Raw genomic sequence first — 72,089 nt, 5'->3', positions numbered from 1 at the left:
AGGATAGAAGAAAGATAGGGATGAGGTGAGAGAAAGAGAAAGGATGAGTGAGAGGGAAAGAGTGGGAGAGAAATGTAGAGAGTGATGGAGAGTGATGGAGATGGATAGATAGGGAGAGTATGAGGAATATATAGGAAGAGTGAGTGAGTGAGAGAGAGAGTAATGGGGGGGGGGGGGGGGGGGTAAGAGAAAGAGAGAGAGGGGTAAAAATTAATAAGGGGATGGAGAAGAAACAGGGAGATAACTATAGCTAGATAACGATAGATAGATATAGAAATGGAGGAAGGGATATGAATAAAAATAGAGATGAATATTAAAATACAAAGTGACATGAGTAGATAAATATACATAAAGAGAGAGATAGAAAGATAGGGATAGAGGGTGGGAGTGAGGTAGAGAGAAGGAGAGGGAGGGAGGGAGAGATAGAGCTTGAGGGGGAAGAGAGAGGGAGAGAGAGAAGGAAGAAGTGATATATAAAGGAAGTGGTAGATAAAGAGGAGGGGGGGGGAGAGAGAGTGAGTGGGAGAGAGAGATAGAGAGTAAAAAGTAGAGAGTGAGAAGGAGAGAGATGTATAAATAAATGGAGAGGGATGGAAAGAGTGGAGGGAGAATTATGTAGGTAGGTTGAGATAGAGAGAGGGGAGAGATATGAGGGGAGACAATGGGGGTGTATGAGTGAGAGAGAGGGAGGGAGAGAAGGAAGGAGAGGAGGGAAGACAATGCAGGAAAACAAGTGAGAGATAGGGATTGAGGGAGGGAGAGTGAGAAGGAGAGGGAGAGAAATATATACATAGATCTATAGGGAGAGAGAGGGATAGAGAGAGAGTGACGAGGGAGAGATATAAGGTGAGTGTGATGAGAGTTAGATAGAGAGAGTGATGGGGGAGATATAGAGAATAGATAAAGAGAAGTGGGAGAGAGAAGAATGTAGGTCTCGAGGAGATAGAGAATGAAAGAAGGAGAAGAAAACACACACACACACACACAGGGATTGTTATGAAGGAGGGATTAAGTGAGGGATACATAAAGATATGGAGGTTGTTAGGGAGATAGAAGAGGGTTTTTTGATATGTAAACTTAACTTCAGGAAAGAGTTGAAGTTGACCAGGTCAAAAGGTAATGGTTTTGGAAACATTTTTTAACATACCCTTGGTTTTGTTCCCATGGATTTCATGTAACGGAACCTTTAAAAGGATAGGAGGAACTTTATTTTAAAAGGTCAGCGAGGTGAGTAGTGAAGGCTCACTTGGCTAGGTTGTTCATGTTTTGGACAAGGGACTAATGGAATAATATTACCTAGTTTTTTCCCAGAGTTGGGGTTTTCCCATAGTTAACATTGTGTGTATTGAATTTATGTTTTATGGTTGTTGTTGGTGTAATTTTTCTCCTGGTAAATATTTTATGTCACTTTAGTAAATATTTTAACATTTAGTATTAGAGCTAAAGGTGGATGCCTTAAAGTAGTTTTGCTTTAAGGGGGTTGCTTTGTTTCCAAGGGTTTATTTGTTCTAGTGGAAGGAGAGATCGAAAAATATTCTATTAACATATCTAGCTATGCGTAGCATGTTGTGAGTGGTGATAGATGAGATGAGGCATACTAACCATTAATCCAAGAGGCATCATTGACATATTTATCGCACATGAATATGGTGATGAAATGAGCAAGAGAAGTGGACTTTGGACATGACACTTTTATGTACATATGTGTGAACATGAACAAGCAAATATGAAGGTGTGTGGGAGATGGAGGATACGTTGCATAGGTCCACAGGGAGAGTATCCTTGTGTTTTGGTTATAACAATTGTAAGGTGACAAAATTCTTGGAAAAAATTCTATTGACCTCGTTCCTACTGGATTTGCTACATAGTAGAAAATTTCCAAAAATTTTATCTTTGAGCCACAGGGAAGTAGTTATCCAAAAATTAACCCAGACATAATACCTAAACATAACAAGTTTAAAACACAACAAATATACATTAAGATGGAGAACCATGACGGTAGGGTGGTTTAAAAATAACTATCAAGAGAGAGAGAGAGAGAGAGAGAGAGAGAGAGAGAGAATGGAGTTGAAAGTTTATTGAATGTAAATGGTCATAGTGCTATACGACTTGGTAAGGTATTCATACTCGTGGGAAATTGCTCATAAATTATGGTGTTATACCTAGGTGATAGGGGGCATGCTAGGCTAAAATATACCATGGGTATAAATTTTGAGAGGGGTAAGGGCTATTGTGAGCAATATTTACTCACTTAGCTAGTCTCGATGGATTTGGTCATGTAAACCCCGAGTCAACGTTTAAAGGGGGGATTGTTAGGTAAGCTCGACTCAACGAAAGAGTCAAAGTTGAGTAGGACAAATAGCATTGGTTTCAGGTTATGTGGCTTAACATACCCATAGCTTTTTTTCATGGACTCCATGTAATGGAGCCTTTAAAAGGCTAATAGGACCTCTATTATAAGGGGCTAGGGAGGTGAGAAATGAAGGCTCACTTGGAAAGCATGGACATGTTTTTGAAGGGGACTAACTGAATTTTGTTACCTAGGGTTTTTTCAAAGTTGGGGTTTTCAAAGTTGATTAGGTCAAATAGTAGTCATTTCAGGTAATGTGGTTTAGCCTACCCATGGTTTGTTTGCCATGTATTCCATGTAGTGGAGCCTTTAAAAGGCTAGGATAAACTCTATTATAATGGGATGGGGAGGTGAGCAATGAAGGATCAATTGGAAAGCATGGAAAAGTTCTGGCAAAGGGACTAATGGAATTTTGTTACCTAGGTTTTTTTTCACTGTTGTGGTTTTCCCAGGGTAAACGTTTTATGCATTTTTTTATGTTGTATGGTTGTTTCTAGTGTAATGTTTCTCTTGGAAAATATTTTATATCTGACCAGTTAATATTTTAACAGTTTGGAGAGAGAGGAAGAAGATAAATGTAGGTCGATAGAGATAAAGAGTTCGCGGGAGAGAGGATGGGACATAGAGAGGAAGAGAGAGTTATGGGGAAGAGATAGACAATGAACAAGGGTTAGAGGAAGAGTGTGAAGGAGTAAGAATGGTGAGTAGTTAGAAGGAGCTAGAGAGGTATAGTTTCATAGGGAGAGAGAGAGATAGAGAGGGACAAATAAAGAGGAGAAAGAAAGAGAAAGCAAGAAGAAGTGAAGAAGGGAGAGAAGGAGAGAAGGAGGGATAGAGAGAAACAAAGCTAAATGGGATAGAGATGGAGAGAGAGAATGAGAATAGGTATAGAAGAAGAGAAAGACATAAAGGAGAGTGTGTGTGAGAGAGAGATAGAGATAGAGATAGAGAGAATGACAATGGGAGATGATGTTATAAATATTTAGGGTGGAACTTAAAGATTATAATGTTATGAAGATTTATAGTGGGAGTAAAATATGATGCCACTTATAGGTTTCTATCTAGGTAGGGAGGAATGAAAAAATAGTAGAGGGGGAGAGAGAGAAATAGGACGGTGAGAGGAGATGGCGGGGGGGGGAGAAAGAGAGAGAGAGAGACAGAGAGGATAAGTGACAAAATCATGCATGCACTCTTAGGAATACATGTGTGCTCCTATCAAGGATGAAGATGATGAGAAGGCTGAGGATGAAAGGCAAGGAATTAATCATGGTGAACATCAATGACAATAACTTGTGCACATTGTGAAAAATGTGTACACATTCATTGCAAGAATGCATGCACGTATTACTGGAAGTAATTTTCCCACAAATTATTTCCACTCACTTATACTCCAAACATAAATTTAGCAAAGCAAAATGTAGCAATAATGATAGCAAGAACTTGGTGTTCATTTTAGTGCAAATGGACAGAGGATTTTTTTTTTCTTATGTTATTGAGAAGTGTGTTTTTGTCTTGTTTTCTAACTAGAAAACAATTATTTTATAATTGGGAGGCAAGTTATGTAATTTAAAGAAAATTATTGTCTTCTTGAGTAATTGGAAGACAATATTTATATTCTTTTGTAAATGGAAGGCAATTTTTGTTTTATTGTAAAATGGGAAGACAATGTTTATCATTTTTTTTTAATATTGAGATGAAATATTTGTCCTTTTATGTAATTGGCAGACAATTATTAAATTCTTTCATAACTGGAAGATAATTGTTATCTTGTAATTTCAATCAATTTAAACATGGGAAGCCTTTATAATAAAAAGGAAAATGGACAACGAAAAAAAATATATATGGAAAATATCATTGAAGCAAGATAAAAGGCCAAGGTAAGTATTGAAAAACACGAGATTTTAGAAAATGAGAATCCAAATAGTAGTGAAACATATGAACCTCCAACGAATATTCATTAGAAAAATTTTTGTTATATGACTAGATGATGATGGATTTGATTATACTATGAAAGGATTTAGAGAGGAAAATTATTCATAACCTCTTCAAGAAGAAGTTCAAGTGGTGTAGAATGATATTCAATAATGCAACATTTTATAAAATACCCCTAAGTATGTCCAATCGTCTTCTAAATTTGCAGCCCCATGATAGAGAGGTCAAGAATGCTAGAATATGGTTCCATCACCCCTATGTAGATTGGAAATTATTTAACAAATATGTTCCAAATTCCTTCAATTGGATAAAATTGTTTTTTCATCACTTGAAAGTAAGATATCTGACCAAACTATGCATGGTCAATACTATAATATTATTAAATAATACCATAAACTAATGTCTGATGCAACTAAATGCCAATTATTTTTATCTTTGTTAAGATCTAGGAGTTTGACTATTGTTAGAATAATTGTAGGTATTAAAAAGGTTAAAAATTTAGAAGCACGTAATCATATCATGAGAAACCTTGTGGATGTTTTCAAAAAAAATGGTAAGAAAAATAGATCTCAATACCATAATATCCCGCATCATGTCTTGTCACAAACAATTTTTAGGAAGATAAAAAATAAACATAATTTGCTAAAACGGACATCTCATCTCATTCAATGCAATGTCAAAAACATTTGAAAGTATTCTATTAGACAATATACCCTAGACATAGGCATCCAAATAGGTATGTTGGTCTTTGTTGTTATGCTACCTCATTGAGATATGAGTTTAACCGAAGTAGTTAAGAGACTAGCATAATTTTTTGGCATGAGAACCAAAAAACATTATAGGAATTTTTAGGTCAAAAATGGGTCTCAAAATGAAAAATGTACTAACAAAATCAAATTTAAAAGAACCAAAAGGTTTCAAAATGATGATGTCATCCTTAGTGGTAAGTAATTTTGGATGAAAAAAGAAAACTACATTTTTTAATTGTATTTGTGAGTTATATTCTTATAGGCTACTAAAATTCAAATGTGGGCACTAATTGGATGTGGAATTAGATTCTACATCCAATGAGTATCCACTATGCATACTTTTTAGTAGATGCACTCTAATAAAAATTGAAAATAAGTGAAACAATGCATTTCTTGAAAATGATGAGAGTGGGTACCCTTAATATGGAATCTAATTCCACTTCCAATGAGTTCCCACACTTTAAATTTGAATAAACCTATAAGGAATTAAGTCCAAAATATGATTAAAAATAGTTTTAATTATTTTCCTTTTAAAATACATAACTCTTATTTTATTATTTTTACTATTATTTTATTGGTTTCTTTAGGAGGCTCATTTTAAACCTAAAAATTCCCCTAATTCTTTCTTCCAACAAAAAATATGTAATATAAATGAGTAGGGGTTCTAGCGATTGAACACTAGATTCAACATTTTCTTGACATGATGTAGATATAATTATAGAAGATATTTAGGAATGTGCATGGTGCACTTGTATTAAAAAAATACCATTCAATAAATGAAAGTCTTGGCATGTTATAATAAAAGAAATTTGTAACATATATTATTGTCAATGCAAAAATGAATATCCTTATTATTATATCACAAAAATATTTTCTATGTTGAAGAAAAATGTTGTGCAAGAACGCTCAACACACACACACGCACACACACAAATATTTTATATATTGAATAACACACTTGTGTAATAATTCTTAGCTATAATGTAATCAACAACATCTACATAAATTACTCATATCATCATGTGTACAAATCTAGATGGTTGTACATTTTATCAAAAATATTTCTTATATTAGGGATACCCCAGGTGCAGTGGAATGGAATTGTTGAGCAGATGCATCAATGTGACCGAGGAGGTCGAAATGGAAAGCTACAAATATTTCATGTAAAATGTTTAAGCAGGGAATGAATGAAAAAATATTAGATGATTACTCCCCAACTTAGCAATGATTATTTAAATAAAAACGTTTATTTCATAGTTCACTTTGAAATATGATAGTGCGACACATTGTAATAATGTATATATATATATATATATATATATATATTATTGTTTTTATACCACATATGAATATGTCACTTCGTCAAGGAACTAATTGAAAATACCCAACAATAGTTCAGCATGTCCATATGGCTCTATGGCAAGATTAACATTTTAGATAATGCATAGATATGTTTCCCATTGGTAGTATATTTTTACTCGTTGATTATACTCGTAAATATACCATTGAACCACAAAATGAAACTCAAGTATAATATTATCACTCAAGTTATATCGTCATAATGGTTCGTAGCACATATACGTATGGGCCAAATAGTCGAAGAGATAATAGATTTACATTGAAGGAGTATTGCTTATACATAAATGGAAATAGGTGTCATGACTTAGCTAATGTAAAACACTTCTTTTAGTTGTTTTAAATCACTTGAAGAAGAATAATATACAAATAAATCAAATTTGGATTTGATATGATCGTTACATGAGCTAGTTCAAAAACATGTTTATTTCGATGGTTGTGTGTCTTGCATAAAAAAGCTCAAGGTACCATATATTTGGAACTGTTTTAATACTAGGCATGGAAAAAGAAGCATCATATAATGGTTGCATGCATCAATATGATTTTACATTGTCAAGAAATGAAGTTCACTACTATTTCTCTCGTTCGATATGCAAAATTCGTTGATGAATGGTGATTTTTAGTTATAAGTAAGGGACCAAGAATACGAGAAGACCAATCAAATTAGAAATAACATGTGCATTGATTGTTTTAGGAGCTATTCAATGTAGAGCAATCATATTTATATGAATGCAAAAAAATATAGGGAACCCATGGATATGAACCCATTGATATTATTCACTTCAAGCATCAAATAATGCTATAGTTGAAATTTGCATGAGAAAAATCTTTCTTTTGTCCTCCATGTAGTAGTATTGAGTGGGAAAAATGTGAATCCATGGACCAGGTTGATAGTTAGGGTCATGTATCACTGCCCATTGTTCAACATAAAAGTATGGAATTATCCTAGTTGGAGGACCACTCAAATGTTTCCTAGATTAATATCACATATCACATTTGATACAACCAATTTCGATGGATATTTTGTTAAGTTTTAAGGTAACTACCTTGAATGTAGTATGATTTCTTTATTTAGTGGACCCACATGTTGGCACTTCACTTTTTGTATGGGACATATATGTATTGGTTTCCCAAAAAGGTAATTAATGGAAAATGACTATTGGTTGGCACATTTCCTAGAGGGAGAGTAGACCCGAAAAGTCTCATTAATAGAAGATAAAGAAATCTTTTTTCTAATTGAGTCAAGGGTTAATAAAGGAGAATATATAACACATAGTGAAATAACATGGAATAAAAAAGGGTATGTATTTGAAGATTATAGAAAAAATATGTATTTTAATATTATAAAATAGGTCATTTTGTATACCACTATACAAACTTAATTGTTGGTAGAAACTTCCATCCATAAGAAATGATAAAGAAAAAATTGTGAAAGTCATGATACTTCATTCCTAACTATGATCATGAGGAAAAAATAAAATAAAATTATAATTAACATTAATATTAATATTATTAGTAGTATTTTATTGTAAACAACATTATTAATGTTAATTAAATTAATAACATGGTTAGACATGGTCAAGAAATGTTAAGAGGTGAACCATGGAAAATGCATTGATAATGTTTTCCCATGGTTTTCCATACATCATGATGTTTGACCCTATTCAATATGGTATACCATGGTTGGTTAATGTGATTGACCATGTCTAAGCAACTTGTTTATGGACAGTCATGTTTGACCATGGTTGGCCATGCTTGCCCATAGTTGGAAATTTTGTTCCATTGTTGACCATGGTTATTCATGATGACTATGGTGGACCATAGTTGGCCATGTTTGAGGATGTTGTATGTGGTTGACCATACTTGAACAAGTAAGTTATGCATCTCCACTTTTGATCGTGTTTGATCATGGTTGTTTATGGATGTCCACAAAAACTGTAGTTAAACATGGCTAATTGTAGAAGAAAATGTTTCCCATGCTAGTCATGGTTAACTATGGTAGAGCAAGGTTGACTATAGTTTCCCATGGTTATCCATTCTTGTGTATAGTTGACCAAGCGAGACCATGGTTGACTATGGTTGACTATGGATTTCCATATTTGTATCATAAACCATGGAAGACCATGATTGGTTGACTATGTTTGAACATGGTTGACTATAGTTTACTATAGTTGGATTACATCACAATGTGATGTTTGTGAAGGGTTTTGTTTGATTATGATGTTAAGATATATTCATCACATTATGGCATTGGGTTATGTTGAGCATATTATAACATTTGGTTTTTTTTTTAGCATTGAAACACTATGTTATATTCATCACATTGTAATGTGAGGTTATGATTAACATGTCCCAACATTAAATTTTATTTATCACATTTAAACATTGATTTATGGTTAAAATTTTGTCACATTAGGTTATTTTTAGCATATCATGATGTTATATTATGTTAGTCACATTGCCACATTGTGATATCTTTTCCATATTTTCATATGGGATTGATCAAATTGGAACACTTTATTATGGTCATCACATTGTGATGTTGTGGTTTTGTATGTAACATTGCAGCAATAGATTTTGTATCCCACACTATGACATTAGGTTGTCTTTATCACCTTGTAATTTTGAGAGATGTTCTTCACAATGAGATGTTGGGGTATCTTGGATTTCACGACAAAGTGATATTGGTGAATGGTTATGTTCAAATTAAATCTAAGGATATGTTTATCATAATGTAATGTAAGGAAATATTATGACGAGGGGTTTCTTGATCATATTGAGATATAAAGTTATTACATTATTACATTATTATTGTTATTATCCTTAGTTTAATGTTAATATTATTACTTAATATTATTAACATTAATAATATTAATAATGTATTTATGTTATAATTGATGTAACATTGTTAATGTTATTAATGATATTACTAGTAATCACTATGGGAAAATTGTTTGGAGCTTTCTTTGAAACTACATTTGGATCAAAATTTGCCTCCTTAGTGTTCATTTTTTATGCTCGGCTCTCTCCTTCTCATTCTCCTAAAATCCAGTGCTAAAGCATTCCTTGATTGTGTTTCCTTAGCATCATGATGACTAAGGAGGAGGGCCCTTGGCCCCTCCAACCTTTTAAATAAATCTACCCCATCTACCAACTCTAACCCCATCCAATCACCAAATTTTCACTCTTCAGGAAACCTTAACCCTAATACCACCAAGAACAAATTGCATGCCCTGCACAAAGGAACACTAGTGCATACATAGCGAAGTCAACAAAGATTGCATGGGTGCATGTTCCCCCAACAAGACACAATGTAAATATCTAATTTATGCATGATCATTGCCTAAAATGACAGTTCATTAGGATTTAACAAACTGAAAAATACCTTCTTCACTAGATTGTGTAGCACCACTGGAAACCAAAATCTCACTACAAGGTCAAACTTGGTTCCAAGGGTTTCTTCATTGTGATCTTCTCTTGTCAAGAAGATAATAAAGTTGGTATGGATGGAGGTCCATATTTTTGCAACTCAACAGGTTTATACATGCACCACTAGATGGCACCATTCAATATAGACAAGGAACAATTTTTAAGGGTTCTTGTCTAGATACACATGTATTCCCTTCCATATGAATATTGGGGTTCAGAAACTTTGCAAGAAATAAACAACAATTCAGGAAAAATTGTTTCTTATCATATAAAATAAAGCCTGGCTCCCACACATCTTATGCTCATGTCGACATCTATATAAACATCTCAAGCTCCCTTCCTAAAAAATATCTCTTAAATCCAAGGATAGGGACTCGTTCCAAACACTTGACTATGAGGATGTTCCTTTTTGTTGTAGGAAATTTGACGAGAATGAGCACCTCTACTGGAATTGTCCCATAAATGAGGGTAAACATGTGAAGTTGGGTTACACGTTTGTGAGAAACACCCCCAACAAATCCATAATCCAAATTTTTTGACCAAACTAATTTTTTTTCGACCGAATTGTTTACATTTATTCAGCCAAAATTTTATACAAAGTTCACTCGAAGAATTGACCATTTATATTAACACTGACCATTTAACGAATTTTTTGCGAGAGGTGACAAAATCGAGAATGATTTTTTTTTGCTGAAAAAATAATTCGGCCGAACTATTTATTCAATTGAACTATTTATTCAGTCGAATATATAATTCATCTGGAGTAGCTTTTTATCCAAAAAACGTCTATATATATGATGGCCCTAAGGTCGTTGCAGAATTTTTCACATTGTTATTTAGCTGATTTGCAACTATGAGTTCAAGTGGCCCGGGTGTGTTGGAGGCTGGTTTGCAACTATGAGTTTAGGTGGCCCAGCTGCGGAGGAGGAATTTTATACACTTTTCCGACTAACTGTCCCTGCCTAAGTCCCTATCTTAGTTGTTGAAATTTTCTATGGATTTATTTTTTGGTTTTTTTTAAGCATATTCTAATTGTTTGTTGGTTTTTTTGCAAGATTGGTTGGTGCGAGAGAAGTTCTTGCAATATTTTATCACGATTCGTTGTGCGCCTCCTTGCCTAGAACACAAAATAATTATAAACCAGATATGTTCAGCTTCATAATTGTTTGCGATGTGTGAGGTTTCCTATTGTGCTGACTCTCAATAATCACATTTCTATACAAATAGTGATTTTATTGTGTTGCATTAAAATTACGCATATATAGTGTTTTATATGTGGTTAAAATCATATTTACCAAGTTTGAATTTGAATTCGATACGATATGTTAAAAATTTGAATAAAAAATTTTAATTTGAAAAAAAATTGACAGTATACATCCTAACGATTTTCAAAACTTATATGCCTTTCAAAACTTAAATATAAAATACTTTCCTAATTTAAACACTTATTTATCTAAAATATTCATAATAATAAATACAAGAACATTTAGAAAATATATAACATCCTAAAAAATCATTCAATCCTTCCAAAGTTACCTCACAAATTCTTCACTAATAGATTCTTCCTTTTCCTCCTTTTCTTGTTTCCTCGGCTCTTTATGTGGCTGAAAGAAAAATGAACGTGATAATTGGTAAACTTTCCCATTTAACTATGATTTTTTATGTTCTTTCCTTATGTGTGGATGCCATACTAGTGTTGTCATTCACATCCTCTCTCATTGAATGAATAATCTGTTTGTATGGGTAAAATATGTAAGCTTTATCAATTAAACCTTAAAATCGAATCAAATTTGGATGAATCAAATCAAATCCATGAATTTTCATATTTCTTTTCCCGATTTGGGCAAATTTGGTAACTATATATATATATATATACATATAACCATATGGCCACCTCTCCCATAGGCATATTGCAAAGTCGATGTTACAGGTAATGTTTATAGAATTAGTAACCCCATGCTAAATGTGTCGCAAAGGGTAGAAGTTGAAAGAAGTTCTCTTGGATTTTCTTTCCAGAATGCTCTTGTAGCGAATGTATGTAGGTGCAAGAATTTGAGGTTCACACATCTATTATTTGATATAAAGTCTGAAAGAAATTACATAACTGAACTAACATTTGGATGTGCTTAGGATAATCAATGCTATGTAGATGGGAGTGGTTCCAATATTCACGCCCGACATGATTTTTTCCCACGAGTATGGATTCAATCCAACCGATAATTACAATTATTGCCATAGATGGTTAGGACACATGGATAGTAATACATGAAAATATTTCACTGTTTATATATCGTTTATTCAATTAGGCACACAATGTGGAAAATTAATTACATGGAGAAATATGTAACAAATGATTTAGCAACTAAGCTCCTAAAGAAAAGAAAAAAACTTTATTCGTTAGAGGCTTTAATTGTTTCACTTTCATTATCTTTTTCTACATGAAAATTTATGTCTTTTTCAATAGGGAGGTGAATAAAGAAAATGTTTGATAGAAAATTTACAAAACAAAAGGAAGCACTATTTACTGTAACCTCAACAAATTGCTTAGCATTTAAGTTTCCAAAGAAAAAAAAACTTTAATTGTTACATGCTTTAACTATTTCCCCTTTCATTATTTTTTTTCTACATGACAACTTATGTCTTGTTGCAATAGGGAGGCAAATAAAGGGGCTTGTTGGTCACTGTAACAAACCAAAAGGTCACTGTAACAAACCAGTATCACAATATTCTTTAATTTTTAAAACAGTTATGATATTGAGTGCACAAATAGTGTAAACAAAAAAAGTTGATTTCACCAGCAATCAGTTTACACAGCTTTTGAAAAATGCAGTAAAAGATGTGACACCTTTAGTTTGGAGGGTTAATTGGTGAAGGGTTAATTTATTATCAAAACCTCTCTCTTGAAGGGAAATTTTTTTAACATAATATATATATATATATATATATATATATATATATAGATATCTATATATACATACATACATATATATGTATGTATGTATATATAGATATCTATAGATATGTATATGTATATGTATATGTATATGTATATGTATATGTATATGTATATATATATATATATATATATATATATTGTATATATATATATACATACATATACATATATATATATATACAGTATATATATATATATATATATATATATATATATATATATATATATATATATACATACATACATACATACATATATATATATATATCTATATATATATATATATCTATATATACATACATACATATATATAGATATATATATATATATATATATATATATATATATATATATATATATATATATATATATATATATATATATATATATTGTCATCTCACCTGAAATAATTGGTAGGTTGGTTGCCACTTCATTAGTTGAATTCCTCTGGTGTTGTTAGGGGAATGGGACCTCTCATTTGGAAGGGAAATATACAAACATATTTTTCTTAAGAAAATGTCTTTTATTAATATGAGCCCAAATCTATTTTTGAAACTGCTTGTGAAAAATGAGTGCTCCTTTAAAAATTGTTATTATTACAACTGGAGATCTTCATAAACCTTCTTTGAAGAATTATACAGTCCTGCATATTCTTATTATGATTGTCGTGTATGGTTGCCAATGTAGTTCATCTTTAGATATGCAAAAATAAAAAGAGACAACTCTATCTCTCATTTACAAGGGAAATCTACAAATATCTCTTTCTTAAGCAACCCGAAATATAGAAGTATAAGACTAGGAAGTATCGGAATCATCCTTTATAATAAGAATATAATCTTCTAAAATAACATAATTATTGTAAGGGCTTATACTACCAACATATTCCAAGGGATGTTTCAACATTGGTTTGTTAAATAACATATATTTATTATAAATCTATGGTCCTAGCATAAAGCCAAGGGTTAAACCCCTATCCATTTTATATGTTGTACTAAGTATTATATTTAAATCTGTCACCCATACAGTATTCTAAAATAACATAATTATTATAAGGAATTATACTACCAACATATTCCAAGGGGTGTTTCAACATTGGTTTGTTAAATAACATATATGTATTATAAAATATATGGTCATAACATGAAGCTAAGGGTTAAACCCCTATCCCTTTTATATGTTGTAATAAGTATCATATCTAAACCCATATCCCTTTTATGCATTGTACTAAGTATTAAATTTAAATTTGTCACCCATATTTCTCTTAAACTTCAACCTTCTTTTCATAATTGACTTATGAATTCACTTGATTTATATGTTTGCAAATAGTTAATTGAAGCGAGAATGCTTGATGAAAATAACTATGCTTTACCATGGTAAATAACTTATTCACTTACCCCACATATAACTTTTGGCTGACTGCATTTTAAAATATTAAGTTAATATTTGTAATGTCATATGTACATAACATATCTTATGCAGTTAGGATGGCAATGTATGACACTAATGGTGTGGTCCTCTTGGTATTCATGGCCTGACTTCATTTTTAAAGAGACATAAACATAATTTTATTCATCATTGCAAGTGTTGCCCATCAACTTATGTAGAGTAACTAAAGGGAGCAATGCTAATGATAACAAGTCTGCATGCACCTTCGGTGTAAATAATTTGTCACATATGCATTTAAAGAATCATTTTATACAGACCTAGTTCCTAAAATCAATAAATTCCTAACATCATAATTTATAATTTCTTTGTCAAACTATCAATCACATGTATAAATTTCGAAGTAGAACATAGAACATGATCCTGCAACTAGGCTAAATCCTTGTAGTATTCTATTATCCAATCACAATAGGTATTTATTTATTATCATTCTCCCATAAACTAAGGCATTTGCAATAAATAAATATAGTATTCATTTTATTGAATTTCTTTTTTATAGGGATCAGAAAACTCATTAAACATGGTTGAAAAATGGACATTATGTATAGAAGTTTCTTGTTATCCCAATCCAGGGCAAGCAATGATTACTTATGTGCTATGAAATAATGTGACAAACAAAGTCCTCTAAAGGAAAATGAATGTGCATGGGAGAACAACAAACAAAGAAGAATATTATATTACATTGATAGAAGGCTTAAGAACAACTAGGGAGCGTGGATCAAATAGAATTTTAGTCTTCACCAATTCCAAACATGTGTGCAACCAAATGAAAGGATTTTAGCAAGTTAAAAAGCAGGGTTAAAACAACTGCATGGAGAAGAAAAAATATTGTTACTCAATTTCAATCATTTAGCATAAGACATTGACGAAATATTAATAGGATGTCTAGTGATATATTGTATGGGGAAATTCCAATTCAATATTTTTTTGTGAAAGATGAATAGGTGTTAAGAAGCTCTCCATCAAAATTTATTGATGGACATTGTAGGATATCCTTAATATGTTTTTTTTTTTAGTTATAAATGTGTTCTTTTTAATGACCATGTGTTTTTTCCAATTATACTAAGTGTGCCCCCACTATGTAAGGACAACTTGGTGAACTTGGCATGTTTTAGAAAATGTTTTATTTAATTTTCAAAATTTTCACGTTAATATTTGTGTTTTTATTCTTCAGTATATTTTAAATGAAGAATTTACACCAAATAATTTTCAAGAAGCCCTCTGATAGTCACATCAATTTTCTGAATGCTTGATCTTTTTAAATAACAGTTTTAACAATTTTAAATGAATGATGTAACTTTAAGGGTTACATTAATTAAATGCATGAGGTAACTTTATATATATATATAGATATATAGATCCATTTCATGGATGAGCATTTGCCACTTTATTCTTTGATGTGGGCATCAATTGAGTCTCATGCATCTACTAGAGGGGGAGGTCATGGATCAAGGAAATTATAAAATGAATTGGGGGAGTTCTATCATTTGTTACATCATGATCGTGGTATATATATGTTTATGTGCATTTCCTTAAATGATAAATAGGTAGAATCACATGTACATACATATATATTGAATTGATTTTGTAAAAAAAAATTGGAAACTTCTCTTCATTATGTCAGTGTGCAAGGGTGGTCAACGTTCTCCCGATGGTCAAAAAGCTCAATAAACTCATGTACTTAGGTGTGATGGTGCTCAACCATCTCAAGGTGGTCATCAATATCAATCAGATCATCATGATCCTCATCTTTTTGGTAAATTATCTATATAAAAATATATGTTAAAACATATTTGTACATGTAAATGAATTGTATGTACATATAATTTTAAATGTCCATCTTTCATGTGTATGAACACCCTTGTTCCAATGTTTTTTATATTTATGTAACTATATTGATGCAGGGGTGAAAATGTTACCCAAGGTATGAGTAAGCAAAGTAGAGAAATTCAAGAAGAATACCATACATGAACTACCACTTATCCATCTGATATTCCTAATGATCTTCCTTGGGAAACAAACCTCCAACAATGTACGTTACAGAGGTGCATAGGTCATTATTAAAAATTGAGGAAATACCTTTGGAGTTCGGAGCTCCCTGCAGAGAGTTGACAAAGCTTAGAAATGGTTGTGCACTCTCTAAGCACATTTATTGATATTTGCAAGAATCTTGGGCCAAACACCATGGAATGATGAGGTTCCAATTTATTTTGCAAAATTATTTTATCCAAAATTATTTTGGGTATGAGACCCGATTATAATGACCTTCCATCTAAATGTTATGGTATTGGCAAAGGTCAGCTATATGAACGGAAGGGTGCATTATGAGATACTAAATTGCCTCACACTTTACCACCTTTGATATGTCAACCTCCTCGTCTAGTAACTTTGCGGTTGAAGATGGATGCCACTTCTCAAATTGGTTGAGAAGGAAGGGATGTCATTGTAGACAACATCCAAACTGCATTCACTGGAAATAATGTCGGTTTAATTCGACAAAGAACACGAGCTAATGCATGTGGTAATTTTGCATATGAAAAAAGATGAGGAGATAGAGAATATGAACATCGAGGAGCTTAAAGCATATGCAAAGGGTTGTCATAATGTTTGTAAATACCTAATTTTTCATGAGGAAGAGGGCATGGGATTAGTACATGTTAATGGTTAGGATAGATAATTTAATGGTATGTAATGTATGTGTTAATTTTGATTCACATACATCTTGCTAATCTTTTTCATATATAATCTAACATAAATGTATCTTATGTTCGCCATTTGCAGTTAACTTGTTTGTTGAATGAAAATTTTGATAATATCATAGTCCCAGGTTCAGGTTCCAATCAACATATGTTGAGAGATGTTAGTTTTTTTGAAGAGTTCATGTTGATACTATTATTATACTCTTATTATATCGGTATCATGATGACATAATTTTAAAAGAAATAATTACATATATAATTAAATGTTAACACATTCCTATTCCGTCCGATTTTTTGACATTGCACCTATTAGTAGATGTGTCAAATATTCGCTTGTCACCAGTATTGAATATTTCACTTTTATTTTGTTATAAATTGAAGCAAGTTTCATTAAAAAATGATATCTCTATCTTCAGTTTTAACATTTTCGAATTTTAGGTTTGTGGAGATGGTTTCTGTTCTCCATGGACTTTAGCGATGGACTCAACAATGGAGATAAGGTCATCTAAACAATTTGAAAAAAAAAAGTAACAATTTTTTTAATATTGTGAGTTTATGCATTTTCATTTGAAATTTTAAAATTTAATATATTCATGTACATGTATTGTACACGGAATCCATGAGGGATAAATTGAAGGGGAACACCACAAGGTATTACATGGAATTTGAAACTTCATTCTATCACAGGGATTGAATTGTCTAGACAATTTGAAGAAGTTGATACTTGATTTTTTTAATATTGCGAGTTTATACATTTTCATGTCCAATTTTAAAATTTTAATATATATACATGTACATGTGTTGTATAGGTTATCAATGTGGGTGCAATGCATGCAAATACAACAAGGGTACAATGGAGGGGAACACCATGAGGTATTGCATGGAATTGAAAACTTTTTATAATTTTATTTTGATGATCTCACATTCTCATTTTATTTTAAAACATTAAAATTTCTTTTTAAAGTGCAAAATCTTATGTGTATATGCAATTACACATGTAGTGCAGGGAACCAATGTTTTTTATGAGAGCACGAGGATGTTGATAGATCATATATTTCAACGAGATTATCTTTGATACAACTTTTTATTTGACAATGTTGTATATTATATTTATTTTTATCATGATATAAATTTTGGACATATTTAAAGTAAAACTCTTTATTTTGAATTGATCTCTTTGATGCATATTTTTGTTTGACAACTTTTAATTATATATATTTAATTTTATAATGATATAAACTTTGGAAATATTTTAAATAGAAATATTTAGTATGATTTGATACATGCTAATTTTGGATTTTATGTACATTTTTTACGATGATTGTTATAATTATGCATTATAAAACACGGTACGTTTTGCATTTGAATGAATCTTATAATTTGGCGCAAATGTCTAAAACAATCATAACTTAAAATTTCATTACAAAATATGGTATACATTTTCAATTCATGTATAGAATGAAGACTATAGATGTCGGTTGATAGTTAACTTTTAATATATAGTTGTTCTTGAAAACATTTTATAAAACTACATTATCAAACATGGTACAATTTGCATGAGGCATAGTTTGATGCTTAAAGGCTTTACATATTTAAGTTCATGAATATGTAACAATGAAATTAAATTTGCATTTAGTTGGTACAATTTGCATGATCATTCTTATAATGTTAGTAGATGATTCTTAGATTTTGTTTAAAGTTGTTTTGTCAAGTTATTTAAAATGAATCTAGTAAAATTGCAAATACAAAACATGGTACTTAAATTGTATTTGAATGAATATTATAATTTGGTGTAGATGTCTAAAACAGTCATAACTTAAAATTGCATTATAAAATATGGTATAATTTTTTCATTCATGTATACAATGGCTATTGTGGATGTTGGTTGATAGTTAACTTTTAATATAAAATTGTGCATTCAAACATACTATAAAATTGCATTATAAAACATGGTACAATTTCCATGGTGCATGGTTTGATGCTTAAAGGTTTCAAATTCACATATTTAATTTCATGAATTTGTAGCAATGAAATTAAATTTTCATTTAGTTGGTACATTTTGCATGATCATTCTTAGCTGACGCCTGCCCAGTGCCGGAAGGTTAAGGAAGTTGGTGACCTGATGACGGGGGCATATGTCATTACGCTTTAGCAGAAAATGCTGCTATGGGCATATGTCATTATGCATTCATTCATTATAATTTCGCTATCAGGGAGAGAATATGACCAATGAATGGAACGAATTGGAAGAATAATTACACCCTCAATTTACAAGTCTCACCGACCGCAACATACTAATGTCAATAGATGATTCCACTACTACACCAAGGGTACTTTTAAGACATTTTTTAAGACAAAAGAAATATTTTGTCTTAAAAAGTCACTTTTTATTTTAGTTATTTTACATTAAAATTTAATATCAATTGAATTGTCTTAAATATAAAATTTAAGACAAAAACAGTTTGAGACAAAAATATTTTAAGACAAAACTTTATATTTAAGACAAAAACATTTTAAGAAAAAACTTTAAATTTAAGACAAAAACAGTTTAAGACAAAAATATTTTAAGACAAAACTTTATATTTAAGACAAAAAAAATTTGAGACAAAAATATTTTAAGACAAAACTTTATATTTAAGACAAAAATTTATATTTAAGATAATGACCACTTAAGATGAAATGCATTTAAGACAATTAACAATTAATACAAAAACATATAAATTTAAGACAATATTCTCTAACAACTACAAAATTGACTCTGACAGTGCACCCTAATTCTGTCATCTTGTGGGCTACTACTGCCTTTCACCTATACCAAGGTTATTTTTTCACTTACCATTCATGTTATCTTATATAAAGACAACGATTTGTTGGGCTCTTCGTTTTGTGGTGGTAACCGACTCTGAAGAACGTGACAAATTTTCCTTACAAGATTTCCTGGACATAAATTCCACTTTTGTCCCTTTGATCTTTGTTGATACGATTAGAGACAATTTTTTTGTTGTTGCATTCATTTCGTGAGTCACTTTGGTGCTTACTATTGCAAAGTAGTTGATAAACTAACTAAATTGTCGAATCCTTCTCCTGGTTATGTGATTAAATCTCCAGTTTAAATTTCCCTTAATATGCATCCCCTGAGACTTTGGATCTATCTCAAGGTAATTAGTTGTAAGAAAGATTGCAATGTGGCTGGCTTACAATTGGGTGGATATTTGAAGTCCTTCCTTCATTTTTCATCCATCATTAAACACACAGATCGATAAGTGTACATTGCTTATGTGTATTGCCTTATGGAGTGTGATGAATCTTGTTACATTGTGAATGGTGCAATATATTGCGTGTTTGTAAATGTAAATTAATGTTTGAGTTTTGATGCTCACTATGTCTTTGTGATTATAATGGTGTCATGTATGCACACGAATTTTAAAGTGTGCCTAGAATATGTTATTCATTATTATGTGCATGGTGAATGTTATGTGTTCATATTCAATCAGTTGATTTCCAAATTTATGGGTATACTTAGTTTAACCAATCCCTACGCTAGTTATTCTGTCAAAACTAAGAATTTAGGTATCAAGAATTGGGCCATGAGTCTCCTTAAAACTACAGGAGGGTGGGCACACAACAGTTGTAGTTCTGCTTTATGAACCTAGCCTAGGTTTCTTTTTAGTCCATATACACTATGTTTTCAAGGTCGAGAGGAAGTGGGAGAACATGACTTTGTTGACATGTTAGTAGGTCCAACACCTAGTGGGCACTGGTGAAACCACACCCTAGTGGAACCATGTTGTGTGTATAGACACCAACCATAATCCATTGACCCCAATGATCAAATCTAAGGTAAGGGTAGGGTTTATACACTTGGCCAAATTGTTATTTTATTTTGGGTGAGAATCCTAAAGGTCAAGAGTGTGGTCCAGGCAGAATTGAGAGTGTTGGGAACATTTTTAGCTTCCCATCGCTGAGATATTTGTACCCTACAACACCTTAAGAGTGTAAAAATTAATATAAACTTGCTACTACTAATGTATTTGAACTGAAAACAAGACATTACAAATTTCCTCTACTATCACATGCAATGACATGCAACCATAAATAAAATGCAAGAACACGATTATTTATAGGGAAACCCAATAGGGAAAAACTTTTTCACTACTTTTCATTAATAATATGAGAATGAGAAACTATTACAATGTCTTGCTTCAATCCTGAAGCACACCCTTCAATGTAAACCTATTCTCCTATTGATTGTCCTGCTATGGCCAACACTTAGTCAATTCAAGGCCCCATCTTTCTCCTATTTCCTTGCATGATTCCCGAGGAAATTAACTCCTAAATAATAGGGGAATTCACTATTCCCTTGTGCAAATCCCAAGTAATTGATCATTTGCCTCAATGCCTAGCATGTACACTCAACTAGTATACAATTAATAATTACAATGTTCCTTTTCCTCCACTTTAGTTTGGAAATTCAAATTCCATGCATGTCTGGGTTATTTTTAGTTGATTGACTAGTTTAACCGAGAGATCATTGAGTTAACAATAATTCTACTACTCAACTGACTCAACTAGTTGCTTGAGCTTAGTTAACTGAGTCAAACTGAAAATAACTGAATTAGATTGCTAAATTTTAGCAACACTACATGCACAACTCTACTTCTAGCATATAACTAGTATTTACTAAGTAAACAAGTAGAGAAGGCCATGTCACACAAGTTAACTTCCATCCAAGTCATCTTGTTGATTTGGAAAATAGAATTACTAAATTTTACTAAGGAACAAGTCAAATTTAGCCTTTCTTGCTACATTTTCTAATACTCCCTCTTAGAAAGAAAGGGATTTTGAACCACCCATATCCTGCACCTATGGAATTTGAATTTGTCTCTTGACAATGCGTTTTTCAATATATATGCATCCTGCTTCTCAATTAGAATGTACTGTAACATCATAATTCTCCTCTACACACAATTATGCAAGTGATGGTACTTGATATCAATGTGCTTGGACCTGTTATGAAATACTGGATTCGTAAAGAGTTTGATACAACTCTGATTATCACAATAAATCATTGTCAAATCCATATGTTGATTTAAAAGACCCACAAGTATTTTCCTCATCCATATGGCCTCACATGCTTCTTGACTTGTAGCCATGTATTCAACCTCTGTTGAGTTGAGTGCCACATACCTTTATTTCCTACTATACCAGGAAATAGTTGCAGACCCAACACTAAAGATAACACCCAAAGTACTTTTCTTGTCTGATGGACTCCCTACCCAATCTGCATCAGTTAAGCCTTGGAGCTTCACTCCCTTTGTCCTCCTCTACCATAACCATTCTTAGTTGTGCCTCTGAGGTACCTCAACACATGATTTTTTGCCTTCCAATAAAGCTTGGTGGGCTTAACCATGGCTTGAATCAACTAATTAGTTGCATAATGTATGTCAGGCCTTGTGTTCACTAGATACATCAAGGATCCCACAAGATATTTTTAGATGGTAGCATCTATGCCTCTCCTAAAGAAGCACTCTCCTTCCTCCAATTTGTAGCTAGAGGTGTGTCCATAGGCTTTTATTTCTCCATGTAAAATATTTAAAGTATTTGGAGGTGTACTTTCCCTGACTCACAAACATCTCACCATCCATCTGCCATACTTCCATCCCAAGGAAATAATGTATCAATCCCATTTCCTTCATTTATGAATCACTACTCATCTCATCTAAGTATTAAGTCATCAACATACACTACCAAGATACACAACTTGACATATATCACAATGTGATAGAGGTTGGCATCTAGTTCACTTTTCGTGAATCCCAATCAACTGATATATGTATAAATTTGAGTGTACCATGCTCAAGGTGCTTGTTTGAAACCATATGGGGCTCTTTTGAGTCTACACATGTCGCCCAGACATATGTCTCAAATCCCTTTAGCTACTCTATGCAAATTGTTGGGTTGTGTTATCTTTTTTCCATGACTAGCCCACATAGTTAACCGGGGGGTTAGAAGGGGGGCAGAGCCCCCCCTTCATTGTGCCGATTGCGTAGCAAGGGGAGTCACAGGGGGTTTGAGGGGTGTAGGTAACCCCACTCTATGGGGTTGGGGCATTGCCTCGGAAAATTTTGGTTTTGGACCCTATATTAGGTTGGGCAGACCTACCTATGGTTTTGTGCATGTTTTTCGCACATGGTTTTGGACGCGATGGTTTTTTGTCCATGGTTTTGGACGTGATGGTTTTCGGTCCATGGTATTGGATGCTTCGGCATGTATAAATATTGATTGTAACATTGAAAGGAACATAATGAAAAATCAAGTTGTTAGTCCTTGTTTTGGGATCCAGGGGAAAATCCATGTGTATATGTGTTTTATGTGTTATGCTCTCTCATTGTTTATTTTATGTGTTTTAGAATTCGTATGCAGGTAACTTTTGTACGAGGTTAAAACCTACATTTGGTATCGGAGTTGTTTTGGCTTCAAGGGGACACCTTTGTTGCTCAAGGGTTTCGCTCGGGCCTGTGGTAGACCCCGTTCAGTGGGAGATCTTCGAGATAGATTCTAGTGGTGAAAGAAGATGGTGATCAGTGGAAAGATAGAGATCGAGAAATTTAATGGTCAGAGTTTTGAGTTGTGGAAACTCAAGATCAATTATCTGTTGGTGGATAAAGATCAGTGGATTGCGGTAGATCCGGGTACTAAACCAATGGGAGTTTCCAATGAAGAATGGAAGAAGTTGGATCGGAAGGCAAAAAGCACAACATGATTGTGTTTCTCAAATTCAGTATTGCTGAATGTATCAGGGGAAGCAATGTTGAAGACTTTATGGGACAAGTTAGGGAGTTTGTATCAATCTAAGTCTCTAGTGAATAAATTTTTCCTATGGAAAAAGTTGCATAACCTGAGGATGAAAGATGGAGACTTGGTGACAAAGCGTTTGAATGCGTTTAATACTGTGGTAAGTCAGTTATCATCTATTAATATCAAAATTCCAGATGAAGATAAGTGCATTAGTTTGTTGTGTTCTCTACCAGATTTGTGGGATACTCTGGTTATTACAATAGGTAGCAATGCAACTGCCTTGCAGCTTGATGAAATAGTCTCATCCTTGGTGATGGAGGAAATGAGACGGAAAAATATGAAGAGACATAATGGTGATGCCTTGTCTGTGCGAGGACGGTCCCAAAACAGAAACAAAAATAATTCATCGAGCGGGAGATCTAAATCTAGAGGGAGATCTAAATCTCCAGTAAAACCTGTAATGGTGGTGTGCTGCAGAAAGGAAAGGCATTGCAAAAGGGACTGTAAATCTAAAGCTCTTGAAAAAGGAAAGGGATCTGATGATGCTCCTTCTACAGAGGTGAAAACCACCTCAGATGAAGGTGGGGATGTGTTCTTGGCTTCTTCAAGTACACATGTAGATCATGAGGCATGGTTGATTGACTCAAGTGCATCCTTTCACTTCCCTCCTCATAGAGAGTGGTTCTACGAGTATGAGAAATACGATGGTGGTGATGTCTTCTTAGGGAATGATAGGAAGGCTACAATCATTGGTCGTGAAAAAGTAAAGTTGAAGTTTCAAGGTGGAAGGGTTAGAACACTTCCGGGTGTTCTACATATTCTTGCATTGGCCAAAGCTCTGATTTCTGTAAGCAAGTTGGATGATGCAGGTGTAAAAAATGTTCGAGAAGGATACCTACTAGATGGTTCGGGGAGCATTGGTATTGACGTGGGAGTTTGGATTGGAAATCTGTACAAGCTGCAAGGTAGCACTTTTGTTGATGGGTGAAATAGTTCTATGGTTCCAGAGAGAGGAGAAAAAAATCTACTGGTATCTAGAGAGAAGACCATGTTGTGGCATCAAAGGCTTGGACATATTGGAGAGAAGGGCCTTCGAATACTTCATGGTAAAGGTATGATAGAAGGTATTAGTAATAGCTCTCTGGATTTTGATTTCTGTGAAAATTGTGTATATGGGAAGCAAAATCAGGTGAGTTTCCCCTTTGGTGGTGAGAGGGCGAAACAGATATTAGAGCTTGTGCACAGTGATGTGTTTGAACCTGTGAAGGTTCCATCACTGGGTAATTCTATGTACTATGTATCATTTATAGATGACTTCTCAAGGAATACATGGATATATTTACTTAAGAAGAAATCTGAAGTCTTTGACAGGTATAAGGAATTTAAGGCTCTACTGGAAAACCATACAAAGAAGAAGATAAAGGTGCTGAGGACAGATAACAGTAGAGAGTTTTGCAGTAATGAAATTGAAGAATTCTGTAAGAAGTGTGGTATAGCACGGCATAAGACTACTCCATATGCACCTCAGAAAAATGGAGTTGCAGAAAGAATGAAGAAGATATTGATGGAAAGGGCAAGAAGCATGCTCAATGGTGTCAGGTTAGGACAGGAATTCTGGGTAGAGGCGGTGGAGACAGCATGTTACCTGGTCAACAAATCACCTTCATCAGCATTGGAGGATAATACTCCACAAGAGGTATGGACTGGTAAGAAACCCTCTCTTTCACATCTGAAGGTATTTAGATGTGATGCATATGTACAGGTTCCAAAGGAGAAAATAACCAAGTTGGATAGTAAATATGAAAATTGCATCTTTATTAGGTAAATGGATGGTTTAAAGGGTTATAAGCTTTGGAACCCAGTAACAAGGAAGGTTGTGTACAACTGAGATGTGGTGTTCAGAGAGGTGAAATATGTTATTAAAAATGAAGTCCAGCCAAAGGAACTTGAGAAGATGGAGTTTGAGCTTAAGGAGGAAGAATCAGACTCTACAGCAGAGGAGGAATCAGAAGATGAAGAGCCACAAACTCCGAGTGTGAGAAGATCAGTTCAAGAAAGAAGGTAGCCAAAAAGGTATAGTCCATCTACTTTCTATTCAAATTTTTCTTTATTTATTACTGATGATGATCCCAGAACTGTGAAGGAAGCAGTAGATTCAGAGGATGGAAAACTTTGGAAAGAGGCCATGGTTGATGAAATGGAATCTTTGCACAAAAATGAGGCTTGGGAACTGGTGGAGTTGCCGGCTGGAAGGAAACCCATAGGCAGAAAAAGGGTGTTCAAGAAGAAGAAAAATGTAGAAGGAAAGGTGGAGAAATACAAAGCTCGATTGGTAGCGAAAGGTTATTCCCAAGTGTCGGGAATTGATTTTGGTGATATTTTTTCTCCTGTTGCCAAGGTAGCTTCTATTAGATTACTTTTATCTGTTGTTATTGCTTTTGATTTTGAGGTAGAACAAATGGATGCGAAGACAACATTTCTTCACAGGGATCTAGAAGAGGAGATCTACATGAAGCAACTTGAAGGCTTTGCAGTAAAGCGTAAGAAAGAACTGGTATGCAAGTTAAAGAAGTCTCTGTATGGGTTAAAATAGTCACCAAGGATGTGGTATCAGAAATTTTATACATTTATACGGGGACTTGGCTTCACCAGAAGTAAAGAAAATCACTGTGTGTATTTAAATTAATTGGTGACCGTGTTATTTATCTGGTCTTGTATGTGGATGATATGTTGTTGGTTGGAAATGATAAAGAAATTATCCAGGATTTGAAGACCCATTTGTCCTCCAAATTTGAGATGAAGGATCTTGGTGCTGCAAACTATATTTTGGACATGGAAATTAAAAGAGATCGGACAAAGAGGAAGCTTTGGTTAAACCAGAGGAAGTATGTCGAGACAATATTGCAGAGGTTTAATATGCAGGATAATAAACCGGTGAAGGTTCCTATTCCTATAGGTGTAAATTTATCTATTGAACAGTGTCCCAAGACACAAGAAGAGGAAGAGGACATGTCCCGTGTTCCATATGCAAGTGCATTCAGTCACCTGATGTATGCGATGGTCTGTACTACACCAGACATTGCACATGCAGTGGGAGTATTGAGCAGGTTTATGTCAAAACCAAGGAAGGAGCACTGGACAACAGTGAAGCAGGTTTTTCAGGTATTTGCGTCGCACTAGTGATTATGGCTTATGCTACAAAGGAAGACCAGGATTGGACAGAGTGTTGGATATTCATGGCTTTGTTGATGCAGACCGGGCTGGAGATATGGATCATAGAAGATCTACAAGTGGGTATGTGTTTAACCTTTTTGGAGGTGCAGTCAGTTGGATGAGTAAGAAACAATCTGTAGTGGCACTATCAACTATAGAGGCAGAATACATGGCAGCCACTCATGCAAGCAAGGAAGAAATTTGGTTGCAGAGATTATGTTCAAGTATGGGGTTAGTACAGGGAGCTATAAGGATAGACTGTGACAGCCAAAGTGCAATTTTCTTGGCAAAGAACCGTGCATATCATTCAAAGACAAATTACATTGATGTTCATTATCACTTTGTGAGGGATATGATAGAAGACAAAAAGGTGTTGTTGGTAAAAGTGGACACTTTTAACAATACTGCAGATGAATTGACAAAATGTGTGAGGTTTGAGAAGTTCTCTTGGTGTAGAGAAATAATGGGCATTGCAGGGCTAGATAAATGGCTAATCTCTCTTATGGCCCCCTGTGGAAAGAAAACAAAAAGTGGGAGAATGTTGGGTTGTGTTATATTCTTTCCACGACTATCCCACGTAGTTAATCGGGGGGTTAGAAGGGCGGCGGAGCCCACCCTTCATTGCACTAATTGCATAGCGGGGGGAGTCATAGGGGGTTTGAGGGGTTCAGGTAACCCCACTTTATGGGGTCGGGGGTAGCGCCCCAGAAAATTTTGGTTTTGGATGCTATATTAGGTTGGGCAGACCTACCTATGGTTTTGTGCATGTTTTTCGCACATGGTTTTGGACGCGATGGTTTTCGGTCCATGGTTTAGACGTGATGGTTTTGGTCCATTGTATTGGATGCTTCAGCATGTATAAATATGTATTGTAACATTGAAAGGAACATAACGAAAAATCAATCTGGTAGTACAGGTTTTGGAATCCAGGGGAAAATCTCTGTGTATATCTGTTTTATGTGTTATGTCTCGCATTGTTTATTTTCTGTGTTTTAGAATTCGTATGCAAGTAATTTCTGTACGGGGTTAAAACCTACATAAATTTCTTCCTCAAAAACATCATCAAGAAAGGTGGTATTCAAATCCATATGATGGATCTTCCACCCCATCATGTAGCTAATGCTATAATTGTTATGATTGAGGAATATATTTCCACAAGAGAAAATGTTTCCTCATAGTCTCCTCCCTCTACCTAAGAGAAGCCTTTGGCCACAAATCTAGCTTTGTACTTCTCGATGCTCCCATCAGTTACATGCTTCACTTTGTAGATCCATCTGGAACCAACTACTGACTTGTTATCTAGCCTCGACACCACCTCCCATACATTGTTCTTCATGATGGAGTCATACTCATCCACCATGACATCAACACACATTGGTTGACAAATTGCTTCCTCAAATGAAGAAGGCTTTGATTCAATGAGCTCTATAATGAGAGCCATATACCCAATGTACTTATCTCGTGACCTCATCTTCCTATGCTAAGATGAAGAAGCTCCAAATGCTCCTGTGCATCTTGTACCAATCATCCAGTTTCTTTGGTTCTCTTCCTCCCCTCTACAAAATATTTTGGTTGAGTGGGTAGCTCCACTCGACCTCTTGTTTACTCCTCTGCATGTGTTTTCTCCAAAAGCTCCTAAATCTGTACATGAAGCTCCTCCTTTGGAACTATAAGATCCTCCTATGATTAATACTCAACTCTCACTCTAGCTAGAATCTCATAGCCTTCTCCTCATCAAATTTGACATCTCTGCTCATTACTATCACCCTCGGTGACGACAAATACACCCTATAGTTATGTGGTTTCTGTATGTATCCTACAAAGGCTCCCATCTTACTTGTAGGCTCAATTTTCTTCTTGCTATCCTTGGAGACATGAAATACATAGTAGCTCCAAAAATTCCAAAATGAGATACACTTGGCTTTCTCCAATAAAAAGCTTCAGGTGTGATCATGCCAAGTATTTTATGAGGACTCTGGTTCTACAAATAGACTACGTTGTTGCATGCTTATGCCCATAGGTGTAATGGAAACCCCTGATCATGCAACATGGCTCTTGCTACTCCCACTATTATTTTGTTATTTCTTTCAACTACCCCATTTTGTTGTAGGTTATGGGGTGTTATCAGTTCTCTTCTAAGACCATCTTTGGCACAAAAGTACTTAAAGGTGCTAGATACATATTTTCCTCCATTATCACTTCTCAAGGCTTTCAATTTTTGACCAGTATCCTTTTAAACCAATGCTTTGAATTCAACAAATTTTGAGAAAACTTCATCTTTCTTTCGCATGAAGAAGATGCAATATTTTCTTGAAAAGTCATCAACAAAAATAACATAATGCTTTTGTTTTGTTGTAGAGGTTGTAGAAAATGGTCCACATACATTAGAGTGGACTCACTCCAATATTACTCTAGCTATGTTATCTCAGACCTAGAAGGTGGATTTGACACATTTCCCCAATGTGCATCCCTTGCAGACATCATGTTGGTGAAGGGTGCATTTCGAGAGACCAGTGGTAATTTGTTGCATGATTTTTAAGGCCCCATGGTGTAAGTCTCCCATGTGTATGTGCTAGATTTCTCCAACATCCCAACTTTGCACTTCTCCTACCTTGCTACTTAGTGCAACACAAGCTTCCACCTCAAGTTTGTATAGGTTCTTCACACAAAATCCAATTTGTTTCACTTTCCTGGTAGCTACATGTCTCATAAAGGATTTACCCTTAATGAAAACAACATCATAGCCATGATCCTCCAATACAACTATAGAGATCAAGTTCTTCTTCATCCAAGTACATACATGACATCTTTCAAATGAATATGGGAGCTTGACTCCCTCTTAAAGGTTACAGTACCAATTCCTTTGGTATTGTACCACCCATCATCCCCAATTTTTATGTGCATATGGAGATCCTTCTCCTCTAAGATACTAAAGAATGTTTTACATCATGTCATATGGAACTAGGCACCTAAATATATATACCACACACTCCCCATTATAGTGTTTTTCATACATGCAATTAGGGTAAAGTCTAATTCGAATTTTGAGGCAAGTGATTCACCACCTGCTCCTCTTGAAGGCTTCTTCTTATACTTCTTGTGCGAACACTTTGTTGCATAGTGCTCAAATTCATGGAAATGAAAACATTTTATGTTGCTCAAGTCCTTCTTCTTGCCATTATTCTGGCTAGTCGATGGTTTGCTTTGGGCCTTCTTTCCCTTTCCCTTCTTTCCCTTTCCAAGCAAGGGAAAATTGTCTTCCTCCTCAGATTTGGATGTTACTACATCTCTAGTGTTCCATTGAATTTCTTCTTCCACTAAATCAGATTGAAGTCTCTCCCAATTTGGTAATTTGTCCCTTCGATTTACATAGTCCAAATAGTTGTGCTGGGATTTTAAAATGCCTAAGAGGGATAAGATCATTTTTTTAGAGAGGGAACATTTCCTCCAACTCCTCTGAGCTCATCTCGACACTGAGTGAACCCGGAGAGTAATGTGGAATGGTTTCTCCTTTCTGCAATTAGATATTTTTGAACTTGCCCCTCGATGCCAATCCTATTGGTGTGTTAGGATTCAAAGTAACTTTTCCTTCCTCTAATATTATTTTTAAACTTGAAGAGGTGGAGGATTTTGACGATGGCATATTATGTTCTTCTAAGCAATGTGAGTAGGCCTTTTATTAAATGTTCTAGGTAAAACAATTTATTTGTATGTTGTTAGATAGGATCCAAGGGGAAGGTGCGTAAAGTATGAATAATTGTGGTTGGATCAATATATTATTTTGCAGCCATATTTTAGAGTGGAATATTTGGAGGAATCAACTTTATGTGTCATTTTTACTACTTCTCCCTCCATGAAAATTTCCAGAGAAAGGCTTTAGGATTCATCTGAAGGCCTTAAATGACCATATTTTTTGGTCTCAACCTTATTATGGACCTTGATTCCATAATTCACATACCTGTTGATAGTGAGAAATTTCCCAACAATAGTTTGTGACTCTTTATGGTATGAGGTCCCAACTGGACCTCACAAAATTTGGTATGAGAGGACAGTTCAAATTTTGGCTCAGCACACATGCTTAGTTGTGTGTAAGTACTATGATATGTGTGTGCTCATTACAATGATGGGTGCACCTATGGGGCTAGTAGCTATACTGAATGCAATAATTTAACCTATTTAAATGGGAAAATTGATGAGAAAATTTGAGGTGATGAGTAGAAAATTACATATATCCACATTTAAGGATTGCTTATTATAAACCTAGAAGACATTTTACACTTAGTTTATCAAAATAAGACATAGAATAGTCATTGACCAAACCAATATGTACCCAATGTAGAAGGAAACCAAATTGAAACCAAGTACAAGGGATGATGCTTCCCAAGGATCAAATGTGCAGTCGTCGAATTCGTTGGCTAGTAATTGAGGAGAATGTTAAGAGTATCTAGCCTATCCATTGGTTCTCATAGTTTATTCTTTACCTCTTTAAACGTGACAATTTCCTACTCAAGTATAAAGGATAACTCATATGTCTTTTGTTTCTTATTCTATTGTTATGACTGCTCTACCTATTCTCTCATTTGGACATTTTCAGTAACAAGTTGATGAACTAGTTGTTGCATTGAGTCCAATCGGTCCTCACTTTGGCTTAGGCAAGCTAGTTGTAGTTTATCCATAACTAAACTTATGCAATTAGTCTAGACAACTTCCTTTTCTTTCTTTTTTCATAGCATGATAATCTCCTTCCTCATTCTCTTCCACCTCATAGAAGTTTCTCTAGAGACAACATGAAATAGTTGTAATACCTAAATATCCAATACATCTTTTGGATCATATGCTAGTTGAGTCGGTTTAAGTTATTGTGTTGAGGTAAAATGCCCTTTATTTTCATTGATTTATAATTGTGTATTTTCTTATGTGTTCTTATGTTATCTTTTTAAAATATACATATTTCAAATTTTGTTCAATTTATAAGTTTAAAAACATAACAAATACATATCATCATACAATAAAAAAACATGGGAAGTATACTTTTTACTCAATTTGCATAGGATACAATGTATTACCTTTGGGTAACAAATATCATATTGGGAAAAATATCCTTTGGATGTAGCACTTTATACGGGTAAGAAACACTCTCCTTTGAAGGGTATTGGTCGTTGCATTAATTCAAATACATAATTTTTCAATATACTTAAAAAAAATATGATCTCTCAAAAATGTTTCTTATATCCATAAGACATAGATTAAGTTCAAATAGAAAATGAAGTCATAAATGAAGGAAAATGTATAGTAATTAGAAACGGAATCTATTATTAAGGATAAAGACCATAATGATACTAATGATTTGGAATTTAGGACATTATCAACCCATTTTTAGAGTTGTCATGGATTTATGTGGCATAAAATTTGTTTGCTAAGTTTTCTCTTTATGGAGAAAATATTTTAGAAATTCTTTGAATCACAGTTCCAAGATAGAGGCCTCACGGATGGGAGGGAATCCATCTCGCTTGTAACCCCATTCTAGTTATCTACTAAGTTTGATATTAGGATTATTCTTTGCTATATCTTCCACCAAAAGTTCGACCAAGCCTCTTGAACCGTGACTTTATTCCATCCTTCACAACTATGCATGCAAATGAAACAACTACAGCTCAAAATTTCATCATTGGATGTTAAAGAAAATGTTTTCATTGAATTGTTCCTATAGTTCTAAGGTCAATTTTCAAAAAAATATAATTGTAAACACAGTTTCACCTCTGTCATATGTACTTTTTGTAATAAAAAAAATAGCTCCCTTCTTTACACCCGTCATTGTAAATTCCTTTCCATTCTTCCTAAATGTAGTCACATTGAATTAAGTAGTCCGTGTGAATCCTTTTCTTGGGCTCAAACTGTCAAGTCCCTATAATACTAGTGATTCCCCTATTACTATTGTCATTGTATCCCTTTTTGTTATTATTGTGCCCCATGGAATCCCACTATTGTTATTTTTGTGCTTTTATATTATTATTGTTAGGTCGTCTTGGTTATATTGTGACCCCTTAGACTCCTATATATAGAAAGGAGGTTTTGGCATTTGTATCATCCAAGAATTGTTCATTTGTGTAATGTAAAGGAGGTTGCCCCCTCGAAGAGGCTGAACTCTAAGGCGTTGATCTATCTTTTCTATCTTTTTGTGAGTTGGTTTCATAACATTTGGTATAAGAGCTTTGGATTCTAGGGTTTCACTGCTCCAAAAAGGTCATCGTGTAATTTTCACTATAACTTTTTTTCTACGATGTTTCAGAGGCGAAAAAAAAATCCTCATTTGAGATGAAATCTTGCTAAACCTCGGATCCAAATTTCATATCTTGTCGCACTATATTTTTGGAGATATGATCTGAGGAAGTTGTGGTTTTTGCAAGATCCAAAATTTCATCTAAAACAGGTCATTGTGGAATGTTCGCTATAATTCTTCCTCTACAACGTTTCAGAATCTAACAAAAAAACCCATTTGAGAAGAAGTCTGTCTGAACTGCTGCTCCAAATGTTAGATCATGTATCACTATATTTTTGGAGATATAATCTGAGGAATTTATGGCTTTTGCAGACCCCTGAATTACATTCCAAACAGGTCACCTTGGGAAAATCACATAACTTTCTCTATGAGAATCAGATTGAATTTTCATAAGAAGTTGCAGAAAGAGAACGGACTGTAGTTTCTTGGGTACCATTTTCATAACCTAAGGTTGAAACAGTGACCCTCAGCACGTCGTACAACTTCACTCTACTGAACAAGTCTATACTCAAGTCATCATGGGAGATTTGACATAACTCTTCATTGGAGAATCCAATATGATTAGACTTGCAATGCTAAAAAGATTACTCAGAGGGTTACTGCAGGAAGAAATTTCAAACCTGGGAGATCCAAAATTACAGAGATACATGAGATCCAATATCAAGCTCCTATAACGTGAAAAAAGGTGTGTAGTTTTCTTTTAATTTTTGCATAAGCTTGGTTTGAAAATTTAGTTTTGAAGGAATTCAAAAAGCATAATGAAGCACTATTATCGGTAATTGATGCCCCGAAGAAAGAAAATGGAAACACCTAGTAAGCAACCTGAAAGCTCTAGCATGACTCATGAAGTAGAGGAAGAAATGCAACATGATATATTACAATTACGAGACCAAGTGCAACAAATTTCACTGGCACAAAAAGTAACAAAAAATAAGTTGGATGGTTTAAAGAAAGACATAGAAGCTAAGATGGGTCGTTTAAAGAAAGGCATGGAAGCTAAGATGGATGGTTTAAAGAAAGGTGTAGAAGCTAAGATGAATGACGTGGAAGCTAAGATGGATGACGTGGAAGATAAGATGGATGATGTGCAAGCTAAGATGCACAATTTGAAGACAGATTTGAAGATAGATTTGAAGACAAGCATGGAAGATTTGAAGACAAATTTGACAAATTTTCTACAAGAAATGCTTACTAATGGCGAAAGGGTAGTAAAGGAAACTCGCGATGAGAACAAAATAAATGTTAATCATGATTTCATAAACTCTAATGTTGGATCGAAGAACCACCATGTTCCAAAGATCGATATGAGGAAGTTTTATGGCAAGGATCCTGGAACATGGATACTACAGATGGAGCAATTTTTCGATCTCCATAATGTGAAAAACACACAAAAGGTACACATTGCAACTCTATATTTGGAACCAAATTAGTTTGTATGGTATCGATGGCTTTGCTCTCGTAAAAAAATTGTCACTTGGGTTATTTTACAGATGAAATGATAACACATTATAAGGATACAAAAATCAACACTTTTTTTAGCCAATTGATAAATATCAAACAAAAGCGTTCAATGATGGAGCACATTGAGGAATTCCAAAAATTGAATATAAGGGTAAAAGATATTCCAGAGGAGCATAGGATTGATGTGTTCATAGGGACTTTAAAAGATAGCATCCAACATGAGGTTCGCCTTTGGGAACCAGATTCATTGGAGAAGGCATTCAGGTTGGCAAGAAAAATGGAAAGCAAAATTATGGCAACAAGGAAGTCTACCAGTCACAATCATAAAGATGGAAGTGTTGTTGCCCCTAGCTATGCACAACCTACAAGGTTGACACCACAACAATTGGAAGTAAAAAGAGCAAAAGGGCTTTGTTACAGTTGTGGTAGAAAATACACTAAAGGTCAAAGTGTGCCGAGAAGAAATTATTTTACATAGATTGTAAAGAGGAGGAAGAAAAGGAACAAGAAACGTCAAAAGAAGAGGATATATGCTAGGAACAAACCCTAGAAAAAGAAGAAATGAATCTAACCATATCTTGTAATGCATTGGTTGGAATTACCACTCCTCAAACTATTAAGGATAGAAGGGCATATCAAGAAGAAATAGGTAATAGTGTTGATTGATTCAAGAAGTACCCATAATTTTATTCATTGTAAGATGGTTAAGGAATTGAATTGCTTCCTATATCCAGCACCAGAGTGTCAAGTGATGGTTGTAAGTGGAGGAACCATAAATTGCTCAGGAAAGTGCCATAATATCAAGCTATCCATGGGGGAATATGTATTGAATAGCCCAATGCTTTCCATTCCAATGGGTGGTGTTGATTTTGTACTAGGAGTCCAATGGCTACAATCCTTGGGTACAATAGCTTTTAATTTTTAAGAACTTTTCATGAAATTCTCTGCATAAGGAAAGGAAGTTGAAATAAGGGGTATCGTAGGGAAACCGGGAAAGATAATCATCTCTAACGAAATGACAGAGCTTCTAAAGAAAGAACAATGAGGCATAATTGCACAATTATGTTCACTAGAGGTTCCCACATTGAAATTGTCCATTTCTCCAGATCTCCAAAAATTCTTGGACAGTCATTCCAAGGTATTTGAGACTCCCAAAGGCCTCCCACCTATTCGTGATCATGATCATGCTATCAATTTGATTCCAGGAAGTGTTCCTCCAAACATCAGGCCTTACAGATATCCCTATGTCCGAAAGAGTGAAATTGAATGTATGGTTGTAGAAATGATAGAGGCGGGTATAATTCAACCTAGTCAAAGATCTTTCTCTGCTCTGGTAGTATTGGTTCAAAAGAAGGATGGATCATGGCACATGTGTCCAGATTATAGGGAGCTCAACAAGATGACTATTAAAGATAAATTTCCCATTCCTGTCATTAATGAATTATTGGATGAATTGCATGGATCAATTTACTTCACCAAGTTGGATCTTCATTCAGGATATCATCAGATCAGAATGAAGAGTGAAGACATTCCAAAAACAACATTTAGAGCTCATGAGGGTCATTATGAATGTTTGGTCATGCCTTTTGGCCTTACTAATGCACCTTCTACATTTCAAGGTTTGATGAATTCCATTTTCAAACCCTTCCTTAGAATATTTGTGCTAGTATTTTTTGATGATATCTAATCTACAACAAGTCTTGAAAGGATCATGTCCAACATGTGAACATGGTGCTCAAACTATTGGAGGAGAAACAATTATATGCAAAAATCTCCAAATGTTTCTTTGGAGTACAAGAGGTGGAATATCTGGGTCATATTGTATCTCATGAAGGTGTTAAGGTAGACCCTAGCAAGATTAAAACCATTAAGGAATGGAAAATCCCACATCCATAAAGCATCTATGAGGATTTCTCGGGTTGACAGGGTATTATCGCAAGTTTGTTAAGAATTATGGGAGAATAGCAGCACCTCTAACAAGATTATTAAAGAAAGATGCATTCTCATGGACTCTAGAAGCAACAAAGGCCTTTGAACATCTTAAAGAGGTAATGTGCCAAGCACTAGTCTTAGCTACAATGGACCTCACAAAAACCTTTATTTTTGGAATGTGATGCCTCAGGAAATGGAATTGGTGTTGTTTTAATGCAATAAGAAAGACCCATTTCTTTCGAAAGTCGTCCAATCAAAGGAAAGTATTTACACAAAGCTATTTATTAGAAGGAAATGCTGGCAATACTACATGCACTTAAGAAATGGCGACCCTACCTAATGGGAAGACACTTCAAGGTAAAAACAGATCATGATAGTCTTAAATACTTTTTAGAAAAAATATTATCTTTAGAAGAGCAACAAAAATGGGTCACAAAGATGTTGGGCTATGACTTTGAAATCATATATGAAAAAGGGAAGCAAAATGTTATGGCAGATGCACTCTCAAGAAAGGATGAGGATGTGGAAGCATTTCTTTGCGCCATTTCTATTATCCAACCAGATTGGATAAACGAAGAAAGGGATGAATGGAAGAATGAAGAGGAAGTGTGGGCACTCGTTCAAAAGATACAACAAGATCCCAATACATCTGATACATTTAGCTGGAAAAATGATTCGTTATGGTACAAGGATCGATTATACCTATTTAAGAATTCCCAACTCAAACAAAAGATTCTTAGGGAATTGCACACCTCTCCCTTAGGAGGGCACTCAGGATTTCTAAAAACCTACCATAGGGTTAAGAAGGATTTTTTTGGGATGACCTTAAATCGGATATTCGAAAGTTTGTGGCGGAATGTTTGGTTTTCCAACAAAATAAAGTTGAAACAATTAAGACCCCAGGACTATTACAACCTTTATTTATTCCAAGACAACGTTGGGAGGAGGTTTCAATGGCTTTTATCATAGGTTTACCCAATTCCAAAGGAAAGAGTGTTATCATGGTGGTAGTTGACAGAATTACCAAGTATGCACACTTCTGTGCATTATCTCATCCATTTAAAGCGAGTACAATTTCTACTGCATTTATGGAAACAATTCAAAAGCTACATGGAAACCCAAAGATTATTGTAAGCGACAGAGATCCCATTTTCACTGGAAATTTTTGGACAAAATTATTTTCTTGTCTTGGTACTCAGTTAGCTCATATCTCATCTTATCATCCTCAATCTGATGGGCAAGCTGAGATAGTAAACAAATGTTTGTCAGGATATTTTCGTTGCTTTGTATCTGATAAATAGACACAGTGGGTCAAATGGTTGCATCTGGCGGAATGGCGGTATAACACTTCTTTCCATACTGCAACAAAAATGACCCCATTTGTGGCACTTTATGGATATCATCCACCATACATCACATCATATTTAAGATAAAATTCTAAAGTTAAAGTAGTGGAAGATCACATCGAGCATCAACAACAAGTTCTCCAACTCTTAAAGGATAACCTCACCTTGGTGCATAATAGAATGAAACAACAGGCAGATCAACATCGCAGCGAAAGAAGTTTGGATGTAGGTGATTGGGTATTCCTACGGTTACAACCATATAAACAAATGTCCCTCAAGAAAGCTAAGAAGGATAATAAATTATCACCAGAGTATTATGGTCCGTACAAGGTGTTGCAAAAGATAGGTACTATGGCATACAAATTGGAGCTTCTTGCAGCTTCCCGAGTGCACCTGTTTTTCCATGTTTCATGCTTAAATAAGGTTATAGGTGACAAGATTGCAATTCAAACAATATTACCAGAACTTGATGAGGAAGGAAAAATCATATTGGAAACTAAAGCAATCAAAGAAACAAGAACTCGATAGCTACAAAATTGATCAATTTCAGAGTATCTCATCAAGTGGAAGAACTTACCCATTGAGGATTCCACATGGGAGGATGATAAGTTTACACAGAAGCATCCAGAACTACTCGAGTGTTGAGGACAACACTTTTTTGAAGGAGAGGGGCATGTTAGGTGCTTATAATACTAGTGATTCCCCCATTACTATTGTCATTGTATCCCTTATTGTTATTATTGTGCCCCATGGAATCCCACTATTGTTATTTTTGTGCCTTTATATTATTATTGTTAGGTCGGCTTGGTTATATTGTGACCCCTTAGACTCTTATATATAGAAAGGAGGTTTTGTCATTTGTATCATCCAATAATTGTTCATTTGTGTAATGTAAAGGAGGTTTCCCCCTCAAAGAGGTTTAATTCTAAGGCGTTGATCTATCTTTTCTATCTTTTTGTTAGCTGGTTTCATAACACAAACTATATCAACATACAATTAATAAGATGGTTGTATTATTTGAAGAGGCCTTCATTACATTGGAAAAACAATAATCAAAACCATAACACCAAAAATGTCACAAGTTTGGTCTCGTAGAACATGACCTTAGACCTTTAGAGACAATGAAATGTAGTTATAACATGTGAAAAACTTGATCAATTCAATTCTAGTACTTGTAATTCAAGTCCAGTACTTGTAATTTTTCAGATAGCACTTGCTATAACATAGTTTCAGATAACACTTGTTGCATAATATGTTTGGTTCAATGCAAAAAGTGCGGAAAGAAACAAAATTGAAATTATTGAGGTCCATGATGCTGCTTTCCTTCCCATGACCTTCAAACGCACCTGACTGAATTTGTGACCCAACCAACTGGGAAAAACCTTTCTGACATCCTAGCCCTATGGAACCTCCACAAATTCCCTAACCCTCTGTGCCTAAGCCCTAATTGCCACCCATAATGTTTTCAAACCATGTGCTCAAATCATCAAGTTCCTATCACCTCTCTTAGCCTCCTTAGAGAACCCTTAGTATCCAAACTCTTTCAACTTTATTCCTCTCCTCTCTCCCTAAAACTTCAACAAACCCAAATATGACAAAATAATGAGAGTTCCTTCTTGCCATCCTCTCCTTCCAAGACTAATTCCTTCTCCTTCCCCAAAATATTTATTCCCCATTAATGGTTCACCTACCCATTCTTTAAGTCCCATAACTGACATTCTCTCTCCCCCCCCACCAAATAATAAGAATTAATACATGAAAAATAATTAAACAATTTTGGTTATTTAATCAAAGTCAAAGAGTCATGAGAGTGCCAAAATTAATTTGATATTAAATTATTCATAAGTTTATACTTAAAATCATAGTCAAGCTTAATCAATGTTAACACTAATCATAGGCTTAATCATTAATCAATCATTTATAATAATAGACCATAGAATACTACCGTATCCTTGTGAGTTATGGGTATGTATATATCATACACATACCTTGTATTTATACCTCAATGCATTTTTCTTTTCCATTTAGTCCAATAGCTTCCTTTTTTATAGAAACATAGCAAGCACTAACATTTATTAATGACTTTTGAATATAAAAATCTCCAAAGTGGAATGATATTTATTTATATTGGAATTGTAGTCCACTAGTTTTACCTATTAGGATTTGTAAGGGAACTTCAATAAATTTAATATATCAATTCAAATTACACAAGTGACACCATATAAATAAAAAAATTAAATTAAGGTTGGCTATTATCATAATTGCATTGAAATTATACATTTGTTTTTTGGTTAAGTTGGGAGAAAGAAATCTACTTTCACTACGGAAAAGGGGCAAACAATAAGTTTTTTTTTTTGCAAGGAAATTCCAAATAAATTATCACATTAGTTTAGTGGTTGTCATTTATTAATATAAGTATGCAATTGAGGAATGGAAATGGCATCCAAACAAGAGACCATGAAATTAACAAACCTTGGACTTTGTGTGAGATCTCTGCCTTATACCCTAATTTTCTTAGGAGTTTCTCCTATGATATGGTGAAGCATGTATCCCAACATAGTCTAAATTAAATTAACACCCAAATTTGCAGTCCTATAGATATTATATATTGTAACAAATGGAAGTAGTCCATCCTCATGGCCCTCCATATCAACATTTCTTCAAAAAATATCTTAGGCTTGAAGGTAAGCAGGCTCTTCCATATAGTTAGGTCTTTTAAAATGGCTTTCATATTAGATCCTTTAGATAGATTATGACAACCAATCATCAATATTTTATGTTTTTCTATGCAAAATCATTAGAGAAGTGGGTGAACATGCAAAGGGCCTTTTTTGTGATATATTAATGAATTATAGATGATGAAAATCAATGTCACTCATTGCTTTATCTAGTTTATCTTGTGCTAAAAATATAAACACACCATTCCATAGGTGAAGATATTAATAAGATCCCATAGAGGAACGATTAATGAAGATGATCCCAAAAGATAAGTACAACACTCTTTGTCAAAAGTATCTTAATCCCAACATGATCTCTCACAGTACTATGTGATATTGCATATATTTATTTTATTAGTGCTTACAAATATTATGTCACCCTAAACATAATACATCCTCCTAACAATATTTTCACTCCTTACATATAAATCTTAATATTAAATATGCATTAACGATTTCCATAATAGTAATGGATATAAAAAATGTCACCCTAAACATAATACATTCTCCTAACAATATTTTCACTCCTTACATATAAATCTTAATATTAAATATGCATTAACCTTTGCCATAATAGTAATGGATATAAAAAATGCAACAGGAAAAAATCTAATTCTTCTAAATGAGAACCAATTGTAACTTTAACACCCTTTATATATTTTGTACAATCAAAAATTATTTTGTTTCAAACTCTTTTTCAAATCGCCTAAATGTATTTTCCTATAATTGTTCAATAATTTGTGCATATTATCTTAATATTAAATATGCATTAACCTTTTCCATAATAATAATGGATATAAAGAATGCAATATGAAAAAATATGATTCTTCTAATTCTTCTATATGACAACCAATTATAACTCTAACACCCTTGATATATATTTCACCCTCTAACACCCTTTATATATTTTGCATGAACAAAAGTTGTTTTGTTTCCAACTCTTTTCCAATCGTCTAAATGTATTTTCCTATTTAATAATTTGTGCACTACACACAAGTTTCCCATACCCCATTGGATTTCCTATTCTTGCTACTTGCTCAATTGATTCGGTAGAGAGGAGCCCATAACCAAAGGGAAAAAATGGAGAGCAGTGTGGAGATCCACAGGCATCACAGTAATTGTTGCCCCTCCACACCACGAAACTGCTAGCGGTGCCATGGGATTTACTCTCAGCATCCATGGGGTGCAGAGTCTGGAAGGAGACCATAACCAAAGGGAAAAAATGGAGAGCAGTGTGGAGATTTCTAGGAGGCACAATAACTATTGATTCGGAAGAGAGGAGCCCATAACCAAAGGGAAAAAATGGAGAGAAGTGTGGAGATTTCTAGGAGCCACAATAACTGTTGCCCCTCCTCACCATGACACTACTAGCGGGGCCGCGAGATTTACTCTTAGCATCCATGGGGTGCAGAGTCTGGAAGGAGCCCATAACCAAAGGGAAAAAATGGAGAGAAGTGTGGAGATTTCCAAGAGCCACAGTAACTATTGATTCGACAGAGAGGAGCCCATAACCAAAGGGAAAAAATGGAGAGAAGTGTGGAGATTGCCAAGAACCATAGTAACTATTGCCCCTCTTCACCACGACACTGCTAGTGGGGCCGCGGGATTTACTCTCAGCATCGATGGGGCACAGAGTCTAGAAAAGTAACTGTTGCCCATCCTCACCACAAAACTTCTAGTGGGGCCACATACTTTACTATTAGCATCCATGGGGCACAGACTCTAAAAGGAGAGGGAAAAGATGGAGAGCAGTGAGGAGATTGCCAGGAGCCATGGTAACTATTGATTCGGCAGAGAGGAGCCCATAACCAAAGTAAAAAATGGAGTGCAGTGTGGAGATTTCTAGGAGCCACGGTAACTGTTGCCCTTCCTCACCATAACACTGCTAGCAGGAATGTGGGATTTACTCTCAACATCCATGGGGCGTAGAGCCCAGAACAAAGTGTTCATACAAAAATACCAAAATCGCAGGTCCCATGCACTCCTTCTTTCTCTCGTTTTCACTCTTCAAACATGTCAAACACTTCAATTTTTTTAAATGTATGGATTAATTGCAAGACCAAGATATCTAGATGGCCTCCAAATCCCTTAAAACCCTTGTTAGGGAACACTGACCAAACACAAGAATTTATTTGAAATCTAGGGTTTGTATGGTTTGTGAATAAATGTACTCCATACCCAATTTGCAGGATTTAGGTATTAAGAGCTTGACTAGGATTTGTAAAATCTTAGCCCTATTAGCACGAAAATCCTCAAATTTTCCTACTTGTTCTCCTTCTCCGACCTTGACTACACTTTATAGTCTTTTACACAGCTCCTCAACACATAAGCTCCTCAATACTTTTGAGGTACCCTATAACGGTAGCAATTTCCACTGGAATTTAGTCACGACCCTTTGCATTTTCTTCTCAAATTCTCAACGAAAGCACGTAATTCCACATTTAGCACAATTGTCGCCTTGTGAGCAGATAATGTAATGTTGGGACTATTAAGAATTCACCAACAACAAACACTCTGCTTATCTTGTAGTAATCTGCAAGCTGCAATGGTGTTTTGGAACGCACATAGGAAACACCATTCACTACATAATGTTGTTTGCCATCGATGGTGGGGGCTTAGTTTGAGAGGATTATTGTTCGAGTAATGTCAATTTTCTCGTAGTGGAAAGATCATTGTGGATTTGGACGAGCCACACTAGCTGTCAAGTTCCATCTGTACAATGTTATTCTTTCAAATTTTGAGAACTTGTGATTATATATGATAGGTAAAAACTCCTGAATATTTTAAAATTCAAGTTTGTTTAGTTGAGATTCTTTGGGGGCTTTCTCCTTCTTAAACCTAACCTAAACAATATAGTCTAGAACATGATTCAGGAGACTTGAACCTGGATAGGTGAGATGGCAAGTCACAATCTCAACTACTCAAACCAAAAAACCATTAACCATTATTTGAAATTTATTTTTAATATTTATCCCAAATTTCTATGATGATCTTTTATATATATTTTCTAGTAATCATAAAACATTATAAATCATACAGATATACATTCATATATCTATCTATCTGTAAAATCTATAATATTATCTCACACATGCATTTTGCTAAAACCAAATTAATCAGGGCAAGAACCAAACCTGATGGTTCTAGCCTGGTTCATAGACCAATCAATCTTAGTTGTTGGACCCCCTGGAATTGTTCTAGAAACCTGCTTCTGGGAATTGTTGTAGTGGAAAATGCCATTATTAAAAATAAGAGGACTTTTGAAACGGGTAGATGCAACAATGTAATAGTCCTGAGGTGGCTAATCCGCAGTGACCAGAACAGAGTAGGACTGGCCAACATGAATGTCAAGAGAATCATAGACATTTTGAATGGTGTGAGATCCTTCTACCTCCACAAGATTTAATTTGTGACCCTGAATCCTGAAGTTCAAAGATGATGACAATCCCACATTTGAAATTTGGAGGTGATATGTTTTCCATGTAGATTAACAGATGCGCAATTTTAGATACATCTCAAGAGAAGAAGCAATGGATTCAACATCCATCAGATAAAATCAAAATAAATTGGATCTTGTGAATTGTTGAAAGGCTAGAAACACCTGTACTAAATCTACTAAACTGCTTTATGATAGAGATTAGCGATAATGTTATAGACATTTTTGGGCACTGCAACCCCAAGCATAAAATGTCCATAAACCAAGGGCTCCTAAGTCCCTAAAAGTGTTGTTCCAACCCCTAAAGGAACAAGGTCAATTGATTACAGCTTCTCCCAGAAGTTCTCCAAGAAAAACTACTCAGAACTGGTCAAAACTGGATCATTTCACCTGCTCCATGGGCAAAGTGCGTTGCATCTCACCTAAGTCTCAGTGGGTGCGTTGCATTTCAAAAAGCCCTTCTATGGGGTGCGATGGGTGAGAAGAGACAAATGGAAGTGTCAATCCGTGAGGTGGAGAAGCATGGAATCTTCCAGAAACTTCTCCTGTGACACTTGCCTTTCTGAATTCAACCAAGGATGAGTAAGAGATCATAAATCTCCAAGTGGAAGCAAGAACTATCAGAGGGAAGACACTAATCAAATCACAAGCTGACTCATCTCCCTTACAGACATCTATATATGGATCCCTCATCCCAAACATCCAGAGGCTGGAATTTTGAATCTTGTAAGGAATTGTTGTTGGTTTCTTGAGGCAACATCATAGTGTTGGGTGATCTAAGCTTTGCATGTGGTGAAGAAGGGCTTACTTGATGAGAGGATGATGTTGGGTCAGAACAATTGGTTGTAACTCTCTTGGCTCTTTCTTGATTATCAATAAAGCTATTCAAGTTTTCCTCCATACTCTTGTGTCATTTATGTTTCATGCATTTGTATGGTCAATTTACATCTGATCCTAGATTGTTTATAATAATAGATCCATGTTCTTGTATAGTGTTATGCTGCTTTGATTGTATAGGTACTCTGTGAAGCAGGGTATACAAGAAAGCAAGTAGCAAAGGACTATCAGAAGGGAGAGGAATCGAGCAAGGAACCAAGCGCAAGAGAGAGGTTGGTCTCCTTTATTCTTCTCTCATCTATCTTTCATAAAGGAAAATGTTATGAAACCAGCTCAAGAAAAGATAGAAAAGATAGATCAACGCCTTAGAATTCAGCCTCTTCGAGGGGGCAACCTCCTTTACATTACATAAATGAACAATTCTTCGATGATTCAAATGACAAAACCTCCTTTCTATATATAGGAGTCTAAGGAGTCACAATATAATCCAGCCGACCTAACAATAATAATATAAAGCCACAAAAATAACAATAGAGGGATTCTATGGGCACATTAATAACAATATGGGGGCAATGGGGCACAACAATATAAATAAGGGGTATAACTACAATAGTAATGGGGTAATCACTAGTATTATAGGGACCCAACATGCCCCTCTCCTTCAAAAAAGTGTTGTCCTCAACGCTTGAGTAGTTCTGGATACTTCTGCATAAAATTCTCATCCTCCCATGTGGAATCTTTAGCGGATAAGTTCTTCCACTTGATAAGGTACTCTGAAATTGATCGATTTCGTAGCTGTCGAGTTCTTGTTTCTATAACTGCTTCCGGTTCCAATATAATTTTTCCTTCCTCGTCAAGTTCTGGCAATATTGTTTGAACTGGGAGCTTGTCGCCTATAACCTTCTTTAAACATGAAACATGGAAAACTGGGTGCAATCGAGAAGCTGCAGGAAGCTCCAATTTGTATGCCATAGTACCAATCTTTTGCAACACCTTGTATGGACCATAATACTTTGGTGATAATTTATTATCCTTCTTAGCTTGCTTGAGGGACATTTGCTTATATGGTTGTAGCCGTAGGAATACCCAATCACCTACATCAAAACTTCTTTCACTGCGATGTTGATCTGCCTGTTGTTTCATTCTATTCTGTGCCAACACGAGGTTATCCTTTAAGAGTTGGAGGACTTGTTGTTGATGTTCGATGTGATGTTCCACTGCCTGAACCTTAGAATTTTCTCTTAAATATGATGTGATGGATGGTGGTTGATACCCATAAAGTGCCATAAATGGGGTCATTTTTGTTGCTGTATGAAAGGAAGTGTTATACCACCATTCAGCCAGAGGCAACCATTTGACCCATTGTGTCTGTTTATCAGATACAAAGCAACGAAGATATCCTTCCAAACATTTGTTTACTATCTCAGTTTGCCCATCAGATTGAGGATGATAAGATGAGCTATGAGCTAACTGAGTACCAAGACAAGAAAATAATTCTGTCCAAAAATTTCCAGTGAAAATGGGATCTCTGTCACTTACAATAATCTTTGGGTTTCCATGTAGCTTTTGAATTGTTTCCATAAATGCAGTAGAAACTGTACTGGCTTTAAATGGATGTGATAATGCACAAAAGTGTGCATACTTGGTAAGTCTGTCAACTACCACCATGATGACACTCTTTCCCTCAGACTTGGGTAAACCTGTGATAAAATCCATTGAAACCTCCTCCCAACGTTGGCTTGGAATGGATAAAGGTTGTAATAGACCCGGTGTCTTAATTGTTTCAACTTTATTTTGTTGGCAAACCAAACATTCTGCCACAAACTTTTGAATATCTGATTTAAGGCCATCCCAAAAAAAATCCTTCTTAACCCTGTGGTAAGTTTTTAAAAATCCTGAGTGCCCTCCTAAGGGAGAAGTGTGCAATTCCATAAGAATCTTTTGTTTTAGCTGGGAATTCTTACAGAGGTATAAGCGATCTTTGTACCATAACGAATCATTTTTCCAGCTAAATGTATCAGACATACTGGAATCTTGTTGTAGCTTTCGAATAAGTGCCCACACTTCTTCGTCATTCTTCCATTCCTCCCTTGCTTCATTTATCCAATCTGGTTGGATAATAGAAATGGCGCACAACAATGCTTCCACATCCTCATCCTTTCTTGAGAGTGCATCTGCCACCACATTTTGCTTCCCTTTTTTGTAGATGATTTCAAAGTCATAACCCAACATCTTTGTGACCCACTTTTGTTGCTCTTCAGAGGATAATCTTTGTTCTAAAAAGTATTTAAGGCTATCATGATCCGTTTTTACCTTGAAGTGTCTTCCCATTAGGTAGGGTCGCCATTTCTTAAGTGCATGGAGTATTGCCAACATTTCCTTCTCATAAATAGCTTTGCTTAAAAACTTTCCCTTGATTGGACGACTTTCAAAAGCAATGGGTCTTTCATCTTGCATTAGAACAGCACCAATTCCATTTCCTGAAGCATCACATTCCACAATAAAGGTTTTTGTGAAGTCCGGTGTAGCTAAGACCGGTGCTTGGCACATTGCCTCTTTAAGATGTTCAAAGGCCTTTGTTGCTTCTAGAGTCCATGAAAATGCATCTTTCTTCAATAATGTTGTTAGAGGTGCTGCTATTCTCCCATAATTCTTAACAAACTTGCGATAATACCCTGTCAACCCAAGAAATCCTCGCAAATGCTTTATGGATGTGGGGATTTTCCATTCCTTAATGGCTTTAATTTTGCTAGGGTCTACCTTAACTCCTTCATGAGATACAATATGACCCAAATATTCCACCCCCTGGACTCCAAAAAAACATTTGGATCTTTTTGCATATAATTGTTTCTCCTCCAATAGTTGTAGCACCCTGTCAACATGTTCAACATGATCCTTCCAAGACTTGCTGTAGATTAGTATATCATCAAAAAATACTAACACAAATTTTCTAAGGAATGGTTTGAAAATTGAATTCATCAAACCTTGAAATGTTGAAGGTGCATTGGTAAGGCCAAAAGGCATGACCAAAAATTCATAATGACCCTCATGAGTTCTAAATGTCGTTTTCGGAATGTCTTCAATCTTCATTCTGATTTGATGATATCCTGAACGAAGATCCAACTTGGTGAAGTAAATTGATCCATGCAATTCATCCAGTAATTCATCAATGACAGGAATGGGGAACTTATCTTTAATAGTGAGCTTGTTGAGCTCCCTATAATCCGGACACATGCGCCATGATCCATCCTTCTTGTGCACCAATACTACTGGAGCAAAGAAAGAACTTTGACTCGGTTGAATTATACCAGCCTCTAGCATTTCTGCAACCATACGTTCAATTTCACTTTTTTGGACATAGGGATATCTGTACGGCCTGATGTTTGGAGGAACACTTCCTGGAATCAGATGAATAGCATGATCATGATCACGCATAGGTGGGAGACCTTTGGGAGTCTCAAATACCTTGGAATGATTGTCCAGGACTTTTTGGAGATCTGGAGAAATAGATGATTCTAATGTGGAAACATCTAGCGAACATAATTGTGCAATTACACCCCTTTGCTCCTTTTTTAGAAGCTTTGTCATACCATTAGAGCTGATTATCTTTCCTGGTTTCCCTGCAATACCCCTTAATTCAACTTCCTTTCCTTCCGTAGAAAATTTGATGAAAAGTTCTTGAAAATTAAAAGCTATTGTACCCAAGGATTGTAGCCATTGGACTCCTAGTACAACATCAACACCTCCCATTGGAATGGAAAGCATTGGGCTAGTCAATACATATTCTCCCATGGATAGCTTGATATTATGGCACTTTCCAGAGCAATTTATTGTTCCTCCATTTGCAATCATCACTTGACACTCTGGTGCTGGATATAGGAAGCAATTCAATTCTTTTGCTACCCTACAATGAATAAAATTGTGGGTGCTTCCTGAATCAATCAACACTATTACCTTTTTCTTCTTGATTTGTCCTTCTATCTTGATGGTTTGAGGAGTGGTAATTCCCACCAATGCATTACAAGATATGGTCGGATTTATTTTTTCTTCATCTAGGCTTTGTTCCTGGAGTATATCCTCTTCTTTTGACCTTTCTTGCTCCTTTTCTTCTTCCTCTTCACAATCTATGTAGAATAATTTCTTCTCAGCACACTTATGACCTTTAGTGTATTTGCTATCACAACTGTAACAAAGCCCTTTTGCTCTTTTTTCTTCCAATTGTTGTGGTGTCAACCTTATAGGTTGTGGAAGACTAGGGGCAACAACACTTCCGTCTTTATAGTTGTGAGTGGTATGCTTCCTGGTTGCCATAATTTTGCTTTCCATTTTTTTTGCTAACCTGAATGCCTTCTCTAATGAATCAGGTTCCCAAAGGCGAACATCATGTTGGATATTATCCTTTAAAGACCCTATGAACACATCAATCCTATGCTCCTCTGGAATATCTTTTACCCTTATGTTCAATTTTTGGAACTCCTCAATGTGCTCCATTATTGAACCCTTTTGTTTGAGACTTATCAATTGGCTAAAAAAAGTGTTGCTTTTTGTATCCTCATAATGTGCTATCAATTCTTCCGTAAAAATTGCCCAAGTGATAAATTGTTTACGAGAGCAAAGCCATTGATACCATACAAACTGATTTGGTTCCAAATATAAAGTTGCCATACGTACCTTTTGTGTGTTTTGCACATTATTGAGATCGAAGAACTGCTCCATCTGTAATATCCATGTGGCGGGATCCTTGCCATCAAACTTCCTCATATCGATTTTTGGAATATGGTGGGTCTTCGATCCAACATTAGAGTCCTTTACAACCTTTTCACCATTAGTAAGTATTTCTTGTAGAAAATTTGTGAAATCTGTCTTCAAATCTGCCATGTTTGTCTTCAAATCTATCCTCAAATCTGCCTTCAGATCATCCATCTTAGCTTCCATGCCCTTTATCTTAGATTCCATGCCATTTATCTTAGCATCTGTTAGCTTTTGTGAGCGTGACATTTGTTGCACTTGTTCTTGTAATTTTGATATATCATGTAGCATTTCTTCCTCTTCTTCATGAGTCATGCTAGAGCTTTCAGGTTCCTTACTAGGTGTTTTCATTTTCTTTCCTCAGGGCATCAGTTACCGATAATAATGCTTTACTATGCCCTTTGAATTCCTTCAAACCAAGCTTATGAAAAAATTAAAAAAAAAAACTACACACCTTTTTTTACTTTGTAGAAGCCTGATATTGAATCTGATGTATCTCTGTAATTTCGAATCATCCAATTCTAAAATTGTGACCTGTAGTAGCCTTCTATGTCCTCTTTCCAATGCCACTAGTCTAATCCAAATTGGATTCTCCAAGAAAGAGTTATGCACAATCTCCCGCAGTGACCTGATTATAGACTAGTTCAGTAGAGCGAACTTGTATGAAGTGCCACGTGTCACTGTTTCAACCTTTGACTGTAAAAAATATATAAAAGAAAACTACAGTCTGTCCTCTTTCTGTAAATGCTTACTAAATTTCAATCCGATTCTCAGAAAGAACGTTATGACGATTTTCCCCAGGTCACCTGTTTTGAGTGTAATTCAGGAGTCTGCGAAAAGACCAACTTCCTCAGATCATATATCCGAAAATATCGCGTGAAAAGCTCTGAAATTTGGACCCAAGGTTCAGCGCGATTTTTTCTCAAATGGGTTTTTTTTGCGACTTTTGAAACGTCCCAAAAAAAAAGTTATAGCGAAAATTCCACGATGACCTGTTTGGAGCAGCGAAACCCTAGAATCCAAAGCTCTGATACCAAATGTTATGAAACCAGCTCAAGAAAAGTTAGAAAAGATAGATCAACGCCTTAGAATTAAGCCTCTTCGAGGGGGAAACCTCCTTTACATTGCATAAATGAACAATTCTTCGATGATTCAAATGACAAAACCTCCTTTCTATATATAGGAGTCTAAGGAGTCACAATATAATCCAGCCGACCTAACAATAATAATATAAAGCCACAAAAATAACAATAGAGGGATTCTATGGGAAAATTAATAACAATATGGGGGAAATGGGGGCACAACAATATAAATAAGGGGTATAACTACAATAGTAATGGGGTAATCACTAGTATTATAGGGACCCAACAACAAAAGTAGTTTTACTTTGTTTGTTTCTAAGGTAGCTACCCACCTTAGTGGGATTAGCAGTTCTGCATAGACACTTTTCCCTGTAACAAAATGGCGAATCCACTGGGGAGTGACTAGGTTGTTTTTTTATCTACATTTGTTTACTTTATAAACTTACAGACGGAGCCTGAAGTTGAGCCAGGTAGCCTTCGAACTGCATTTGCTATGCAAATGCAAAGTAGATAAATGCCGCTTCAGTCAATCTCCGGGTTTTGTTTATGAATTAAACAACTGATTTACAAACTCTCTAATTGCCCTTGTGGTGGCTCTAGTAACCTCCTTGGATCTACCCCTGTGATTGATTTACTGATTACCACTTGCTCGGCCAAAATCCCTGAACTGAACTGCAAACTGTGACCCGGAACCCAAGCAAAGTCTCGTCCCTGGCCCAGTGCACTGTCTGTTCTATGAATCTCAAATTCAGCACACTTCCCAAGTGTAGTAGGTGCGCTGCATTTCAAATTCACTATGTTACAGGTGCGCTGATCAGACTAGGCATTGTTCCAAAATTTTGGTTTCTGTGTTCACTCTTTTCAGATCTATTCAAAAGTTTTGCTGCCTGTAGTCAGTACATCTCTATTTGAAACCCCTTTCCTTGTTGTTATTCTGCCTCCATTGTGCAAAGAACTGTAAATGTTTTTGTGTATTTGTTGAGTCATTTTCAGTTCTCCTTTGAAAAAAAGTAACGTAATTGTACTGTCGTTTCTTGATTTGAAAGTGTCGCAAGTGTCATTTTCAGTCATAGAAGAGAGTCTAATTGCTCATGATAGTCGTTACCCTGTTACTATTGTATTTGATCTGAATTAGTAGTTTTTCTAGTGTCGAAAGCAAGTTTTCATTTCCAAATCACAAAGTGTCGTCATTGTCTTCATTTTGATTTTGAAAAGAAACTTGTTAGTAATTGTCACTTTGAAAAATAATTCAGATTTACGCATTAGCTTTCTTTTTATCATTAACATATTAAGAAGGCTGAAAACAAATACATGCATGTGCATTTGCATTTAGACTGCTTGATTGGTTTGATTTAGGACAGTGCATATAGTGTGTGCTCTTTTCTCTTTGTTGAAAGAATATTGTCTCTCTTTCCTTAGTAGCTAGGATTTTCATTGCACAAAGAAGATAAAACGACTGTTTATCATCTTAGATTGCATTTTAGGAATTGTACATCTACATCACGCGGTGAACCTAAAAGGCAAATTTCTTAAGCAAGATAAAATATAAAATAAATTTAATGAATCTAACAACGCTTTGGAAGCTAACGCACAACATCTAGAAGTCTAGGTTAGAGATGTATTCCGGCGTCGTAAAGCCTGGTAACTGTTGTTCTCACTGTTGGTTGGGTGATTCCTCCACTTTGAGACGATAAGTGCCAGTACGGACTTGTGCTCCCATGTACCATCGAGTATATTTTGGGAGACCACAATAGGCTTAATCCTTTATCCATAGGAAGTCGTGTCTGCCACCCTATCGATCGCAATGCACTGAACATAGCATTCGGGAAGATTGACTGTTGTTGGTACCATCCCATGACCTCCTTTTTCCTCCTAAAACATATCATTTTCCTACCTCTTTCCATCATACATCTCTTAGATCCCTTGAAATTGATTAGTTAATAGTACTATAGTTATTAAAATGCATTAAAATTGATTTAGGAGTTTTATGTTAAAGAATTAGGAATTTTTGGTAAAATGACTACAGGAAGTTACAACATCCTGTAATTGGTTTATTGTTTGACATGTGGCATGATAGCTAGGCTAGAGCGAAGGGCAGGGATGAAAAGTAGAATGTCCAAGCATGGACGAATACCTATCCTACAGCAGAACCGACCCTCCTACATGCGCGGTCAACGATGGTCAAAGTATAGCATGTTGGCGACAAAGGCAACAACAACATAGCATTCTAAATTGATTTAGTTTTGTTCCTTTTTGAAATCAGTTCAGGATAGAAACATTTTAAAAATCACGACATGATAAAAGTGGCAACAGCCGCATCATGAATGTACATTCGTTTTCGAAATGTAAGGGTTGTAAAAACATATGTAAACACAGTTCTGTGTAGTTAGTGTTGGTTATCATTGTATCATTTTGAAAACAGAGTTTGGAACTTAATACCAAGAACACGGTTGCAGTCACGATTTTCCTTGTTGCATTGATTCTATAATTGGTTGATCACAGTCCAGTATACCTCTGAAACGCGGACGGGCCCTGCGTTAAACTGGTATACTATCATTTCTTTTTATTCGCAACTTAGGGTATTAAATGATATGCATAGCAATTAGAATTGGTTTTTGATTTCAGTAGAATGCGTATGGTGATGTTTATGATAGTGCTTGAATAGTTCATCACTGAGATCGTGAATCGTATCTTGTAAGGGATTCGATCCTTTGTTGGCTTTTAAAGCAATGCCATGAACTCTATTATCATTTTAAAGTATGCTTATGATTTCAGTATGTCTTTATCTTGCATGAATATTAGTGAATGTTGAGTATTTACTGAACAGGGGTTTTATGCATAGTGTCTCCGTAAGGAGATTGAAATCTTGGTTTAAAGTGATACACAATGTTTTAATTTGGTAAATGAATTGAATGACAGTGTTGTAATTAGGTAGATTAACTGAGTGACCTAAGTGCTTGGGTGATAGGTAACACACCTCAATCTTCCGTAAAGAAGTCATGTGACCTACCATCATAACCACTTAGCTAATAATCCTTTATTTCTATATACTGTAGACACATGCCTCTAAGTCTACGCATCCTGGTCGATAATAAATATAGCCCAGTCTAGCACCCTAGATAGGACACTACATTTTGGCGCCGTTGCCGGGGAGGCGTACTTAAAGGATTTAAAAAGAAAAAATTCAATAAACAAAAATGAGCAAAAACACAGTTAGAAATCATGTTCATTTATGCCTAGATTTAGAGACAATCAAGGTAGATTCATAAAAACCCCCCACCATCCAAAAACTAACCCATCATCATCAAGAGCAGACTCCTTAGGGAATACAACACCAGCTGAGGAAGTCACCATCCAAGCATTAGAGGAAAAACAAAAGTCAGGACAAAGACTTACTCTCATCGAAAGGCAAACTTTATTAACACATAAATCGCAGAAGAAGCACTTTCCTAGATCTTCCACACAAGGAGAAAGTAGCACAGTGACCGAACAATCTTTCTTTAATCTCCTCTTCAAAACAAGTGACACTGACACAGAGAAACCTATTAGAATGGCTGAGGAAGGAGCTGGATCAGTACCAAATCAAGGACAGAGAGATGAAGAAGAGTCAACTTTTAAGTTTCCTATACATGAACCACAAGAAGATGATGAGATCAAAATGAAAAACATACCTCCATCCGTGCTACCAAACTTTTATGGTATGGCTTCGGAAGATCCAGACTCATTCTTGTTCGAGTTTGACATTGTATGTCGAACATATGGCTATACAGATGATGCCCATAGGCTTAGACTCTTCTCAGCGACATTAAAGGCATCAACCTTAAGATGGTTCATGAGGCTTGGTGAGCATGCGATAGTTGATTGCGATGGCATGAGAAGAATATTTCTAAGGAAATATCAACCTTATTGTAGATCCAAAGATTCCAAAGATGATATCTTTAGTATGAGCCAGCAAGAGGATGAAACCTTAGAGGAATACTTAGAACAGCTTGTCTACAACTTACAAAAATCCAAACACCGAACTATGCCTCTTGATCTGATCCGCACAATATTCTTGAAAGGTATCCGAGAGGAATACATGGATGATCTTAACTTGATGGGCAAAGGTGAAATTTATGCCTTACCCTTTGAAGAAATCGCTGATTTATGCGAAAAGTATTCAAGGAGCAAAGCTAAAATGGGAAAAAGAACCCTGTCATCCAAAGTCACAAAATCTGCCTCAGCAAGTGTCACAAGGGCTGAAATAGGGAATCTGTTAGAAGAGTTTAAAACAGATCTGTTAAGCACCCTAGGGAACCAAATTGACACTCTAAAAGCTAAGAAGAAATAAGAAGATGAAGATCAGATAATGGCTATCTTCTGCCCGAAATGTCGGAAGAAACATGCATTAAAAGACTGCCCACTAGAAAACATCCAAGTTTGTGTTTTCTGTACTGAACATCATGATATGTTTAATTGTCCTAAAGTTAAGGTTTTGCAGAACTGTAATATGGTAGCTAATGCAGAGATGGAAAACGTGTATTACATGGGCACAAAGAGACCATGGAAGCCAAGGCCAGCACCTCAAGGTATGTTTCCAAATCAAAATTTGCAATTTCCTGTAAATGATCAAATGTATGCACAGAATTCATGGAATGTACCCATGCCATGGCAGCACCAAAACCACCCACAGCAACAATGGAGACCATCTCAATAGTACTCTCAATCCTATCATACATATCCTCAATCATACCCACCATATTCACAATCATATCAACAATACCATCAGCCGTATTCATCACATTCTCAACCATACCAGCAGTATCCTCAGCAAGTTGTTTATCAGCCTCAACCTACTCAACAAGAACTTCCTGCTTCTCCACCAATAAACCCACCACAACTGCAATTTCCAGCTAACTCACAACCTCCCAGACCTACTCAAATTCCTGCTCAAATTGTCCCAAATCCAAATAACAGAGCAGAGAGGCCAGACTACAATGTAGAAGAGGGAACCTCATATCCCACACTGCCCTTGCAAAATATCAACTTGAGGTCTGGTAGGGTACACCACAAAGATTCTCCAATAACAGATAAGCAAGAAGAAAACACAGAAAATGAAAATTAAATGACAAATCAAAGAAAACCAAATGATGATACCAAAGATAAGCAGATGCAACCATTGCATCCACCTTTTTCAAACCGATTGGTCCAAATAAAACCTCCAATGTCTATACCACAGTTTGATGTCTTAGATGAACTCAAGAATGTCTACATAAAAATTCTGTTGCTGCAAGCTATAAAAGACATTCCCATATATACTAAAGCCATCAAAGACATGTGCCTCAAGAAGCCTGCTAGAAAAAGGATTGATCCTCAAACCATTCATGTTATAGGACATTTAGCTGGCCTTATGACCAATACCATCTCCATGGAAAAGTATGTTGGTCCTGGCATTCCCAAAGTGACCACCATCATTAACAAAATACAAATTCCAAACACTTTGATAGATCTTGGGGCCGCAATAAATGTCATGACTCTTGAAACCATGAGAACACTCCAGCTCATAAATTTGCAACATACAACGATTTTTCTAGAACTAGCTGATAGGTCTAAAGTGATTCCTGAAGGGATTTTGGAGGACATAATTGTCTCACTGGACTCTTGGGAGTATCCAGTGGATTTCTTAGTTCTTCAACCCAAATCCAATTTAGGAGGGCACCCTATCATCCTTGGTAGACCATGGTTAGCGACTGTTGATGCATTCATAGGATGTCGATCGGGCAACATGATCATTTCAAGAGGGACCGAAAGAAAACAACTCACTCTTTATCCATCGGCAAAATCGCCAGCAGTAACACACAATTTGTGGCTTGATGATAAATTCAATGATAAATAAGAAGTACAATCTGTTTTTAGCATTGACCAAATCTATGATTTCCAAGAACAAGACAATAATGATTTGGTAGAATTATTCCTTTCTCAACCTGTTATTTCCGAAAATTTGAGAAATGACCAATATCATGCTGCAGATGTACTTTTAGCCCAAAATTTTCAGGAAACATGCACCATTCAATCTTTGCAAACCACATTCCACGATATTTTTCCAGTTCAATCCATCACCAACACACAGAGTCAGATCATAGAGATTAGTCCAGGGAAGACTCTGAACATAGGCAATCACCTAGACTCATCTCAGCAAGAGAAATTGATTTGACTATTGAGAAAATACCAGAAAGCATTTGCTTGGGACTACACCGATATGCATGGGATTCACCCTGACACATGCACTCACCATATTTTTACAGATAGTACTATCAAACCAGTGAGGCAACCACAGAGAAGAATGAACCCCATGCTTCAGGATATTGTCAGAGAAGAATTGCAAAAACTGTTGAGAGTTAATTTTATATATCCTATTTCTGACAGTTAGTGGGTATCCACATTGGTTATAGTGCCCAAGAAAAATGGTAAGTGGCGCATTTGTGTTGATTACAGACAACTGAATAAAGCAACGCTCAAAGATTATTTCCCACTACCATTTATTGACCAAGTGTTAGATACCCTAGCTGGGAAATCATCATTTTCTTTTCTTGATGGTTTCAGTGGCTACAACCAGATCAGGATAGCCTCAGAAGACCAGGACAAAACCACATTCACCTGTCCTTGGGGCACTTATGCTTACAACGTTTTGCCATTTGGACTTTGCAATGCTCCAGCTACATTTCAGAGAGTTGTATTAGCTATTTTCGTTGATTTAGTTCATGATTGTGTTGAAGTTTACATGGATGATTTTTCAGTGTACGGCAATTCATTTGAACATGCATTAGAGAACCTTGAAAGAGTTTTGAAAAGATGTATTGAAGCTAATCTGTCCCTGAGCAATGAAAAGTGCTTTATGATGTTAAACGAAGGGATAGTATTAGGCCACTATATTTCTTTTCAAGGCATCAAAGTTGACCTTGCAAAGATCCAGATCATTGTTGATTTGCCAATTCCAAAGAATCAAAGAGAGGTAAGAAGTTTCCTTGGGTATGCAAGCTATTACAGAAGGTTTATTGAACATTTTAGTAAAATAGCTTTACCTTTGTTTAAACTTCTAACAAAAGATGTACTTTTCAACTGGAATGAGAATTGCCAACAAGCATTCGAAGTACTCAAAAAGAAATTATCAACCGCACCAGTCTTAAGAGGGTCTAATTGGAGCCTACCATTTCATATCTTTACAGATGCATCTGACACTACAGTGGGTGCCTCATTAGGCCAAAAAGAGGAATCTTGTAATTATGCCATTTATTTCATTAGCAAAAATCTAACACCTGCAGAGTCAAACTACACAGTCACAGAAAAGGAAACACTTGCCATCATATATGCTGTGAATAAATTCTGACATTATATAACTGGTTATGAAGTCTTTGTACATACTAATCATTCTGCCATTAGACATTTAATGAATAAACCAATAACTAGTGGCAGAGTTACCAGATGGTTATTATTGTTACAGGAATTTAACATCACAGTGTTAGATAGACCAGGTAAAGAGAATCAAGTGGCAGATTTTCTTTCTAGACTGCAAAATCCAGGTGAGGTTGTTCTGGTTGAAGATTCTTTTCCAGATGAAAATTTATTTGCAATTTCCATAGTAAATCCTTGGTATGCTGATTTGGCCAATTATTTGTCTACATGAAGGACACCTCCACACTTTACTGCAAAGGAAAAGAAGGGACTAGTCAAACAAAGTGCTAGATATTCATGGCTTAATGGCGATTTATTTTACACTAGTTATGATATGATTATTAGAAGATGTGTAAGAAATGATGAGATAATTGATATTTTAAAATCTTGCCATGATGAACCATGTGGTGGGCATTTTGCAGCTAAGCGGACAGTATTCAAAGTTCTTACTCTTGGATACTATTGGCCATCCATTTTCAAGGATGCCAAGAAGTATGTGAAGAGTTGTGACAGCTGCCAAAGAATGGGCAGGCCCACAGCTATAGACGAGATGCCCCTTCAGCCCCAAGTTCACCTAGAGCCATTTGAAAAATGGGCTCTAGACTTTATAGGACCCATTAACCCAACCTCCAATGGTAAGAAGTACATCTTAGTATGTACTGATTACGTCACAAAGTGGGCTGAAGCAAAAGCACTGGTTAGAGCCACCGAACACACAGTGGTAAATTTCCTTTTTGAAGAGATTTTTGTAAGGTATGGAGTACCAAGGGAGATAGTGACTGATCAAGGTACTCAATTCACCTCAAAGCTAGTGAAGGACATCACAGACAAATACCAAATCAAGCACAGAAAAAGTACACCTTACCATCCACAGGCCAATGGGCAGGTGGAATCCACAAACAAAACTTTGGAAGGGATCATTACTAAAACTGTGGCAATGAACAGGAAGAATTGGGAAGAGAAGCTCAAAGATGCACTCTGGGCTCACAGAATTAAATGGAAGGATACTACATGATTTACACCATATCAGTTGGTGTATGGCAAAGAGGTAATGCTCCCTCTTGAGTTTCAAATACATACTTTTAAACTGGCTGCAGATTTGCAAATTAACTTGGACCAAGCAAAACAAGAAAGAATTCAGTAGTTGAACCAGCTGGATGAAATGAGGCAGCAAGCAGAGGAAACCACAATCCTCATGCAAAAACAAAGGAAGTAGTGGCATGATGCACATATCAAGAAGAAGCAGTTCAAGGAAGGTGACTGGGCTTTACTTTTTGACTCTAAATTCAGAGATCATAAAGCCAAGTTTACCACCCATTGGATGGGCCCATACCAAATTATTCAAGCTTACGACAATGGTTCAGTCAAGCTCAAAACTATTGATGGAGAAGGTCATTCCTTTACTGTCAATGGTCATCGCCTGAAACTATACACTAAGCCCATCAGCAAGCAAGATTTTCTCCAAACAGTATCTCAACAAAGAGAGGTTGAGATACTGCAGCCTTCAGCTGTAGTATCCCTGCCTTAGTTCATTTCCTTTCAATTTAGAAATTCAAAAAAAAATAAAAAAATAAAAACAAAACAAAATCTAAAAAATAAAAAATAAATAAATAAATATATATATATATATAATAACACTGGGTTAGATGTGAAAACCAGACTCTGGCACACTCTAACCCCGAATTCTTACTTGAAAGCCAATTCATTGGCGGTTAAGAATTCCTTTTTTGTTCACTGTTTGATTTATCAACTGAATCATGACTTGAGGACAAGTCAAAACTTTAGTCGGGGAGAGAAGCATCAACATTTTGTTCTTTTATCTCTCCATTGTAAATTCTTAAAGATTTCTTATCTCATCTCCTCACTGTAAATTTCCAAAGCAGTTTGTTCCAGCATTCCAGATTTCAATAAAGAAGTTGTTTTTTCATTGTTTTATCTCAGAGGGACCTGGTTATAAACATTATGCAGGGGGACCTGTTCTGTCTAGAAGACCATGCTACCAACACCAGCAGTAATGGGACCTGTTTAAGACACATAAAAGGGACCTGTTAAGAGACTGTTACTTTAGGATTACTTCAACAAAGCTTCATCAATTTTCTACAAGGATCCACAGGTTGCTGGGCACCAAGACTCCATCAAATACCCAAGCTCAAGGAACCTGTATACATATAATTCTTTCTCCGGATTTCAAAGGAGCTGCATGAACATCTTCAAGATCTCAGAGGGACCTGTTGCATTCGAATCTATCTCAGGGGACCTGTTATGAACAGCAAAGAATAGTCAAAAGAGACTAGTCCTACTCAGCATGCCAATGCAACAACAACCAACAAAAGTGTAATGTGTTCCTTATTCTTAACATTTAATTTCTTAGATTAATTTTTAATGTTGAATTTAATGACTGTGACTGTTATGATCGATTTCAAGGACACTACATTTTCCATCATCCCTTATCTCACTGTTAATTCTTATCATCTTTCATACTCCAACCTATTTCATACCTCTAAATTCGTTACCCCTTTTCATATCAACCTTGTTATGTCAATCGTATCTTACAGCCATACCAACATCTTCCATTTGGCCGAGTACCAATAGAAGCAGGACACGTGGTGAATTGTTTAAAAAAACAAATTTTAAGTGGGCTTATTCATTGTATCCCACATGGCCGAATTATGATTCCACCACCCGACGTAGCCAAATGATTCAGAGGACTCCCTGAAATCATACCCTAGTATTGCATATACGCTTCCAGCGCTCCTATGATGGCATCTATACAAGCGGTACAGCCATTCCTCTGTTCCAAAAGATGAATACGCTATGAAGTAAGTGTAGTTGGTTATTTCACCATCATTCTCAGTTATTTCATGCTGGCATTTAACTCTCGTGACTTCCACAGTAAGGATTGAAAGCAGTGAGCGCCACAAGAGGGAAATATAGCCATTCGGGTTCGACTCCCACCAAAATCACAAGACAGTCAACCGAGCATCATACTAGATATTAAGGGAGCGACACCACCCGGTAACAAATTGAAACTTCTTTGTTGAAATTGCAAAACATAAACAGAGAAGAGTTAGAGCACGACCCTCTGACAAAATGACCAATAGGGTCAAGCCGAGCATGTTCAACAGTTCTCAGTATCACGAAGATTGCATTTCAATTCTCAAAGAGATACAGTGGTTTCCCTTTTTAGAGAAATTCCATGGAAGTAATGAAGAGGTTACCAAACAATTCGCTTTCACATTCAATGGAGAGAAAGCCCTGATAGGTAATTTCTCATTCAGGGTTTCGGAAGACACCATAGCCCAGTCAATAGGGATCAGCCCAGAAGGGGAGAAGTACTTCAAGACAAAGCAATTTAAAGAGAAGTCATGGACTCAATTTATGTCTAGATCCAGAGTCTCATCAGTTAATCTGAAGAAAGGCATCCCAAGGAGTTGGTTGATGCATCCCTGGGATGAGATGGTCTATATCCTCCAAAAATTCGTAACTTGTGAAGGCCATTACAGTATTTTATATCTATACCATATTAAACTACTGCTACACTTGAAAAGGCAGTGCGTTATCAGTCTACCATATTTTCTATTGCAAAGCCTAACCAAGATGTCGAAGACCATCCAAAAGCAGAAGGGAAATGAAGGCAAGAGCCTATATCACTTTGGGTTAATTAAAATTCTTATTGAGCATGAATTGCAGAGAAGAGGGAAAACGTGGAAGGAGTTCTTAGCTGCTAACCAAATTAAAGATGAAGAAGACAAAGAAGAAGTGCAGGAGAACTCAGGATTCATGAAGGATATTGATGAAGAGATCCCGGTATCCAAAGCAAGCAAGGTACCTCCACCTGTGAGCAGCATAAGGACTAGGAAAATGAGAAAAGAGGATGCTCAGAAGGCAGAGCAAGATAAAATTTTCACCACTTATTCAAGAAGAACAAGGAGAGCATCAAAAGCCCAGTTACAAGAAGACCGGCTTGAATCCAATGCACCTATACCGATGGATATTGAGAGTAGTGACCACTCACAACCAGGATCAGGAGCTGATATAGAGGTTGAAAGCAATAACAGGCAAGAAAAAGGTTCACCACCTCCCATTAAGAAACATAAGAAACTGGAGAAACAAATTGAGAAATTAAAGGAATAACTCATGGAGGCTAATATGCTAGAAAATGTTATCAAGAAAGAAAATGAAATGCTCCGAGCGAAGAGTAAAGAGACTCAACAGAAGAATGAAAAGTTAAGGGAGCGAATCAATGAACTTGAGGCTGAGCAAATGGATATTTGTAAATGGGCCACTAAGTGGTACAACCAGAAGAAGACCCTCAAAGAAAACTACAAAAGATTAAAGCAGGAGCTCCTTGGTCAGAAAGATGCCCAGGTGAAAAAGAATGTGGATACATTGCTAAAGGTAGCAGAGGTACAGACAAGGACAGAGTTCAAGGGAAGCACTTCGAGGTTAGCATGAGGACATGCTAATTCATTAAGTCGGGGAGAGATGTTGGTACCATCCCATGACCTCCTTTTTCCTCCTAAAACATATCATTTGCCTACCTCTTTCCATCATACATCTCTTAGATCCCTTGAAATTGATTAGTTAATAGTACTATAGTTATTAAAATGCATTAAAATTGATTTAGGAGTTTTATGTTAAAGAATTAGGAATTTTTGGTAAAATGACTACAGGAAGTTACAACATCCTGTAATTGGTTTATTGTTTGACATGTGGCATGACAGCTAGGCTAGAGCAAAGGGTAGGGATGAAAAGAAGAATGTCCAAGCATGGACGAATACCTATCCTACAGCAGAACCAACCCTCCTACATGCGCGGTCAACGATGGTCAAAGTATAGCATGTTGGCGACAAAGGCAGCAACAGCATAGCATTCTAAATTGATTTAGTTTTGTTCCTTTTTGAAATCAGTTCAGGATCGAAACATTTTAAAAATCACGACATGATAAAAGCAGCAACAGCCGCATCATGAATGTACATTCGCTTTCGAAATGTAAGGGTTGTAAAAACATATGTAAACACAATTCTGTGTAGTTAGTGTTGCTTATCATTGTATCATTTTGAAAACAGAGTTTGGAACTTAATACCAAGAACACGGTTGCAGTCACGATTTTCCTTGTTGCGTTGATTCTATAATCGGTTGATCACAGTCCAGTCTACCTCTGAAACGCGGACGGGCCCTGCGTTAAACTGGTATACTGCCATTTCTTTTTATTCGCAACTTAGGGTATTAAATGATATGCACAGCAATTAGAATTGGTTTTTGATTTCAATAGAATGCGTATGGGTGATGTTTATGATAGTGCTTGAATAGTTCATCACTGAGATCGTGAATCGTATCCTGTAAGGGATTCGATTCTTTGTTGTCTTTTAAAGCAATGTCATGAACTCTGTTATCATTTTAAAGTATGCTTATGATTTCAGTATGTCTTTATCTTGCATGAATATTAGTGAATGCTGAGTATTTACTGAACAGGGGTTTTATGCATAGTGTCTCCGTAAGGAGATTGAAATCTTGGTTTAAAGTGATACACAATGTTTTAATTTGGTAAATGAATTGAATGGCAGTGTTTTAATTAGGTAGATTAACTGAGTGACCTAAGTGTTTGGGTGATAGGTAACACACCTCAATCTTCCGTAAAGAAGTCTTGTGACCTACCATCATAACCACTTAGCTAATAATCCTTTATGTCTATATACTATAGACGCATGCCTCTAAGTCTACGCATCCTGGTTGATAATAAATATAGCCTAGTCTAGCACCCTAGATAGGACACTACAACTGTCGTACCGTAAAAAGTATTCTGCAGTTTTGCGATTGGTTTGGTAATCCCTCTGCCTAGATTTCCAGAGCAGTCCCTTTCGTTCCTTTTCAGACCCCTTAACGGAAAAGGTCCATCTGAGCACTTGTCACTTCAGGCTCATTAAAAATCGAAGGCGACTAGAGTCATCTTTTTTTTTTTCTCGACTCTTTAAAATTGAAAAAACAAGTTGTGTCAAAGCGTCTAAAATTTATTTTAAACAGAATAATCACCACCTTTCCTACATTGGTCTTTGGTTGAGAAAATGGAGTCCACCAACCAAGGAATTCCCTTTGGAGGAAATCCTAGCCCCTTCTCCTCTTGGTGAGATGATGGTGCACCCCATATGGCCACATTGTCGCTTCCAGGATTGACGATCGGCCTGCCCGTATGGCTTTTCTCAACCTCCATCGTTCAGAACACCACAATTCCTGAACAATCGAGTCAGCAACTAGACAATTCTAGAGTTACCCCCCAACCCTCTACTTCATCCAATTCTTCCTCTCCTCCTTCCTCTTCACTTGATGAGGGTGGTAAAGCCAAAAATCAAGTACCTGAGAGGAAGAAGGAAAAGAAGAAGAAAGAGAAGAAGAAGAAGAAGGAGCCAAAGGCGAAAAGGGGCAACCAAGCATCGTCTAACGAAGATCCACACACTCCACCGACCAAGCCTAAATCGCCATGTGTCATTTGCAAAGGAGACCACTATCATAGAGATTGTCCTTGCATCCCTCGAATCTTAAGGGACTGGTCTCCTCGTTTGCACAACCCGATGTCGTCAACCTCTAATGTTCATGTTGAAAACACACCGTCGACTAGTGAAAGTGAAGCCCCTGGACAAAAAGGAAAGTGCAAATTTCCTTATAAACTATGTGAAGGCGATCACGTCATCCACCGTTGTCCCTTCTTAGATGAGGCTAAATGAGTTTTGGATGATCTTCCGGTTTCACCGTTACGACTTCCTCTTGGATATAAGAAACTCTTGCCGAGTCCGTCACTAGTTGAAAATTCGGCTGACCCGCCCAGGTGGTCGACCGAAGTATCTATCACTGAAGAAAAACCATTTGAATCCATACCAGACGAAAGTCAAAAGGTTGAGGTGGCAGTTGACCCGGTCTTGCCTTCAGAGGTTCCATCTTCAGATGATACAGTCACCGAAGAGAACAAGGATGACACCGTCCAAATTCTTTTCGTAAGCATAGACTCCGATGAACATGGGGGCAATTTACCCATTCCTTTACCGCAGGAAGGAAGTTCGTCAGAGTCGTACCCGGTCGTCTATTTGGTCCCACCTCCAAGCAACCTAGTTGTTTCCTTCGACTGGAATCAGCTAGGCAGACCCCGTTTACTGACTAGTGTACCATTCCGAATCATTGCTCAAGTATATAGAATGGTTATGACCGGTACCATCATAGATTAAGGGGCTTCTGTGAGTATCCTTTCCTTGATTGCTTGGAAAGCACTTGGTTCGCCATCGCTTTTGCCTGAGATGAGAAATCTAATAGGCTTCGACAAACGAACCAGTCGACCGTTAGGGATCCTTCCCAATGTGCCCATAACATTGAGAGGGAAAACCATTCACATGAACGTAATGGTAGTCCAAGGACCCCTGGATTATAATCTACTCCGTGGATGAGACTATATTTATTGCATGGGAGCCATTGTCTCATCACTCTTTAGAGTAATGTGTTTTCCGCACGAAGGAAGAGTGCTCAAGCTCATAGACCAACTTTCATTCCCCGGTTCACGCATAGAAAATAGTCATATACCATCCCTGAATGGTCTTTTCACGCAAGGAATGTCTCATCAATCTCCAGTCCGTCCACCTGATGAGCGCGAGTAATTCGGGGGACATGACTGAAACCTAGGGGGCATGCACCCTGGTCTGCTTCGGCAGAAAAACTTCAGGTATAGGATAGGTTTCCACGAGAGATATATGACTAGTCTGACACTCCCGTCCGTGATTGGAAAAGGGGGTTAGACTGGAATAAGATTCCCTTGTCAAAGTTATGTGGGTGGAGGCGTCTGCGCCACTCGCCTTTGTCTATTTTGGTAGGCATCGCCGAAGAAGTGTTTTGTTTGCGGTGCAGATAAAACAATCTTTGGTAACCTGAAAGAGGTAAACCTTTCCCGATAAAACAAATTTTTTTGTCGGTAGATTGAAGGGTGACCTTGAAACTCTATTTTATACCTGGGGGCATGCAAACCTTTTGGCGTGCAAGCGAAGAGCGACCATTTATTTTTTAAATTTGTAGGTCCTCTAACCCTTTAAACTCGTAGGATTGGTAAGGGCACTACAACCCCAAGCATAAAATGTCCACAAACAAAAGGCTCCTAAGTCCCTAAAAGTGTTGTTCCAACCCCTAAAGGAACAAGGTCAACTGATTACAGCTTCTCCCAGAAGTTCTCCATGAAAAACTACTCAGAACTGGTAAAAACTGGATCATTTCACCTGCTCCATTGGCAAAGTGCGTTGCATCTCACCTAAGTCTCAGTGGGTGCGTTGCATTTCAAAAAGCCCTTTTATGGGGTGCAATGGGCGAGAAGAGACAAATGGCAGTGTCAATCCGTGAGGTGGAGAAGCATGGAATCTTCTAGAAACTTCTCCTGTGACACTTGCCTTTCTAAATTCGACCAAGGATGAGTAAGAGATCATCAATCTCCAAGTGGAAGCAAGAACTATCAGAGGGAAGACACTAATCAAATCACAAGCTGACTCATCTCCCTTACAGACATCTATATATGGATCCCTCATCCTAGAGATCCAGAGGCTGGAATTTTGCATCTTGTAAGGAATTGCTGTTGGTTTCTTGAGGCAACATCATAGTGTTGGGTGATCTAAGCTTTGCATGAGGTGAAGAAGGGCTTACTTGCTGAGAGGATGATGCTGGGTCAGAACAACTAGTTGTAACTCTCTTGGCTCTTTCTTAATTATCAATAAAGCTATTCAAGTTTTCCTCCGTACTCTTGTTTCATTTATGTTTCATGCATTTGTATGGTCAATTTACATCTGATCCTAGATTGTTTATGATAATAGATCCATGTTCTCGTATAGTGTTATTCTTCTTTGCTTCTACAGGTACTCTGTGAAGCTGGGTATACAAGAAAGCAAGTATCAAAGGACTATCAGAAGAGAGAGGAATCGAGCAAGGAACCAAGCGCAAGACAGAGGTTGGTCTCCTTTATTCTTCTCTCATCTATCTTTCATAAAGGAAAACGAAAGTACTTTTACTTTGTTTGTTTCTAAGGTAGTTACCTGCCTTAGTGGGATTAGCAATTCTGCATAGACACTTTTCCCTGTAACAGATAAGTACCTTGTTCCACTGTAATTGCTATTTCATTTGGCAGCCCACGACCATGAATATGAACAACATCAGGATTACCAATAGATCTTCCCACATCAAGTGTTCTTCTAAGGATCTGCCCAAAGATAGAATATGGTCAGATTGATGCATTGCAAGAGAACATTCTGGTGGACAGGCTGAAGTTGAACATACCCAGTCTCTTTAATTTCAAGAGATATACATGTTTCAGGGATGGATTAATAACTTACTAAAGTGTTGGTTTTGTACCAGTCACCTATAAGTAGAGTGATATCACCATCAGGCGGAGGGAATGGAACAGGGATCAGGGCCCTGCTAGCTACATTTAGTCCTCCAAATCCCCCTGCAGCTTTCTGCAAATACAATGATGGAAAGTAATAGTAGCTACCTATCTGGTCCTTCACCTAGAACTTGTACATAAAGTTTTCCCTTGGTATGGGGCAGTTTGTGCTAGGTACTCCATCTTGCCATGAATTTCTCCATTGTTGGATGCCACTCCTATACCAAAACTTGTTTAAAGACCTCAATGCAATATTGCAGATCACCAAAGAAATCCATGAATCTCAATCGGCCAATCCACAAAGATAGAACCCAAAGAATTTACCAAGTTAATAAGAAAGCTTGATCTAGGTTGTTAAATACATTCACAAAGATGTTATCATTGGTGACACTGTCAATCTAGGGTCCAGGAAATTGTCCATTTATTAAAATCCCCTGCAACAATAACAGAATGTGTCTCAAAATTCTGGAAAATCATATTGGCATTGAAACAGGCCTGAGATTTTTTAAAACTGTACCTACTGAGGAATACCAAGAGGCCGTATTGTGCCCCATGGAATGTTCCATGTAAAATATCTATAGGGATCTTTAGCTAGAGAATAGCCAAAAAATGCCATGATGAAAAATAGCCTCAAGGAACCCATTGAATTCTTGTTGAAGATCTTTGGCCCTTTTTCTAGGTCTTGTTTTATATGTTTATTGGTTTCCAGCAAGATGGGCTTCTTCAACAATGGTTTCTTTTACTCTGCATGTTAAGAAATTGGCTTCTTCAGAAAATCTGTTGCATTCTCATATATATTAGAGAAAAGAGCACCCAAACAACATAGATCTTGCAATGCACAACAGTTATAACAAAAGAAATTCTAATTAAACTAAATGGATCAATAATCCACATTCCATAAACTTGGACTGAGATAGTAGAAGCAATCAATACCTTACTCCAACTTTCTTGTAAACAACCAACACAAGCCAGGCCTTAAAATCACGCACCAAATGCACAAATTATTGGGCAGCTCTTTACTCCATTCTACCTCTGGCATGTAATTTTTATTATTATCAAAAATGTACATGTGATTGTGTTTGTGGTTGTATTGATCTACAATCCTGATAGAGTTAAGATGACAGAGAGGATAAAGCTCAAGGACTCATTATTGTCCTCCTCTCAGCCTCTGTCAGTGATGTAAAGCAGCAAAGTATCACAGGCACTTTCTCTGAGGATATCCTGCAAATTTTAGCATAAAAGTGCCCATGAAAGAGGGAAAGTTCCACAAATGGGCTTGAGTCTTCAGGGGGAAGATGAAACAACTTCTAGAGGAAAATCAAGATGGACCACAATTCTTCCAACTAGCAACTATGGTGATATTAGTTGAACATTGAACTCCAAATGTTTCCTGTGTTAAATCCCTGTGAGTGCTTTAATTTCTTTCTACCATTCCCCAATTTCCAACATATGCCTCTGTGTTCACTACACAGGAATCCCTCGCACAAATTTTCTTCTAAACTTGGTTCTCAAAATCTTCATTCCATTTATCCCAACAAATGGTAGAATTCATCACACTACACTATGCCTCCACTTAGCACTATCTTCTTTCCACACCACTTCACTCCTCTTTTCACCTCATCAAGCTCAAACAAAACACAACAACAATTTCTATAGTGGCAGTGAGTCGTTGCCACCACCCTAGCACTGTAAACAAATAGAAAACCACCACTCTCTATCACATTGGAGGCCAAATCCTGGAACAAAGACAAATAACTCAAATAGAATTCCAATTCCAAACCAAACAACACTCACGCTTGGAGAGGAAACCAAAGTCCATAAAAAGGGAAATAATGAGTCCTCATCCCAATGCCTGGCCAAATAAACCCACATGCAGTGCCAAACTCCTCCATCGCACACTTCTGAACCACTCGCACTAGTGTGAGGAAAGAATGAAAGGGGAGAAATTGATGTATTAACTTACTATCATGTCTAGTTTGCATGATTTGACAAGTGTCTAAATGAGGGGGCTTTCCATAAGATTCAAATGCGTCATGAAGAAAGTAGGATAGTGCAGTCAATGAAGGGATTTTCACAGCAAGGAATTCAAAGAGAGTATTTTGGTGTCAGCTTTCCAAGAAGTATTGTTTTAAACTTTAAAGGCATTTTACGAGCAGTTTTAAGATATTACTTTGGGTTGTCTGCAATGTTAGTACTATAGCTGGAAATGTCCTTTTGATGTCATTGTTTATTAGAATGACGTTATTCAGAATCTGATGATAATATAGAAGTAGTCTGAAAGGAGACTTATGAGCAGGCACAATATTTTGATTTCTACTTGAAATAGAAAATATACAATTTTTTTCTTGGAAAAAAAACTAAATCCTTGAAGTGGTCAATTGACTGGTGATTTTCTAGCCAATACAAAAGTGTTGTTAAGAGTTGTTGGTGAAAAGTGAATGAAGTTTAGTGTTGACAACAATGGAAGAGTCAACTGAAGCATAAGCAATGGAGTATTGGCTTGCTTGTTTGCATCAATAGTAGCATACTTCTAGTGCATCTACATGCTAAATTCAATTAAGTATATTGATAATTCTGATCTAAAGCCTAGGAGGTGTCTATTGACCATGTGGAGGCACTACCTATGTTAAGTAGTAAATCGTGATCTGAGCATATATTATTTTCCATTCATAAGTGATATGTCCGTGTATCCACAAAAGCAGCCAATCTCAACAACATGCCCTAACTCCCTTCAAACTCTTGAAGCAAACTCATTCCTATAAGTCAAGTTTCTATATATATTGTTGCTTCAGTTTAAAGGAAAGGTCCTGTACATTTTCACTCAAAATCATACTAGACCGATATGTGTGAAGAGTGAGTTGGTAAGAATTATAGAATGGTAATTGTCCAACCTAGAATCAAAGGGTGGAAAGATTCAATGAATTTATTGTTAAAAGGTTTATAGTGCAAAATATATATCCTTTTATAAAGGTGTTTAGTAACTTGTTTGAATTTTTTTTTTTTAATAGAGAGAAATAGGGATGATGCTTGTGAGAAGGATGGTATTGATAAAGTGCCTTCTTCCCATGCTTTGTTAGCTACTAATGACCTAGTTTACCTTGAATTTGAGAAAAATACTAGGGCTATTGAATCCCAGTGGTTGTGCCAGATGGGATATACAGGTGTTGGACTTGGGAAGAGTGGATAGGGTATGGTTATCCCTATTGAGATTGAGATGAGACTTCTTAGGGCATGACCTGGATATAGTTAGACTCCATTTCCATATGGAGGTCATTTCTCATTGATTTGTGAGAAGGTTATTTGTACTCGTTGTTTTGTTTGTTGGTAAAGATAATTATGCTGAGTTGCAGAATGCAAACTTCCCACTACTAATGATCTGGTTGATGAAAGTATATGGCTAAGTTGGATACAAATGATATTTTTTTTGATTTGAAGGCTCAACATGCACCTTCGTTTGGGGGGTGATTACATTTTGCACCATCTATTTACCAAGAACACTACTCTTTTCCCTCCAAAAATCCTCATCATAGAGAAGAGGATCTGAGAGTCTAAATTCTTAGTACGGTAGTAGTGATGCTTATAAATATTTGTAGAAGAGGAATAGGAGGAATAATTGTGGACCAGTGCCATCTACCAAGATTGGTTGTGGGTTGGGTTGATGAGTGGTCATGGCAACATTTGTACAAGTGCCAAATAACTTCATAAAGATGTGTATAATCAATTATACACTCATAAATATCTCTTTACTCCTATTTATTTCTCTTGTTGCTATGTTCTCATGTTATTCCATGCAAGAAAGAATTGATTCAAGCCATTGTATATGAGCCTTACCGATTGTATTGATCCTTTTATTTTTGTTTAAAGAGGAATGTTATTGAGCTTGTTTGCATATAAAAAACCAACTTGACGTTGTCAAGAACACAATTATTGAATGACTAATCAACAAAAAAATATAGATTTGTTTTATGATAAGAAAATAAGGAAAAGTTAGAAAAGAAACGACTAAAAGCCCAGGGACTACTCAGATTAGCAACAAACCAAAATACTACTTTTCTATATACACCAAAAACCAAAAAGAGATTTTGAGCAAAGAACGTTAAGTTTTTACTATCTTAGATGGCTCTGTAATTTTTGTTGGTTGATGTTATTCTTGCATGACTTGGGAGAATTTATGATTGCAGGTCACATGATTGAGATTGCTTAGCTAATAACTTGATAGAACTATGATTTTGGAGACTATTATTAATAGAGCTTTTTGGGAAACCTGTTCTGAACATTTGTGCATAGGCTCTTGTTGCACCTTAGGTTATGGATATTGGAGTTTTAAGTTATAAAGAACTCTTAATTGTAAGCCATGTTGCATGAGATTTCTTCACTATGTTACAAAGAGGACTGGGTAGAGGTGTTGTGAAGGTAACTGTTATGTTGCACCTCGTTATGGTGTGGGATTTTCACTGTCAATAATCTCAGCCTCACTATGTTAAGGGTGGAAA

The 72,089-nt window shown here is 36.0% G+C and overlaps 1 pseudogene; it reads right to left on the bottom strand.

Annotated features, from left to right (window-relative positions):
• Positions 1-43,046: 43,046 nt before the first annotated feature.
• Positions 43,047-68,239, bottom strand: LOC149157852 (L-ascorbate oxidase homolog; annotated as a pseudogene).
• Between the last annotated feature and the right edge of the window lie 3,850 nt (positions 68,240-72,089).

The sequence above is a fragment of the Pinus tabuliformis genome, chromosome 5_2 (assembly GCF_031772625.1).
Source record: "Pinus tabuliformis cultivar Carrire ecotype Pingquan chromosome 5_2, CPIR1, whole genome shotgun sequence".
NCBI classification, from domain to species: Eukaryota; Viridiplantae; Streptophyta; class Pinopsida; order Pinales; family Pinaceae; genus Pinus; species Pinus tabuliformis.
Note: the sequence above shows the minus strand (reverse complement) of the source record. Positions and strands in the feature narration are given on the sequence as shown.